The following is a 72,089-nucleotide window of genomic DNA, read 5'->3' as shown; positions in this document are numbered from 1 at the left end:
GGTAGATCTGGACCTTGTAAGGTCCAGAGAGTCCAAAAGTATGAGATTATAGATGAGCAAACATGGAGCTTGGAAGCTATGAAGCTTTAATGGAGTCATAATGGTATAATGAGAAAAATATACCATGCATGGACATCAAGGTCGAGCCTTTGCGTGACTTTTGAGTTCTAGGAGGCCAGATCTATAGATTGGTGAAGCAGATTTGACCTCCGGAGGTCGATTGAGCATGTGCATGGAGGAAACTCGCCGAGTCCCTTGGTGAACTCGACAAGTCGGATCGGGTTGCCCCGCGACTCGTGACCATTGGTGACCCGACGAGTTGGGTGAGTGACTCAGTGAGTCGAGTGAGACCTTAAGAGGAATCTAAGTACGTGTATGGACTCACCGAGTCGTCGCATGAACTCGACGAGTCTGGTCAGAGTGGATTGTTGACTTCAGTTGACTTTTGGGTTTAGTCAACCAGTGGACCTTTGGAGCAGTAGACGGGTAGAATGGTCTTTTACCCTTCTAGAGATTATAGTAAGAGACTTATGTAGCCTTTGTGAGCCATTATTGAATTAAAGTAATTTATTTATGTGATTAGGCGGAGGCTAGATCAGTATTTTGAGTTCAAGACTGTTTGAGATTTCCCGAGGTGAGTCTTCTCACTATACGTTACCTTGAGTGGTAGTTATGTGTGACCGGAAGGTCTTATGTGCTTACATTGAGTATTATCTTATCCAGTTGTATGTGACATGCTATGCATTATGTCTTTGTGATTTATGCTATGTGGAGTTTATAGACCGGACTGAAGGGTCCAACGATATAGACCGAACCGGAGGGTCCAATGACATAGACCGGACCAGAGGGTCCAACGATATAGACCGGATCAGAGGGTCCAATGATATAGACCAAACCAGAGGGTCCAACGAGTTACGGAACTGGAGGGTCTCGTTGAGACACATCGACCGGAAGGTCGTACTGAGATATAGCCTCGAGTGGCTTATTTGTTGTATGCGGTATTTTGGGGAACTCACTAAGTTTCATGCTTACCGTGTTATGTGTCATGTGTTGCAGGTTTTCTCAATATCTCGGGACGGCAATGACTCGATTGTACACATGGGATAAAGAGTTATGTTTTGGAGGATCCTGGATCATTAATTAAACAATTATGGATGTACATTTTGTTAATTTTGATAATTGGGATTTTTGTGAAATGGATTATGAGCATTTTATGATTTAAAAAGATGAAAAAATTTGTTTGAAAAATTTCACGGTGTTACAACTCCTGAGTTTGGCATGCACTTGAGGGAGGCGGTCAGAGGTTATGCAGATGGTGCTATTGGGTTTGGTTTCTGGCACAATATTTCATCTGTGATATTCAATTCCGGAGTGTCTCCCGAGAGCAACATTCGACCCCCTATCCATCGATTACTCCACCGATTTATCACGTTTTCCATCAGCCACAGGAGGCATGGGGATAAAGTAACAAATCATAATCTGTTCTTCTTATGGTGTATATTACAATCGGGAGTGTGTTGCAACATTCCTTACTTTTTGGCACGCTTTCTAGCTGATTCTGCTGCTAGTTCTCGTCTTGGGAGCCCTATCTATGGAGGGCATTTCGTTACACGTTTGGCCCGATCGTATGGTTTTCTTGTTCATTATATCACTCGTTCCATGACTTACACGGATGGGAATGACTTTAGCATGGGTTATTAATGCGGGTTGTTCAGAACTTTGGATCTCACTGGGGTATTTTGGCATCAGATGATGAGCAATCGGGTGGTCAACCTGAGTAACAGCCACAACCACGGCCAAGGCGAAGGAATGTGAGAAGGAGAGGCGAACGAGGACAACCGGTGCACCAACAAGCACCCATTGGCGGACCCAACTTTGGGGGTGATATGACAGGCTATTTTGATCAACTTTCGTTGAGCGTGAATTGGATTGGGGGTACAATGGAAAATATGATCCGACATTTCCATGTTAAGCAACCTCCTTATTTGGGGAATCATTACCCGATTTGCCCTTGGTGGAGTGAATATGGAAACCAAGGAGGAGATGGAGTGGGTACAAGTGGAGCTCATGATGATGATGAGGATGATTGATTTGATCTTATTTTTATTTAGTTTTTAAGTTTCTAGTTTATTTGGTTTTAATTTGTTTGAGAACTTTGAAACACTTGTTGGTTTATTATTATGTTACTTTTATTTTCTTTTGGTTGTTTGATTACAGCTTGCTAAGGAGTTTTGGGATGGAAGTAAATTCGAGTCAAGAGTCGTGTTTGCTTAGACAAGTGTCGTTAGAGTCTAAGAAGTTAAGAGTCAAGACCCACAATTTTAACTAAGTGTGGGGTGAGTCAAGAGAGAGGATAAGTGTAGAGAAGAGTCATAAAATCATATATTAGCAACGTATTAATCAATTAAGACATTTGTTTGAAGTTAAGAGGTGAAGACATAATAGTTTTTTGTATGACCAGTACTCACGTCGTGACCCCCTAAAATTCACGTCGTGAGTCAAGTTTTCACGGGTTTCTACTTTCCACGTTTTCTCGATTTCACGTCGTGGCCCTTCTTATAATTCACAATGTGAATCATGTTGTTCCACAAAAATGAAGCCCGTTGATGCATTTTACTACATGGGTCACCACTTTTCTTCTTGGGATTGTTATGAAAATTACTTTGGCTCGGTTTCTTTACCATTTCATGTGGCATATGCTTTCCCACATTATTATTCTTTCTTGGAGATTTACACCACCTTTGTTGAAGTTTGAAGTCTCGATTTCATATTTTATTGACACTCATTATATCTCGCAATGATCAAGATTCAAGTTCATATTTTGAAGAAGTTCCACATTCGCGATGCGCATTTTGTCCACACTTATGGAGTTCGATCACGCCACTATCCCAGGGGAGTATGTTCCTTTTTCTCCCTTTTATTGCTTTTTAATTTAGTTTATGCATACAATGAGGGCATTGTATGTAATAAGTGTGGGGTAGGGGGTTGAAAAGGTAAAAAAGTAAATTGCTAGAAATCTTAGGCAATTTAAAAAATTTCATAGGTTTGAAACAATAATCTAATATTAGTTCTAGTAATAATAATTTGAACTTAAGTTGTTAGTGTTGCATTGGATGATCTGATGAGAGCTCAAATGCTTAGTTAAGCCAAAACACGTTATAGTGCATTTGTGGCCTCCTTTATTCTAGTGAAATTATGGGACAAAAACATAACCTCACTTAGTTTGAGGGATGCAATATGTTTAGCAGCCTAAACCTGAAATGTATCTAGGAAAGCTTATATAGCCATTGCATATAGACTAATATCTTAACCAATAAGGGTTGAAGTAAAGCGCCCCTGCTTAAGCATGTAGGTTTTTGAGTGATATAAAAAGTGAGTACATGTAAAAAAAGAGAGAGAAATTACCAAAAAGTGAAAAATTGAAGAATTTTTGGAGCATAAAAGTATCAAAGTATCAAAGATCGAAAATTCTGAAGTTTCAAAAGTTGAAGATATCAAAATTACACAAAAAGTTGGTGAATTCAAAGAAATTAAAGATCAAAATATCAAGAAGTGAAGAATTCAAGAGCTCCATATTGTGGTATCTTCTAAAAGTTGTAATTCTCTAGTTTATGTATGCTTGGGTGACTTTACAAAAATACCTTGAGGTTAGAGAGTGTTCTGAGGATTGTGAGTATTTAGAATTGAGGGGGCTTACTTAGGAAAAATTTTAGACACAAATGCATGCGTTGAGGTCTTGGCATAATGGTCGAGTTTGAGTTGGATTGTTCTATATAATGATGGTGATCAAGGTTTGAATTAATAATTAGATTTGCTTGAGGGCAAGCAAAGAACAAGTGTGGGATATTTTGATATTTTGATATTTATACATATTTTTAGGCAATATTTAAGTACATTTTACATATAATTTGGTTATTTGCATAGAATAATGGTACTTATAAGATAAAATTATATTTTGCAGCCAAATAGAAGCATTTTCAAAGATAGGGACTGAAATTGACAAAACATGGAACTTTGGAGGCTTAAAGGAAAGAAGAATGGAAAATTCAGCAAATGACGTACTCACGACGTGAGTAATTTGATGCTCATGACGTGAGTGGGGTGTTCCAGAAGATATGCATCCGAGTGAAAGAATCCTTGTCGAATACGTAAAACTCGCATTCACGACGTGAATCCTTATGGTTCACGACGTGAACTCGGTGAAATCAGATATTATAAATTTTCTTGCTCATTACAACTTAGAAGACTTCTGGCTGGAGAAAAGGGTTTCAGAAGACGAATTTTAGCAGAAGAAAAGTCATGGAAAGAGGTTTTCAACACCAAAAGAGTAGAGGTTCATAATTTGTTTAATTGTTGATACTTGAACATGTCTTATACTTTGATTTGTGTTTGTTTATTTGCTACTATGAGTAGCTGAATCTAGCAACTCTTGTTTAACTAGATGAAGCTTCTGACATATGGTTTAGCTTAATGACTATTGGATTTGATTAGTTGGTAAATTGCCTGTGTTTGATTATTATTACCTAGCATGTTAATATTTATTTCTTTAGTTGCTTGAATTCATGTTATGTGTAGTTAGTGATCATTAAACTGCATGAACTTGATAACCTAGTGATTTAGTGAACACTAATTTGCTAGAGCTAGGATCGACCAAAATCTTAGATGGTAATTAAAGTAAATAAATTTAGTTGTGCTAGAGAACATAAATTATGACCATAATTGTGTTTGCATAATAAATCTTACATAGCATACCCATAATCTATAACTGGTTCTGTGTTTGATTGTGTGCGACCATGCATAGTTTTACATGAATTAGTCAAATATTAGTAAATTTGGACTTAAATTGCTAATAATATAATATTTAGTGACTAACTTGATAATACATAATAGTTAGCTAACCATAAAGAGGAAGTGGATTCAAAATAAACAAGAGTGTTTAAATTAATTGATTGAATTCTGTGACTTAAGTTCATCTGGTCTTGTAAAATCAGATAAAACCCCATCTTTGCTCTAAAATTAGGTTAATTTAATAGTAGATAAATTAATTAGTCAACACCGTTCCCTGTGATTGACACCCGACTTACCCAATTATTCTATAATTCGACTAGGTACAATGCCTAGGTGCATTTTAGTTAGTTAAGTGAGTTAGGTTATAAATTGTAAAATTAGTGGATACTTTTGTGCACATCAGTTTCTGACTCATATCATCTCCTTACAGAGAGTTGTGATTTCTATGACTGACCTGGGTGATATTCACTACTTTCTTGGCATTTCGGCTACCCATACTCTTGTTGGTTTCTTCTTATCTTAGCAAAAGTATGCCAATGAGACACTTAAGCAAGCTAATATGCTTCACTATTAACCTGCTCGCACCCCTACTAATTTTTTCGCCAAGTTTGATGGTTCGGGTCCTCTTATTGCTGATTACTCTCTATCACATTCCACCCGGTCCCCTTCAATACCTTACATATACGAGACCGGACATCACCCGTGTTATTCAATAGATCTGCCTCTACATGCACGATCCCTGTGAACCTTATTTTACTGCATTATAGTGCATATTGCGCTACATTAGCGGTTCCACGACTCATGGTCTTCAGTTCTTTTCATCACCTTGTCACGATCTGTTTACTTACTCTGATGCTGACTGGGGAGGCTTCCCCGTCACCAGATGTTCTGCTTCTGGTTGGTCAAAACCTCATCTATTGGTCCTCTAAACATCAAAACATGACATCCATATCTAGTGCCGAGGCTAAGTATCAGGGTGTGGCTAATACTATTTTAGAAAGTTGTTGGATTCAGAATCTTCTTCTTGAACTTCATTATTCATCTCATCAGACTATATTTGTTTATTGTGATAATCTGAGTGTTGTCTACATGGTACACAATCTGGTTCAACATCAACAGATGAAACAGATCAAGATTGATCTTCACTTTTTGAGAGACAAAGTTGTTACCGGTCATGTTCGTGTTGTTCATGTGTCGTCATCGTCTCAATATGCCGACATTTTCACGAAGAGTCTTATGTCTCCATTGTCTCTTGGAAAGTTGTGTCTCCCTGTTCGTGTCGTTCATGTGCTATCATCGTCTCAATATGCCGACATTTTCATGAAGAGTCTTATGTATCCATGTCCGTGTCGTTTATGTGCCGTCATCGTCTCAATATGCCAGCATTTCGGGTCCAATTTGAACGTTATGGAATCTCCACTCACTACAGGGGGCGATTAGCATGGCATTATTATTATTCATTGTAAATCTTATTTTTTATATTTCTTAGCTCAGTTGTATTGGTTTTTGTCTATGTACTTTTGTATATGTACCTACTTTTTAATGAGAGATCAGATATGTGGAAACCATACCAATTGTAGTATTTATGCACTTTTTATAGTTGTTTTTTAATAATATTGGCCGTTATATGTGAATATAAAATAAGAATATACTTGTTAATTACATGAATATGTATAGAAATAATTTTTTTAAGAAAAATGAGTGACAAGAAATCATTCTTAATACATCAATCTTCACATATGATTAAAGGTTATTATCGTAAAGCATGAAAGAGAAGTAACATATGCTATTAAAAAACATAGTATTACATAAAATATTGACATGTAAATATAATTCTTTGAACTATTTTGAAAATATATAGGTATAATTGGTTATTATATGTGTTTTTTTGTTATATATATATATATATATATATATATATATATATATATATATCATTTGAATATAATTTCTTCCACTTATTGAAAGTATTTTAGTATGGTTGATAATAATTTTTCTTTATTATATCCATATATAAATACAAATTTGTGTATTGTTTTGAAAGTACCCATGTATATGCAAGCATATACATTGCATGATTCAAGTGTTTCGATCATTTTTTCAGATGTTAATATGTATGTATTCTAATATGAAAAGAAAACACATTTACATAACCAAAGCTTGTTAGTTTTAAATGGACTTTATTAATTGTGAATAAACCTTGTCCTTTGTGGATAAAAAACAATAGACCCCAAATACCATTAGGATGGAGTAGGGAGGAGGTAGAAGTCGACAATCAAGTCTCCGTGGAAGGAAGAGTGATTATGCCACTTAGATGACCTCTTTCATGTGCATAAATGAACACTTGTAGAAGGGGAAAATAAAAGAAAAGTAAGTTGTAGTTTGTTGTAAGACATAAACACGGATACTTCGTAAAGCATCCTATGGATTTGAGAACTTATATGGGGGATAAAATTCAATGGCAGTGTGTGAAATAGATGCAATAAAACAATACCGGAATGATAAAAACAAACATAAGAGCAGGAAACCGATATCACACATAAAAGTAGGAAAAACAAAGATATATAAGGTGGTGAAACTATCCATAAACCCTAACGTTTTGCTTCCAAACCATCATATCTGAGGCCATTTGCTTAGTAAGAGGAGGTTCCTCCATATCAAAACTTACACTATCCTCTCACTTCCTTATAGGATGTCCTCTCTTCCTTTTACCCTCAATAATAATTGACTCCATTCTCTAACTTTCGTTGATGGTAGCCTCATTATGACACGTCCCTACCATCTTAAACGTCCTTCCTTTAATTTTTCAGTGAACTATGACACTCCTAATGAGTTTCTTATTGTTGCGTTTGGCATTCCATCCAACAAAGTTCTACCACAAGTCTACCTCATTTTAGACACATCCATCTTTATATCATGGTCATTCTTGGACAATCAACATTTAGATCTATACACCATAGCAACCCTAGTAAGTACTTTGTAAAGTTTTATGTTCATACTCACAGATACTTGTGAGGTTTCCCTCTACTTTAGCCAACCAAAGTTTATACGATGTGATATGTCTTCCTCAACACCCCTTCCTTTATGGATCATAGACCTTAAATATATGAAGCTCTCCTTTGGAGAAAGAGGTACATCCCCTACACTTAAGTCTGCTCCTTTATTTATGTCCCTATTAAAATTACACAAAATATACCATGTTTTAACAATGTTGAATTGTAGCCCTTCCTCCTCTAATGTTGCCCTCCATATAATTCTAAGAGATAAAAGACATAAAGATTTTCAGTTTATTAAACACCATTCACTCTCTAATTTTTCAATGGTTTGAACTATATTATGCTACAAAATATAATATTAATTACCCATTTAGAAAAGATTTAGTTACTCCTATTTTTGATAAAAAAAAAAGTAATAATATTATGTTTCTAATCAATTAATTATTTTTGATTATCCACAAAAGGAAGTTATTATTGATCATGGTTTCATAACAATTCCTCTTTCAAAGGTTTCAAATCAATGAACAACTTATAAAGGTCTTCAAAATATTATTTACCAAAACAATTATTTAATGAGGTTTTAAGAGCAATTGGAGAAGACGTTGTTAGAATTGAAGAAAAATTTTCAAGAAAAATCTATACAAAATTGTTTAACAATTATAGAATTATAAACAACAAAAATCAAAAAAACACTTAAATATATGTAATCATAATTGTTCAAAAGAAATGAGAAACACGAATAAAATAAACAAAGCAAGCTCCAATAACTATTCAAATATTTGTTTTTTCTCTCATCAAATCGAAGGGATTTTAATATACAAAGTAAAGATCTTATAGATGAATTATAAAAAAGACTTTTCAAACTAAGTCTTAAAAATATCAATATTCTTCAACATACATCAATTGATGAATCTAAAGAAATAAATAGTGATATTGATATTAATACTCTTGTTCAACAATTTATAGATAAAAAAGAACAAAATATTAATCAACTTAATAATAAGTTATCAAATTAAGATAAAATTAGCCAATTTAAAGGAAATCCTAAACCAACAATTAGAAACTATTTGCAGAGACCATCTCTTCCTAATGTTCAAACTGAAGAAAGAGTGTTTCACTACGATCGATAAGCTTATGATGGTACTTTTGTTTATGAACGAAATATTGTTGGATACCCTAAACATAAAATAATGAATATTATTAAAAAAAATGACTATGGAAGCTAATGCTTACAAGTCAATGGGTAATACTCAACCCCAAATTGTTAATATTATATTATCTGGTTTTACTAACACTCTTAAGGGATGATGGGATTTTTATATTACACCAGATGAAATTAATACTATTTTAACGGCTATAAAATTATAATAAAACAAGAAAATAGTCAATAGTTGAAAACATTACAAGAATATATGGTAAATACTCTTACTTTTTCTATCATCAAAATTTTTATTGGAGATCCCATTATATTTCAAGAAGAAAAACTTCTGAAATACTTATAAATTTAGATGGTATAGAGATATTTATCTAGTTAAAGCTTTTTCAAGACCTAACTGCAAAGACGTTTATTGAAAAAAATATTTCATTGCAGGTTTATGATGAGAATATTACTGTTAGATCAATAGATTTAAAACAGGTAGAGAAATCAAACACCAAGAATGAATATCAAAGTTTTGCTGAATGATTAAAAGCACTACCTTAGAAGAGCTCGATTAAGAATTGCTACTATAAAGACAGAGTAGGGTTACAAGATCATTAACTAAACACGGTGCATGCATGCACTATTTATACTCTAACCCTAGCACATTAATATCGGGTGGACAAGCCCAGTCCGTTACAAAAGATTAAATAAAACAATACAACAATTATTAACACAACACAAAATAATCCCAACAATCTCCCCTTTTGTGTCAATAAGGAAGACAAATTCTTCATTGTTGTTGTCGCTTTTGCACTTTGAACAGCTTTGGCATTATTCCCAGCATGGACTTGTGAACCAGGACATACCAATTGATCATGTCCGAATAACACTTCTTGTCCGCAACATTGCTCGCTTTATTCTAACTTATGAAATCCATGATGTATTCAGGACAGGAGGAGGAGTATAGATGTTTGTCTGGCGAGTAGAAGCAGGCTCTGTGAAAGTTCGTATCTGGTTTCTCTCTTATCTGAAATGCAACACTCCAATTCTTCTTTCGTATCCTCCCCAATTTTATCGTATCAAGATCCTTCGGAGGCTCTTTGGGGAGAATAGTGAGTTTCTTGTGCAAAACAGTAGCAATCTCCACATCCATCTTCGCAATCTCTTGGATGTAGCAGACCAACATTCATTTTAGATGTCCAATAATAGGCTCGAAATTTTGTGGATCCTTCATCAGTAGAAGTAACAGAGTAATCCAATCAAATGGGTTAAGGCAGGGCAGATCTGCGAGAGTAAATTCTTCATTTGAACTCACAGCCCCACGAGCAACCTTGAAACGAGCATTGATGAAGCTCTCAGTTTCAATTGGTCCATGCACCTTAACAACTGTGATCTTCTTTGAGCTCCACGTTTCGTATTGTGGCCTCATGTGCTTCAAATAAAACAAACAGAGCGCCTGATCAGCACTTTTGTCAGCCAGAGAAGCATTCACAATCAAGTCAAAACTACAAAAGAGAAAACCCTTCGGAGTAATAGGCAAATCGAGCTGTAAATCCGAAGAATTCTCCAAGTCAAAAGATCCAACAGGCTTTAGCCAGTAAACGTTCGGATTTTCAACGACTTCTTTCAGAATTCGCTCAAGTGTCCACAGAGGAAATATAGTTTTATGAGCTGTCAATGTTCCCTCTGCTTCATGAGCAAACCTTGTTTTCTCTCAGCTTCTATGACTATACGATGATTTTCATCGATTTCAACTTCACAAACCTTCCTTCGCAATTTTTCATTTTCATCAGGCTCTTCCTCTTCATTGTCATCGATAATTTTCTCTTTGCCTCTCAAACTTGAAGCTGTATTAACCTTTGATTCTTTTATTTTGGGCTTTTGTTCTTGATGATCATCACCACCACTAGCTGATTTCTCGACTTCGTCAGTTGTCACTTTCTTTGCCTCTTTTGTTGCTTCTCCCCCTTGTTTTAGAATGGAAGATTCCGAAACACCTTAGATTTTATCTAACATGGAGAATATAGGCTGTAATTTTTCTGCAAGATGTTGACAAACTAAGACGGTTAGAAGAGGGTTGCGAGTTTCAATCAAATTGTGCAACTCAACATTCGCATCAGCAACACAGCTGCAAATGACGACATTCTCTGACTTGAGATCAGCAATCTGGTTATTGGCATTTGTTAACTTCACTGAAAGAAACTTCACACGCTCAGTTTTCACAGCTAGATTATCCATGATCTTATTTCCATGAGCCTGATCAACCTGAAGTTTGTCAATTTTTGAAAAGATGGAAGTGTAAAACTCTGCATTATCTGATTGTATGGATGTGCGAACCTTCTCAAGAGCAACTTTTTCAGTGTGAAGAGACGTTCCAAGATTGGAAATCACCTAATTCGCTTTCATAGTGTTTGAATCAAAGGATGTCTGGAAAGTACCCATAAAGGCTTGAGCATCAGAAATTAGTTTTGCGACTTTTTTGGTCGTATCCTTGCAAGTCTGTGCAGAATCAACAATGGCTTTGTTGGTGAGAGCAAGTTTGGAAGCATGCTCCTTTGTAAGCGTTTCCATAAAGGCTTTGACAGAGGCCTGGGAGTATTCATCGCTTGACGAGGCTTTGGAGGACTCAATTAAGGAATCCAGCTTGGAGTTCAGTTCCTTGAACTGCTTTGCAGTCATGGAGCATCATCTTCATCACTCTGTGGTTGGATGTTGAAAGGACTAAAATAGAAATCCTCAAATGCATCCCGGTCATCACCAAATACGATGTCTGGCTCATCTTGATGCGGCGGTGAGATGGGAGTGGACTCTGTGCCAACAGAAATACTAGAAGCCCTTACCCCCGTATCAGATACGTTGGTAGTGATTGGTGGCGAACTTGTGGTTATCGTCTGGAATTGGACCTGGGCGCGAGAGTACCATGCACCAAGGTCCTAGTGTGAGACTGCGAGGGATAGCAGTTTTGTTATCTTTAACGTATTCCTAGTGCGAGACTAGGTCTGGCACTAGGCCAGGCATCGACCATTAACTAGGTCATCCTAAAGATAGAAATTTTGTTATCTTTAACGTATTCCTAGAGGGATATGTTAACAATACCCTTTAACAGTGAATACCCAGATGGTTTGTAAATGGGTATAAATTCAAGGGTTTAGTACCAAAGTGTTTACTAGAACAAGTTGCTAAGGGATTTCTTAAATTCAAAGAATTGTTATTCAATAGATTCTCCTTCTAAATCAATTATAAAATAAAGTGTTTCAAGGCGCTCAAGACCCATTTGATGATCCATATAAAGATAATACATTATAATTCTATTTTGGTATATACCTTGAATGTAATGTATTTCTTTTCAAATGTTTCTCAAAACTATATTTTTTTAAAAGAGTTGGGTGAGCAAATATTGGGTGAATAAATGTTGTGTTGTTATGTGTAATAAAAAATTAATCAAAATAGTTTATCATGTTTGTTCTCTTATGATAATTATTAATTACAAGAATTCAAGAGTTTTATCAAAAGACGTCATCATTATATTGATCACAAGAATTCAAATAACTTTGTCAAAAGTAATCATCAAGTTTGTCTGTCATTCAACAGAACTCCAAAATGATTAAAGGTATTGCGAGATGCACATTTTCAAATATGCTTTGTCGGCAATTATTCCAACAATTGATATAATATCCGGTGATGGGTGGCTAATATCAAGATCAATTCAAGATTGAAGTTTTCTCTAAATAGAAAAGAAGAATTCAATTGTTACGAATTTGAAATTTTTTATTATCCCAAATGTTTAGTTTGTGCCTAAAAAACCTTTTAGTGTTTCTCTATCCACTATTTGTTGTTCAAAATCTTTTAATTTTCTATTCTTTCTCCAAATGTTTGTACAAATTATTCATCCAGTTTAATTCAAGAATGTACTATTTAAAGTACTACTATTTCAAATATTATTTAATTCTTTTATCATTATGTTTTAATGTTTTATTTTTCTCTCATTTTATTATCAATATTTGTTTTATTTTTTTGTCGTTTGATTATTAACTAGGTGTTAGACCCGTGTAATACGCAAATTGATTTAAAAAAAGATTAAACATTAAAATATAAACATAAAATATTTTTTAATGTACAAGTTTAAAATAACAAAGGAAGAAACGTATTTATTGCAATTTAATATCATATATATGATATTTAATACTTTACATATATAATTATATGATTTTAATTTTAAAAATTGAAAAAAACCAAAAATTGACAAGTAGATAATATTTATTTCAAAAATACTATAAAATGACAAGTGCCAAAACTCATAAGATATTGACATATGGCAAAAAAAAACATTCATTTATTAAGGAGGATGTTTATTATTCTTTATAAATATCTTTATTATCAATATATTGTTTAGAAAAAATGGTACAAAGCCAAGAAAAGCCAAGAAAGATTGTATGTGATAATTTCTAATCACATTATCACATATACATATACATATAGTTGAGAGATGGATCACCTAATACCAACGATAAAAAAAAAAAAAAAAAAAAAAAAAAAAAAAAAAATACACCTAGATTTTGAACCCTAGAACTCCATTATAAAATTCCAACCCAAAAACATGAACTCCAATAATGGGGAACCATTTGAAACAGTGGTGCTAGATTTTTCAACAATAAGATACACACTTACGGGTGAAATATATGAATACAGTAATCAGTACAAAAAGAATAGAGTTCCATTGTAAGTTATGATGATAATCTTTCATGGGACATAGAAGAGAGAGTGGTTAGTTTTATTTTATTTTTTCCATTCGAAAATTAGGAACATGAATGATTAATGGGAAATGGTCATGTCATTCTACTAGGAGTGATAAGATTGTAAGCCATGTTGTGAAGGATGATCAGAGCCTTTTGAAACAACAACGGGAGGTTCAACTTGCATCTTTAGGCAATTGAACTCGAGAGCTAAAATTGGTTTAGAAAACATTATTGATATACTCACGTCTCTTTTTTCTAAGGATTCCTTCATCTCCCCATCCAACAACCCTAAAACTCTTGCTGGTGATGTTGGTTTCAACCTGCCCACATCAATTGTATTAAAACACTTTGAAAAATAGGTTGAGAATTCAAGAATTCATAATATGTTAATAATTGGAGAATGAACATTGCCCATCAATTTTAAAATACTATTTTTATGGTTTTTATTTTCGACTGTCAAAATTTATGATTTTTTATTCTCTAAAAATCGATATTCATATTGACATAATGTAATGTTTTTAGAGTAAATTACTGAAATTGTCTTTATGGTTTGGTTAAAATTGCACGTTTGATCCCAAACTTTTTTTTGCACTCGGATTGTCATTGTGATTTGATTTTGTTGTGTTATTCGTCCCTATGGTTTGATAAAAATTGCACGTTTGGTCCCTAACTTTATTTATGTAAGGGACGGAAAATGCAACAAAATCAAACCATAAGGATTATCCGAGTGCAAAAAAAAGGTTAGAGACTAAATGTGTAATTTTTATCAAACTAGGGACAATTTTAGTAATTTACTCATGTTTTTATACACTATACACATTTTAAAAATTAAAAATTAAAAATTATATCAGCTTTCGTCATGAGTATCAATCAAATGTAAATAAAAATTTTACTCACATATGATACAAACTAGTGCATCCCAATTTGATTATAACTCATTTGTTATACACATATTAACAACAAAATATTAATCACATGTGAATATACATATAATTTATTTACATGTTAATAAAGAATGAGTTTTAATACATCGTATACACGGTTGGCCTTTGAATGATACGTATGACGAAATTGATTAAAAAAATCATATTTATATACTAAAAAATTATATATATATATATATATATATATATATATATATATATATATATATATATATATACTAGCCGTTTGCCCGTGCAAAGTGGTGGCGGCGAATAGTTTCTTTCAAGCAATTTGTTCCATTCGGAGACATGTTATATTTCTAAGAACACTTGCACCATTACGATCGGTTTCACAAAAATAAAAAGTGCAATGCCAAAACCAAAAAATATTTTGGTGGTGGATTCCATGGAGGAAAAGAAGATGAATATTTGAATTAGTCTCCAGTCAACTATATTTTATGCAAAAAATTAGGAAACTCCAATTTGAATGAGCTTTTAAATTTCAAACGATTTGTCGAAAAGAAGTGTTTCAGATTTCGAATGCACCAGATACCAGAGAAGACATATTTTAGGAGTACAAGTTGGGTCAAAATTGATGAAAATACTAATTCAATTCCTAAAAATAAAGAAATATTAATTTAAATGTGTTTTTAATATTTGTATCCCTAGCATTATCATTTGTAAGATATATATTATAATATTATTATATTAATAGTTGGTTGTAGTTTAAGCTTAAAGATTTGAACGTCTTAAAAAAATATTATTATTATATTGATTCTGTTTATAGAAATAGTAAGATTTCTTTTATAAGGTAGTGTATATATATATATATATATATATATATATATATATATATATATATATATATATATATATATATATATATATATATATATATATATATATATCCAAATAAAAAATGATGAATGAAAAGAAACCTGCACTCAATCTCACAGTAGTACTTGAGAAGCTCAGGTTTATGTTCTGTATGGCCACTGCAATTTCATATCAACATACTTTTATTAATTTATCACCGATAGATCTTTAATTTAAAAATTTAAAATCAAATAAAACAACAAATTTAATTTACCTAAAGCTTGGAAGCGAAATCTTAATTGTGGGTCCCATTCCCATCCACTTGAAGGGATTCGTCTTCAGAACTGCAATATCACGATGATGCATGCTATTAATTTACTTGCACAAAAAAAAAAAAAAAAAAAAAAAATCATGTTAAAGAAAGATGATATCAACCCACAAACCAGGAGAAGTAAGGCCAATATCAAAGAGGCGAGTTGTCACAGGACAATTGATTTCAACTACTTGTATATCCTTGTTACTTTCATTACCAAGATCAACATGGCTACTACTCATCAAACCATTGCTTCTCCTCTTTGATCTACTCGACATGGCTTTTATACTCTGCATAATGTGATAAACTAATTAAAAATATGTAATGAAGTGATAGCTTAACATATAAAAACAATTAACTATTATTCATCTTTGAGCCTACCTTTGAAAACGTGGCAACTTGACTTGGAAGCCCGAATTCCTGAAAAGGATCATCAAGAATAAGGATGGAACACCAAGTTCGTATAGATAACAAGAGTATTGAAGACAAAATTCTTTATTTATTTCTCTCTTTACAACAAGAGTGAAGACAAAAGGATTCCAATCCAATGGAATTAGAAATTTAGAACTCTCACATTAGGCATATATACTATAATGAATATGACCCCTTTTTCCGAAATATACCACCCCATAAGATTCTTTTAAGCATTTATTTCCACCAAATTTGGAATATGCTATAGAGAAATACGCAACTTGCTTCATATACAAAGTAAGAGATACTATAAACCTAAACACTTGGTATAAAAATGATATTCTTTTATTTTACCATTGGATCCATGTCACCAATACTGAAATCTGGACCCTACCTTTCTGCCATGCCTACATGCCTCATCACTGTTGACATAAACCCTTGATGCCCATCTTTAAGCAAACATGTTATCAAGACAAGTTAATTAGTCGCACAGGAAACAGTGGCGAATCTAGAACAAAATATAACGTGGTTCTCAAATTAAGTGAAGCCGATAAAAAAAATCAACAACACTTGTGAGGGGTCGGCTCGGGTCGGGTCGTGTACAATTTAATGAAATATAACTGAAAAAACCGATCAGCCACCACCATTTAAAATTTAAAAAAAAAAAAAACCCGACTGAAAACATATAGTTCTTGGAATCCCATTATCTTTTCGACATTAGCTGATTGGTTTCTTAGGTGGAAAACTAAAAGTATATCTAAAGAATGAAATTAACATTATAATATATGCTACGATTAGATAAAAGCATAAGCCAATAACTTACGCATGAGATATTGGTGGGTTCCAGACAATTCCTGAGATCACAACAAGCTGAATAAAACGTTGTCAATGTAAAACAATGGACTCGAGTAAAACAATGCAGTTGTCTAATTATATATGCATCAACCACTTGGGGTGTGATTTGATATAGTTTATAGAAGAAAAAGAACCTCATCGAAGCTTCCAACTGGGCTCTCATTGTAGTTTGCAAGAAAGAAACCCCCTAGAGTGTATCTTTAGGCATAATAAACATAAAATTATCATATGCATTGATCGATCAATTATTTTTAATGTAAAATGTGACATGAAAATCCAACTATTCATTCATGAAATTGTGGAAATACCCAAAAGCTTCAACTAATTTGAACTCTTTAGGTATGACAGCCTTTGCAATTTCTGCTTTCACTAGATGAAACTGGTACAAGGCACTGTGAAGGGAGTAATAAGTAAATATAGTTCGTCTTTTTAAATGTTTAAAAAAAAAACTTTAATTAAAAGAGAAATTGATCATATATAGTAGGATATATATATCACTTGCCTTCCTTTAAAAATCCAAGGGGGTTTACCATATCCTGAAGAAGATTTGGTTTCCTTAACCTCCATATATACCTATCAGGGATTGTCCCAACAATGGTGATTACGATTAATAATGGTTGCAAGAGTAGTTAAAGAGTTTGTAATTCCTTATTTTGTTGATTGGTGTGGATTTTAATATATACTAGTTGAGACATGTATTAGATACGTTTATTTTAAAAATAAATAAACAAACAAACATTAAGATCTAACAATTTAGAAAATTTAAATTTATAAGAAACAAAAAGTAAAATAATAATTATTAAAATTGAAATGATTATTTATCTTTTACATTTAAACTAATAATTTAAATAAATAAACAGCTAAAATAATTAGATTTAATTTACAAATTTAGAAACTATAAGGAAAGTTGCATTATTGAATTGGATATGTTAGTACATTTATTACATTTAACTAGTATATGAAATTTTATAAGATGAACAAAAAACCTATAAAATGACACATGAATATAATTTAATTTAAATTGCCTACAAAATGACATGTGACATAATACAGAAGAGGATGACAAATGACAAAATTATTTTTATTTATTAGGAGGATTTATAAATTTATAATTCCATATATATTTTTGTTAAAGCACTACATGTTTAAGATCGACATTGAGCATAATAATTGTAAAAGTTAGAAATCGTACAGTGAAAAATATGGGCTTAATTAAGTTAGTGAAAAAGCGGGTCAATTTTTTTTTTTTTGTCTAACATTAGAGTTTTTTGAAATAGATAGTTGGGTTTTTTCGAAATAAAAAAATTGCCACTTACGGTAAACCTGCTACTAAACCCGAATGAGAAAAATAGAAAAATATGAGGTTTTTGAATTTTCAAAAAAATGTTTATATTTAAACAAAAAAAATCAGAAAATTAAAGCTTTTCTATAAAATTAACATTTTTATATATAAAGTAGTTTAAAATTTGAAAATTCATAAATTAGTTCGAAAACCCACATTTTCAAACTTTATTGTCATTTTGGCTTACTGTGAAAAATAGTGGTTATTTTGTGATATTCGTTGATTAGGCGATTTTATGAATAACCTAGAAATTAAAGTTAGTAATTATAAATTAAGTGAAACTCAAATCAAATTGTTCTCTAATATTCATTAATCTAATGACAATTGTCAAACCTTATTTAAGACAAAATGATTTTTTTTTCTAATACCATTTTAAATAAAATAAACTAACTAACCGGCCCACTTCATGCAAATATATTGATCCAATACAATGTCCACCATGCCTTAAAAAAAACTAGCATGTTACCATTTTTCTTACATTTATACAATAAGTAGAAAAAAAAATGTTCTAATAGGATAATGAAAAAAATATATATAAACTTCTCATTTTCAATAAATCTATTTCAGTATATAATACCATTTATTATAAGTAAAGCCCATTATGTTAGGGTCTTTTTTTGTCTACTTTAAGTTTATTTGGTTTTACATGATAGGAGAAGATGAACGGATGTTTATCTCTGTTTCTCAGGTTTTTCCTTTTTAACATTAGATATAACAAAATACTAATATTATATTCAACATAATATACTTTAACACTATTTATATAATATAAAATGCTGATAAAGTCATAAAGGAGATCACTTGATTTAACTTTTAGTTAACTTAAATATCATAAATTATAACTTAACCTGTGAGTGGAAAAAAAATATAAATAAAGAAGAGATGACTTACAAGTTACAAGATAACGAGCTATGCGATTGGTGACCGGCGACGCCAAATGCGAAGCCGCAGAGCCCACAGATGACGGAATCCGCCGGCGAAAAGCTGGAGGAGTTGATTCCGGTGAGGCGGAGAGAAGTTGAGCTAGAGGCGGTGGGTTTTTTCTGTTCTTATTTCTTTTCGTTTTTATTATTATTTTTCTTTTTTGTTGTCTTGAAGTTATATGGATAGTGAAAGCTAAAAGTTGTGGTATCTGTTGAACGTTGGGATCATCAAACCCCACCATATCCAATCTCCTTACCTTATCCATCTTTCCCAATCATATTTACTACTAAATAAATTAATAATATTTACCTTTTCTCTATCATATTTGTTTAAAGCCTAGTTTTTTGTTTTGTAATTAAGATGATGACCAAAAGATGCATTATCCTCCTTCGACTCTTGATATGAGCAGCTGGATTCACTAAGCTCTGCAGTTAAGTCTCCTTTGAAGCCATGGAAGTGCAAAATGGAGATGAAAACTGAAAAAGAACTTGAGTTCATACTTTGTTGAGATCTTACTTGTTACTTCTGACATAATTTGAGAAGTTCTTTTGATTATCTTCTTGAATCCTCAGATATATAGAAGTAAGTTCCTGTTTATATGGTAGTTATTTGTCTACAGTTTTTCGGTTTTCACTATTCTTGTTACTATGATCTAGTCTCTATTATATTATTTATACTTTCAAACTTTTTCATTATATCACTGAAAATTGCTTTTTATTTGGATTATATTGGTATACTTGATTAGACTTTTGAAATACAATGATCAATGATGCTATAAGAAAGAAAGAAAAAAAAATAAGTTGCTATATCTTGCATTTTAATCGTTAAAATTAGGCAAGATTTTTGTTTTTCTTAAGAAAGAGAACAATTAGCCTACTTTTGACAAAATTTGGATTTCAAATTACCTATTTCTCCATTGTCATAATATTGATATCACTGATTTTGGTTTAACAGGATCCTCATAATTTTTTGAATGTTACACATCATTTTAGTTTCACTATTCTTGTTATTGATGTCCCTTTGTTTATCAACAAATTTTGAAGCTTTAGTTACCAATTTAACGATTATAATAAGGGATAGATGAATATTTATTCAACAAAATTTTATATTTTTTTTTCCAAATTATGCAACAAAGTGGTGTTTTATACCAAATATGCAACAAAGATTTATTATAGGAACAAAAGATGCAATATTTTATATTTTTTAACCGGTTAGAAGAAGGGAGCATAATGTGCGTAAGTAGCATAAATCGGTAAAAAGTGACGCATTGTTGTAAATTTGGTAAAAGCTAAAAATTTTGGCATAAATTGGTAAAAAAAAAAGTGAAATATTTTTAAGAATTTAATTGATGCCATGTAGGGGTGGGCATTTGGACGGAACTGAACCAAACCTGTTCGAAAAAGAAATTGGTTTGGGAGAAATCAATGGACCATCGACTGTGCCGGTTTTCCTGTTGGAATCATACAACATGTAATGTGTATGGTACAAATCGATGAAGCAGTTGATATGCAATAGTTTATATGAGTTATTTGAGTTGCTTGAACATTTACAAGTTTATATGAGTTATTTGAGTTGTTGTCTTAAATGTTTTTAACAATTTAAAATAAATACATAATTTACTTAAAATGATGTTTCTAACATTAAGAGGATGTTATTTAAGAAAATGTCCTATTTTTTTTTTTTTGAACAACTTTATATAAAAAACAACAGTAGCAAGAAGCTAGCGAAAAAGGAAACAATTACATCAAAGTATGGAAAATAGGGTTTTGAAGCCATAAATTTCAATCATGAAAATGTTATAATTACGTATATAAAAAACTTACAAAAGTAATTATTATAAAAGTAATTTTTCAAACCATGTCAACAACAAATACATTATATTTTTAAAAGAATACCTTTATCTTTGATCTCAAGGGACTTTGATCTCAAGGGACTGTAACTTAATCAATGTGTAACCAAAAAGGTGAAATGATAGTCTAAAATTAAGTACAAACAGAAAAATACATGTTGGAAAAAATATCATTTCAATTCGTTTCAAACAAATGAGTTCTGACATTTTAAAGGTAATTCATCTTATTTTAGTGATAGTCACATACAAAACTATTTTTCAACACAATGCAGAAAAGTTTACATTGAATCTGATTAGTTATTGTGAGATTATCGTTTGATCATCTCATGAGATCTCATTTCATAGCCTTTATTTCCTTCAACTAGTTTTTTCCTTTCATTTTCATTCGTGAATTATCTAGCATTATCAGAGCGAATCTTATAACATTACCTAAGTAGCCTTTCGTATTGCATTGCTACTATATGAATAGTTTATAATGTTCGTCATCATCATGTTATTTGACTATGTTGACCACAATCCTTGTTCGTGGCGAATCTGTAACATACCAAAAATCACGATAAAATTTTCCATTTTTCATTCCAAATTAAATCATTCTTTTCATAAACCAAGTCGCAAACATAAGTGTCAAATACAAATACCTGAAAAATCAGAGTATCCAAAATAGGCGGAAATAAAAAATTGTAGAGGATGTGTACGATCAAGTCTTCGTCTTTCCCCGATCATCTGAAGTTCTGATATAAAAATCCACAATTTTAGGCCAAAACTTAGTGAGTTTCCCAAAATACCCAACACATCATAAGTACAACTACAGTGCATACATATCTGGTTTGTTGGCCATAACCTAAACCCAATCATCCGGGTTTATTGACATATAGTCTCAACCCAACCTTCTGGGTTTGTTGACACAGAGTCTTAACCTAATCGTACGGGTTTGTTAGTCCACCACACGAAGCAGTACCTCAACCCAACCATACGGGTTTGTTGGCTTCTCGCTTCAACCAACCATCCAAATATGTCGACATATGCAAATAACAATTAACCATATAATGTTCCTACATCAAATACATAACATAAACAATGGGTTGGCTTTGGTGTCTTCAACCCATAGGCATAGTGAGAAAACTCACCTCAAAACCAAGATGATAGCTGAAAGAATGCAACTTTGAGTATCAACTCTACAAGTCGCCTATATAGCAAAAGAAGGACCAATGATTAATCCACAACTCAAAAACTACCCAAAACACCCTAGATGACCTAAAGTCAAACTTGGTCAAGGTTAACGATCAACGACCAAAAGTCAACCTCCAACTGGTCGCCATGTTGTGGTCATCATTGGTCGCGCTGTGGCCGCTAAGCGACAAGACAGACGAGCCTTCGCCCAGTCGCCACGACATTGCAATGTAAGGCCACGCCATGGGAACTGGGCTCCAAACAACTTAATGGGTTAAGCTGTTTTCTTTGCTTCTAAGGGCTCCAAAGCTCAGATCCGGTCCATTCTATAGTCTAAGTGGATAAAGTTTCCTACTTTATCACTTTACACTCTCCAAGAGATAGAGATCTTACTCTTAGATCCAAAAAGGGCAAAACACAACTTGACTTAGTTCGATAAGCACTTAATATTGAAGACCTCTAGCCCAACACTCCCAGAAAGGTTTCTAGCATCATAAATAACAAAAAAATTCATGCTTTTCTGACATGCATGTCCAATGCATGTCTTGAACTCTTATTAGGTCAAAATGAGGGTTTATGGCTAAAAACACATGCATGACACCAAAACTCATTTCTAATCCAAATCCAAAGAACCAAACACTCCAAATAGCTTGGAGATTCATAAAGTTGAAACCTTTATAAGATCTCACGACCCCAACCAACAAGAACATGAAATCTAAGGACCAAAACTCAAAATCTAGCAACATATCGTGATAAAAATCGAGTCTTGAACACTTACGAAGGTCCAAAAGAGTGCTATAACAAAGGTTGGTGACTTGCTTACTGAATCTTAGCTCACTTCTTATTCTTTCTTTCTTCAATAGCTTCAAGGAACACCAAAAAGGGCTTAAAAGGAGGAGGGAGATTAAGGTTTCTCATGTCTTAAGGAGGTTGATGGAGGTTGAGGGTGAGCAAACCCTAGTCTCCTCATTCCTTTAAATAGGGAGCAAAACCCGGAAAAATGGGGTTTGCCATTTGTTAGTTGCCATGCCATGGCCATATACTACCACGTCGTGGCTGCTTAAATGAACACACAATCTTATATTGATTTTCCACGTAGTGGTGCCTCCATCACGCCGTGGAAAACCCTAAAATGCCAAAAATTGAAACTGTGAAGTACCTCGGGATCTGGGTGTTACAATTCTACCCCATTTAAATCAGACTTCATCCTCGAAGTCCATCACCGTAAATAAATCAAGGTAATGCTCTCTCATCTTGTCCTCTAGCTCCCATTTCTACTCAGAACCCTTTCGGTGCTACCACTGCACCTTCACCAGGTTCACCACTTTGTTGCATAGAGTCTTTGTCTTTTTGTCGATAATCACAATCGGTATCTCCATATAGTTTAGGTGATCATCAACCTAAATGTCATCCAAAGGAATCATTGTAGAATAATCGGTCAAACACTTCCGTAACTATAAGACATGGAAAGTGTTGTGGATTTGACTGAGCTCCTCAGGCAAATCTAGTCGATATGCGACCTTGACCACCCAGGCGATAATCCTGAAGGGGCTGATAAACCGGGAGCCTAGCTTGGACCGCTTTCGAAACTGGATGACACCCTTCCAAGGTGACACCTTCAAAAGCACCAAATCCCCCACCTGGAACTCGAGGTCCGATCATCGCCGATCAACATAACTCTTCTATCGGCTCTGGGTTATCTGCAGTCTTTGCCTGATCTGTTGGATAAGCTATGTAGTCTGAAGAACTAACTCGGTCCTTCCTATAACTCTATGGCCGACCTCTCCCTAGCAAACTGGTGTGCGACACATCCTCCCATGGAGAAGCTCAAAAGGCGGTGCACCTATACTAGAATGGTAGTTGTTGTTGTTGTAGGAAAACTCAACTTGGGGAATGTAGGAATCCCAACTCCCACCAAAATCAATAACACAAGCCCTCAGCATATCCTCGAGTGTCTGAATGGTTTGTTCATGTTGTCCATTAGTCTGAGGGTGATAAGCGGTGCTAAAATGCAATCTCACACCCAGCTCCTCATAAAACTTCTGCCAAAACCGAGAATCAATCCACACATGGCGATTAGATATAATGGACACTGACACCCCGTGGCGAGCAATGATCTCGCGTACATACACATCAGCCAATTTCTCGGCTGAAGAACTCTCTTGAATAGCTAAAAAGGGGACACTCTTGGTCAAAGGATCCATAATGACCCATATCGCATAAAATCCTTTATCCATATTGGGTAACTTGGTGATAAAATCCATGGTGATATGCTCTTATTTCCACATGGGAACCTCCAAAGGTTGTAACTTGTCGTATGGTCTCTGGTGTTTGATTTTAACCATCTGACAGGTCAAGCACATCTCCACATACCAGTCTATCTCCCTCTTCATCCATGGCCACCAGTAGCTAAGTCTTAAATCCTTATACATTTTTGTGGCTTCTGGTTGTATCGAAAATCTGGACTTATGTGCCTCCTCTATCACGGTCTGCCTAACCCCACCAAAATCTGGAACCCAAACCCGACCACACCGGTCAATAATCCATGGCTATTGGTGCCAAACCTACTGATCTGACCTCTAATTATCTCCTTCTTCCAGTGCTCACTCTTGAATCCATTGGCCTAAGCCTCTTTGATCAACTCCAAAAAGCAATGAATCGATATAAATCCTCATACATAAACCCCCAGTAGAAGTACTAGCTGTCTTGCGGCTCATAGCATCGACGACCACATTCGGTTTCCCGAGATGATAAAGGATCTTGATGTCATAATCCTTGACGACATCAAGCCGTCAACATTATCTCATATTCAGATTCGGCTGATCCATGAGATACCTCAGACTCTTGAGATCCATATAGATGGTACATCGGACCCCATATATATAATGTAGCTAAATCTTGAGAGAAAACACTGTCGCCCCCAACTCTAGATCATGAATTGAAAACCGAACCTCATATGGCTTCAGCTGCCTGGATGCATAAGCGATGACTCTACCCCTCTACATGAGAACCTCCTGTTGGGTTTTGTGTACTATAACACTCCTATGGTGCACATACAACCTTAAAAGCTTTGGATCTAAGTTTTCTCTAGTTATACATGTAATAAAATTTCCAAAGCATGAAGCCTACAACTAGCATACATTTTTGGCGTATAACTCATAAAATCAAGTGAGAAGAATACCTCTTTATTGTAGATTTTAGTTTTGGCCTTTCAAGAGCTTAGCACCTCAAGTGTGATGCCTCAAATGGTTCACAAACACCATGAAAAAAGGAAGACTTTGAGAGAGGGGCTAGACACACTCAAATCAGTTATGATTCTCTTAGAATGCATAGTTCAACCGATTTTGGCTAAGGGGTAACATGTATATTGTAGGATTCCAATTGTCATGGGTAAACCCTAATCCATACACTTAGGTTATGACCCATATCTCATGTGGGCTAACTCTTCATGGATACTTGCATAAACTTAGCCCATCATGGATCTATAGCCCAAACAATATATATATATATATATATATATATATATATATATATATATATATATATATATATCGTTGATTCACATAATCAATCCCCGTTACTTTTATTAGTCTCTTTTGATCAATAAATTAATTCCAAATTAATTCTTGATCAATGCTAATTAAATATTATGATTTCTCAACTAATATATTATTCTTATAATATATTATTAAATCATAAATAGCCTCTTTCTCAAATATCCATCCTGTCAGATTGTTCTGGTGAAGGTAACCCAAATGGACCATGCTACTCTCGGGTCAAGTACATATCAATTATAGTTATGAGCTTAGGTAGCTAATCCAACAATCTCCCACTTGGATAAGTCTAATAACTATTATTGCAAGTACGACTCCAAAATCTCAACTAGCAATCGTAGCTCTCAAAATCCATTGTCGAACTCTGACCTAGTCAAATGACGCGTCCATTAGATAAGGGATCATACAGTCCTCCATTCTAGACATCGTATGAACTGAGACATAGATTATAATCACTCTATATGTTCATGTGTTGTTTCCCGATTTTCGATTTATGACGAGCAACTAATTGAACAGATCAAATCAGCCCAGGCTTGGCCAAGCGCTTAGGGTTGTCATCACTAAATCATCGAGGGCCCCACATATATTGCTTTTATCCCACATTGGGTAAAAGGAATGGATAAACTTTGACTCAAATGCTTTCTTATACTTACTCATCAAATCATACACAACAATGCGTTTTATAACACCAAGTTACTGGTGCATTTACGCATCATCTATGTGCAACCGATTTGTAAGCTACAACTCACACATCTCTGTTTTAAGAATATAAGATATTATCGTCTCACAATCACTCGTGATAAAATCCATGAAGTGATTTAGATGAGCGTGGTTCGAATCTTATTCCAGAAGTACTCACGAACACTGCAACAAACTTTGCTATGTCTAAACGCCTTTAGACAATCTACAGACCCATTCATGATGGTCTAGCTTCAGTACTTACTTCCAAAGTATGATCGACTGTGGATAGTTTGAATAACCTAGTTATTTGGGAAGTGAAAACATGCAAAGGGAAACACAAGAAAAATTGAATCAAATATGGTCTCAAAACTTTTGAATATAAATAAAACCCCTTTTATTTAGTCACCATATTGATTACACATTATTCATTGTAGAATGTTTCAATTTATCAACTAAATACTTGAATTAAAACAATAGTTATCCCATGCTCCAAGGATGCACACTATGTTTATCTATGGTCATTACTTTGTGAAATAGATCAATTGTAAACATTTCCAATGACACTCATTTCACAATTCCAAATCCTTATCATAAGTGTAAGAATACCAAGTCCTTGTCACTTACTGTAATCTGTTAGATTCTAAGCTTATATGCAGTGATCCTTTTGTAATGACTACGCACACAAGTCACAGTGACTTTGCCAATTACAAAACTTTCCATTGGAGATTGTTACAAGACAATTCCATAGATACGAAGTCTCATGTTCAAAGTGCATTCCTTCCAACTCCCATTATGGAAATTTTTCCATAATTACCATATGACTATCCATTCTTAATAGAATCCTATCTATTCATAATTATATCAATATGGTCCATACATTAATATACTTCCAACTGTCCTTAAGCAACCAATCCTTAGCGAACCTCAGATCGTCCTTGATAAAATTCGACCAGCCCAACATAGAGAGGGAAGATGGGTTCGATTTTTCAAGGATGGTCGAAAACATTGAGCCCGTTGACGTTTTCGGTTAGCTCGAGTTTTTGGGCTGGGTTCGGGCCCAAAGAAGGTTTCGGCCCAATGGTGGGTCCAAAAGAAATGGATTTGGCCTAAAGAGATTAAGTGGAAAGGTTTTTCAGCCCAATAGGGCCCATTAGGAGGTCTTGGCCCAATAAAAGCTCCAATAGCAAATTACGGCCCAATATGGTATAAGAAAGGTGTTCACGGCCCAATAAGGGTCCTATGGCCCAAAAGCGTTTTGAATAATTATTTTCGGCCCAACTATGGCTCAAATATGGGTTCTCGACCCATATAGAGGTTAACTAGGGCTTTTGGCCCAAGAAAGGGCCCGATAAGAAAGTCTTGGTCCATTAAGAGGTTTGGACCAAGAAGACTTGGGTTAAGGCCGAAAGTTGGATGGACTTAGCTTATTAGGTTAGGTTTTGGACTTACACGAAGAGGTTTCGACTTGAATCACAACTTTTAGATGAATCAACTTAGATAACATTGAAATTAATTTATACTACACGTAGTGTCACTTAGTTACACAAAGGAACTATTTGCACATGGATAGAAATTTCTAGCCCTAAAATGCTAGTTGTGACATAGGATGTCATAAGCCATGTAGTGAGCACGAAATAGATCACCCCATGGCTGATAATTGTGGGCAGTAACATCGAGAATCACAGGGACATAGGTTTTGATATTCATTATTCCATATGATTTGTTGGTGTTAGGATTGGATGTCTTGCCTTTCATTGTGATCGGGAAGGAAAAGAGGGAGATCAGTGAGTAGAAGAGAAACTGGGAAGAAGAAAAAGATCGACAGTGGAAGGAGTCGATGGGTAGGATCAGCCGTTTAGGGTTAATGGCTTAGATCCATGCTATGCTAAGTATTTTCCCATGATTGATCTCTCATTAAACATCCGTATAAATACAAAGAGTACAAATGCCAAATGGGCAATACACAAAAGGCTACACACAATGGGCTAATCTAAAAACATATAAATACATAATAATACATATCTGCTAAAACTAATCGTAAGCTTACATAAGAAAGGAATCATATATACACCATCATTAAACACTAGATTTAATATGTTCTTATGCATGTTTTGGGATACACGGTTTCCAAAAAATTTAGGTTTTAATGAGACATTTTGGTGTCTACAAGCTTCGGGAGTGTAAACATATTGATCTAATGCAATTATTAGAAACATTAACATCTATTTATGTGAAGCATTACTTAATACATGACCTTTGAGTTGACTTAATAACCATGTTCATTTTTAATTGATTGTTCTCTCTCTTTTATATCCATTTCTCCTGTCTGTTAGACCATCATTGTCTCTTTCTTTCATCTCTCTCTCTCTCCCTCTGGCTATTATGTCCCTTTTTCAGCATGTCAACTACCACACGCAATAACAAAAACTACAAACATGAGGTGGATTTGTTTTCAAAAGCTTATAATAAGATACTAATACGGTGTTTTTTTAGATGCTCTTCTAAGCTCTTATGTATGTTTGTATGTGAGCAAACGTTTTGGCTCACAGACTTTTTGGTATTCAAAGACTACAAACGTCAAAACGTCTATGCACCCCATGGACCAAACACTTATAGCCTCTTCTATCCTTTGCAGATGCAAAAACACACTTAACCTTAAAAAGACGCCATTCTTTAGTTTTTCTCGTCCATGTGTCACCTTCATCCTTCTGTTCTTTGCATTTAATGGTCGCCTTTCATCCTTCTCTTTTGCTCCCGTTCTACAAACTCGTCGGACAACCTGGCACACCAGACGAGTTGGACGCTGCTTCATATTTGTTAATTCATTTATGGTTTACACGACTTCAGGCAGATAAAGCAGCTATAAAAGCTATGCTTGTTAATCGAGTAGGTGATTTTGGATTAGCTCCTAGGATTTCGGGTTGTTTTACTCTCTTTCAAACAGTAGACTTTTCCACCATTACCAGACTTGCGTAGGAAAGAAAACAAAGTAAGTCCTCTCCTTAGCTTTTAGGCTAGCTCGAGGGGAACTGCTGGCAAAGAATCCATGCTGGGAACAATCTCTCTCCGCTTGAATGTTCTCGCTTCCCTTGCCTTAACCCGGCATTAAAAGGCTCGTCACTTAGACTCTTCATCTTAGCTTGTAGCTGTTCGATTGTCCTCTGATTCTGCACGGATAACGTTCGTCGTTGTCATTTGTTTCTTCCCGGTGTCGTTGCTACCTCGTCGGAGTATCTCTGAACCGGTGTCGTTGCTACCTCATCGGACCACCTCAAAATCGGTGCCATTTCTCGGCCGAAGCATCAACTGATCTCCTCAAAACAGTTCCTTTTCAGTTTCCATAATCTACTAAAATTCAAGGGCTAAGGTTGAAATCTGAAACTATTTACGAAAATATTGATGAACAAAGTTTTTCCTACTGAAATTTGAAATTTTTGATGAAATTGTTGATAGAAATCACGTTTTTACTTGCTGAAAAATCTGAAATCAAATTATTAGTTGTTGAATCATTAATTAGTATTTGTGTTTGTGCTCAGTTTCGTTTGGTTTTACATTCACTATATGATGTATGGATTTAAAGGGTGATGTTTAATGTTTAATGTTTTATGCTTATGTTAAATTATCCTTATAAAAATAAGGTGATGTTTAATGTTTGATGTTTTAATTTCTTTTGACAGCCATAAAGTGTCGTAACCAAATGTTTTTTTACTAAAATTTGTGCTTGTGATCCTTTTAAAATGACACGGTGGTTTAAGTATGATATGTAGTGGAAGGGACAAGATTGAAACCTAGAGCTGTAAATAAACTGAACGTTCAGCGAACTGTTCGTGACTCGTTCGGCGGGAAATTCGTTTATGTCCATTTATTTAATAAATGAACGAACATGAACACAAAGTCTCGTTCATTTAGTCAAACGTACAAACATGAATAATGGTCTCGTTCGTTCGATTATATTTGTGAACGTTCATTTATGTTGTTCGTTTATATAATTTCTTTTTAAGTTCATATATGCTTAATTGTGTTTGATTACATTAAAATATTATATGTTCATATAGGTTCAATTATGTTTGTTTAGCATTGTTTATTTATGTTCGTTTGTTTATGTTCGTTTAGCATGTTCACGAACATAAACGAACGAACATGAACAATGTAATTTGTTAAATGAACGAACATGAACAAGAAAACTCATTCGTTTATCCATTCGTATTTGTTTATTTGTTCGACTAACTTAAACGAACGAAATGAACAAGCCCTCATTCTTGTTCGTTTGGTTCGTTTACATCCATATTAAAAGCCCTGACTAGGTTCTATCTTTTCTATTCTCATGTCTTCAAATATCAATTTGAAAATTGATATTAGTCAATCTTCTTAAAATGGGATTTATACCTTTGCAGTTTAAACAAGCTCAAGAAACTTGATTTACATGGACTTGTGGTTATTGAATTAAATTTCAGTGTTAGTAAAACTAAAACTATTGAAAAAGTCTATTTAAGTTATAAAAAAAAATCACTTTTTTAAAACTTCAGTTTTTTATATAGTTTGTAGGCTTTAAAAATAATCTTTTTCTTGCATACTACAAAAGTTTACTCTTCTTCAACAGATTTGGTGCGTAGACTATAAATATTTTATCTCTTTAAAAACAAACAGCACCAAAAGTTCCACAATACGTTTGATAATGGATAAAAGAACTTTGTTTGAATCTAGACAATATGAAAAAAGAGAAACTTGAGGCAATGAAGAATGAAACTCCTAATGAGGTGGTAATCACATTCTACTCTGAACAAAACCACACTGGATTCAAACAAAGTTCTTTTATCCATCATTTCTGGAGCTTTGGTGCTTTTTGTTTGTGAAGAGGTAAAACATTTGTAGTCTAGCCAATAGAAAAAAGGAGAAAAACTTGAGGCAATGAAGAATGAAACTCCTAGTGAGGTCTAGCAACCACATTCTATTATGAACAAAACCAAAAGAACACTGATAATATTCTTATCGAGTCTCTATAAGAAGTTTTGAAATGCTTTAAGAGAATAAAAATCTTGAGCCTTTTATTTCTTTTTATAAAGTAGTCCAATGTTTTAGGTTGTGTTTGACGCGTCACAGCTGACTCATAAGCTAATTTATTTTTCAAGTTTTTTTAAGGTGTTATGTTTGGCAAGACAAAAATAGCTTATAAAATAGCTTATAAGACCATTCGTTATACTCTTCATGACAACGGTCGTGGAGAGCTTCCAGATCAGCCAACGGAGCAACCACGAACCACCCCACCACAACCGGAGTACACTCCACTAAGAACGAAGAGAAAGAAGGAAGAGGGAAACAAAGAAGGAAGAGGGAAACAGAAGAAGGTTGAGATAGAAGAAATCAGTCAAGAAACCCTGATTGGGTTTTGCGTCTTGTCCTCGGCACCACAAGTCATCACGAAAACGATGAACCACAACAACCGGCCAAGATGATGTGCACGACCGTTGTCCGTGGCCAAATAGACCACGATCGGGTTCCTGGTGTGTATACCGAACGGCCTAAGCCAATTTTTTAAAAAACTACTTAGACTAATTTTTTAGAAACTTTTTAAATTTTTTCCAAATATATCTCTTAACTAATTATAGAAACACATTCTTTTAAATGTTCTTTTATGTCTTTTGATATATTTTAGCTAGTTTTTCAACTATCATGTAGCTTTTTATTTAATTGCTAGTTTTTCAGTTATTATGCCAAACATAGCCTTAATATGTATGTAAGCTTTTTGTTTGAATATAACCAAATAAAATATGTTTGTTTATATATTTGTTTGTAACTTATTTTGAAGATAAATACTTTCAAGCCCGTGGTCATACAGTCTATCCCCTTGTGAAACCGTACAACATCAAAAGTACGCTCACTATACCGAATTTATTCAACAAAAGGTAATATTGAACAAACCCGTCTATAAAACACAACATCATCTAAGACGAGACGAGACAACTTTTGAAACACAAAATGTAAGCCAATCCTTTGTATCAAGATGTTCTCCATATCATATGTACCACTTAATAAATGTATACTAATTTTTTTTGGCTTTCTCCGCTTCAAGCTTCCTCAATGTTGATGAACTTAGCTTTTCTCCACTTGATTCTTCAGATACCAAATTCACAACTTCAACCTTGCACAAAACAAAACACATAACTGTCAACTGTCTACTGCCTACCAGGTTTTCTTTTTTAAAAGTACAATTTGAAGAATAAGTACCTTTAGTTGTGAAAGGCCTCTCTCAGCTCTCTTTTTGTTGACCGACAATCCACCAGGTAATGTCTCCTTACTGTCAAACAAATGAGAGGATTACTAGGGTTATTTTCGATGATGAAGACGAGGAGGGCATTTACGTCTTTTGAGAGCGAGTCACACTCTCTGGCAAACAAAAATAAAAAAAATTTGTCGAATTGACATTTGGGTCCCAATCTCGGTCTAATGTATGTCAAACACAGTACAACTTGTCCTGTTTTGTTGGTTGAGGAACAAACCTGACAACAATAGCCTCCAGATTCTTTTCAACAATGGAAGGACCGTAAGGATCGGTAATAGGTTCCACTTGTACCGCCAGCTCAGGCTTCACAAACTAAAAAAAAAATTAAATTAGAAGAGCATCTTTAATATGACATGACAGAACAGCGTTGTACTGTGTTTGGCATGTATTGGACTGGAACTGAGACTGATGTCAAACGGGACCAATCCAAATAGAAGCTTTGGTACCTTAATGTAATCTTGGACGGTTTTCATTCTCTCTTCAATAGGCATAATGAGCTCCACAAACTGTAAAAGTTGATACATCAAGATAACTCAAAAAATTTAAAGAAATCGGATAAAGAGCAAGATCATATGATAAAATATGCAATAAAGGATTAGTGGGTGTTTAAAACCAGATTATCTGATTATTTGTGATTCCAAGTGAAGATAATTAGTTTTTTGGTGTTTGGATTAAATTGATTTCGATTTTTAATATTTGGGGTTAAATAATTAGTTAATGGCTAGCTGGTAGCTACAACAAAAATGATTATCAAAAATAAAAAATTTAAAAAGAAAAAAATACTAGATTGCCACTCTTTTAAAGTATAAATTAACGACCTTTTATAGAAGAACTGATTCATTGATATATTTCTATTAGGAGGAATAACAATTTTGAAGGATTTACTAATTTATTAATAAATAATATGTAAAAATATAATGATGAACAATAAAAAATAAATTTTCATACTTTAAAAGTTAAACAAACCACCAATTTAAAAGAATGTCATTTTTTGGTCATTTATGTATTATTATCTTCAAATATGAAATATATTCCAAACACTCAAAAACTAATTATCTGATTACTAAAACCTCAATCAACATAAACTAGCAAACCTAAATTGGGAACAATAATTGAGATGATCAACACCTTCTCCATCTAATCATTATTCCCCTTGTCAATTATTCCCCAGATAAATCAAATTTAATAGAAAATATAACCAAATGATAAATGATAAATCTTTTTTATAGACTTACAGGTGAAAAATAAGAGACCCAACCATCCCTACATGGCTACATGTATATTGTTTTTTTGTGAATCAAAATCACATTAATTCAAATTTTCTCAATTATTGGTTTCTGCAACAGGGGACATGCAGTGACACAGGTAACAATGGGCCAAATTTAGAAAAGTGTGAAAATAGTGGGCTGAAAAATGGGGAGTAAATGTGAGGTAGTTGGTGGTGTATAGGCTTGTTTCAATTCAAAAATGCGAATCTACCTACACTGTCCTTATCAATTTTGTGTGAATGAACTAAGCTAGGTTTGTAGAATCCCAATGTCCATTTTGACTTTTCAACCATGTATATTTATTATGTTGCTATGAAACTATTGGTAGACAATGGTTTCAACAAATTTCAGAGTAAGAAAGATGAAAGGAGAAAGGTGTAAACCTGTTTCTTGGATAGCATAGGTCCATCACAAACACCAACAATGATTCGATCTCTAGCTAACTCTGCAGCTGCCTGTAATCAACATTCAAAGCCTCTTCAATCCTTATCTCAAAGATATAAAGTTGTTAACTCAAGGTTATATGAGATAGGTGGAAGAAGAAGAAGAAGAACCTTAAGGAAAAGCCGATGACCATCATGTAAGCGGTCAAAGGTGCCACCTAGAACCACCGATCCATAGGAATTTGGTGGAGAAATGGTTGGAGAAGTAGGTGGAAGCTTTGGATTTGGGTTCTCCAGAATTGTCATTTTATCCTCGATATCTGATTTGTACTCTTGCGCCTGTCATCAAAGAAACGGAAAAAATCAGAATTTATGTACACAAACCACAAAAAAACCCTAAATACAAAAGCCCTCGGAACAATTAACCTGAGAAAAAACTAAAACATCGACTTTCTACAGTTTCAAAATCGGAGTTATAGAGGAAATCGAACGGATTTGTAACTGTAAATGCTCATAAATAGACAAAGTTAATGGAGGCTGATACGGCTTAATTGACATAATAAATGAAGCAGTTCTTCTTTTACAATATGTACGCAATTTGAGAACAATGTGCATAGCTAGTATGCTATGTAGAAAGAGTCTCATCGCAACATTAAGCATAAATGATAAATCCATCTCAATTAAGTACAAAAAAAAAAAAAAAAAAAAAGCAGGACCAGTCTAAGAGACAAATCAACACTAGCTAGAAGAAGCTCCAAATAAGTTCATAAAATATGTCGCTAATTCCACCAACATTTCACCGGAACAATTTTCTCCAAAAAAAAAAATTCATCAAACTCGTTACAGAGAGAAACGATCCTGAAACTCCTAGTGGTTAGATGAGGAAACAAACTGTCTATAAACTCAATTACCTTGACGAATCGATAGATTCGATGCTGCAACCTTCAAAGCGATTCAAAAACCAGATTGAAATGAATTCTTAGTAGAGAAAAGGGAAAGAATCAACTCGACGGAAGTTGTCGAGAAGCTTTCGGTATAATCACGCGATCACGATGGAAAGTAGGGTTTGGAAGGATCGGAAAACAGGGTAAGTTGTGAGTCACGCCCACCACCTAGAAAGACAAAATAATATATTACTATATTTCAATATAAAACAGTGATCCAAATATGACCAGCATTCAGATTTCAGAATTCTTTGGTTATTAGAAATAGCAATTTTGGTGGGGCTACTGCAAGTATTTATATTTTTTTTTTCATATATATTGTTGTGTTGATCAAGAACCATATTTGTTGTGATTAATGGATCACGAAAAGTGATTTGTGCACAATAGATTTTTATCATACATAACAATATATGTTTTATATAGTTGTACAATACAACAATTTAAAACATAAATGATTGTGTATAGAAAAAATTATTGTGTACGAATTAGTTCCCCTAAAATATCATAAACCTAATACCTAATATTTCTTTTTGGAATAGATGAAATTTATTCACGAAACTAACAAGGTACTAGAAATTATAAAGAAGGATTTCATGTATTTGCCTCATGTTAAAATCTAATTGCAAAAATATTCAATCCAAAGAATGAAAATCATGGTCATTGAATATTTTTTATAATTTCATGACGAGCCTTATGTGGTTCTTAGACAATAATTCACACTTCAACGATATGCATATTTATACTTGTTACCTTCTTGTGCACTATCAAGAATTAATAACGAGTTATTCAGTAAAACGACTACAAAATGTCCACTTTAAAGATATTTTTGAGTTGTTTGTTTGTATCGTCTACAACTAAATTAAAAAATATATAAAATAAACTATCTTAGTACTAAATTAGTAAAAGAGGGGATGCAAAAGATGTAATAAAAATGGTTTAACAATTTACTTGGATATATTCCACAATATACACATTGAATTATTGTTTTTCTCTGCATCATTGACTTCTTACAAAATCGTTCAACAATTTATTTGGATTCACTCTATATTATTAAAAAACATATATATTATATTATATTATATAAGTTTCCTTATCCTTGTTTTCATAATTGATTGTCGGTCACGAGTCATTAACAAGAGCATCCACGAGCTAACTTATGATACAAATTGGACATAAATGAACATCATGCATAATAAATACAACTTGCGAGACTATGACCATATCAAAAATGCCAAATCCGGAACTTGGATATTCATGGAGGATTTTAACATCGTTAGGTGCTCGGAAGAGAGATTTAATTCTCAATTTTGTGCCCAATCAGCTTTTGCTTTTAATCGACTTATTCATGAAGTAGGACTCATTGATCTTAGGATAGGGAACACATATTTACTTACTTTTGCACTAAAGAGCTTAAATTGAGCTTAAACTGAGGAAACTTGATCGAATTCTTGTATGATCAAATTTCCTTAATGTCTTTCCTTCCTCGGTGGTTACAGCCCTTCCAAGAGAGTTATTGGATCAGTATCCAATTCGACTCGTCTCTGAATCGGTGGATTTTGGGCCATCTTCGGTCAAGCTCTTTAACTCGTGGTTAAATCGAGATGGATTTAAGGATATTTGTAACGTTTGGTTCCTGGTATGTATCTAATTTATAATTATTCACCTTTATATAGAAACTCGACGGGTTGGGGGCCCCAAACTCTTCAAGTAGAGATGAATTGGATCGCAGGTTTGGAAATATACTCGACGAGTTGGGAGGCCTCAACTCGACGAGTAGGCTGGCAGAAATAAAACTCTAATTTCGGGGTTTTGCACCTTATTTAAACACCTTAACCCGAAGGTGTTGGCCTCATCTCCAGCCTCCATTGTCCAAAACCCTAATCTTGAAACCTTAGGCCATTTTTGGTGATTGTGAGTTAATTTTGTGCATTCTTGGTGAGTTTGAAGAAGGAGAAGCTTGAAGGAGGAGCAAGAATGTGTGTGAGGATAGTAGATCCATAAATTGAGCTTCATTTCTGGTTCATCTGAGGTATAAAGCTTCAACCATGTCTATGGCATGCTTAGATCAAGTTTTAGGATGTTTTGCTTCATGGTTTGGTCCAAGATATTGATGGTTGGAATTTGGACATCTCGTTTGGGCTAACTGTAACGTCCGGTTCCTGGTATATATTTAATTCACAATTTATTTATTTTTGTATAGAAACTCAACGAGTTGGAGGCCCCAAACTCGTCGAGTAGAGATGGATTTGGACGCGGGTTGAGATGCCTACTCGACGAGTCGAAAAGCCTCAACTCGATGAGTAGGACTGGCAAAATGAAACCCTAATTTTCAAGTTTTTGCATCCTATTTAAACACCTTAACCCCCATATGTTGGCCTCATTTACAGCCTCCATTGTCCCAAACCCTAGTCACGAACTCCTAATTCACTTTTGAGAGTTTTGAGCCATTTTTGTGGATTCTTTGCGATTTTGAAGAAGATGATACTTGAAGAAGGAGCAAGGACATGTAAGAGAAGAGTAGATCCAGCAGTTGAGCTTCATTTCTAGTTCATCTGAGGTATAAAGCTCCTACCTTGCCTTTAGTATTCTTAGATCTAGTTTTAGGATGTTTTCTCCATATTTGGTCCAAGAATGTTGGTCTTTGGGACTTGGACGTCCTATGTGGGCAAACCTCTCAGATCTAGGGTCTTTAGGAGACTTCATGGCATAAAGGTGCCAACTTTATGGCCATGAAAGTCCCATGCAACTTATGGACCATATTTTCAGCCTTTTGAGCCAAGTAGTCTATGCATGCAAGTAAAGATAGGAGCTTTGCGTGACTAAACTGTCCCTAGAGTCCCGATCTATGATCCTATGGCTTATCTTGAAGTTTGTATGGTTTTTGAAGTTGGAACTAAGCCATTTTGAGCTAGGGTTAGGGCTCATTTCTTCTAGGATGGGTCTTAATGGGTAAAGTTGGAAACTTTACCCTCCTAGATGTGTTTTCGACTCAAATCTGGAATATGGGACTTAGACTCAAAGAATAATGGCTTAACACATTAAGAAAGCTTAACAGACTGAAGAACTCGACGAGTTCATAGAGGAACTCGGCGAGTTAGGTCGAAGTGCCCCGATTCTGTAAAAGGAAGGACTCGAGGAGTTCAAGGACGGACTCGACGAGCAGAGTGTGAAAGTCCCAATTCTATTGATAGGAGGAACTCGATGAGTTCATGAAAGAACTTGATGAGTTGGATTACAATTTCAGGGTTTTATAATTTATGGGACTCGGCGAGTTAAGTCAACTCGGAATGTTGACTTTGACCATAATGTTGAATTTGATTTTAACTTTGACCAAAGTTGACCCTTAAGGGGTTATGAGTATGAAAGGGGTAATTAAATGAAATCTTTTATGTGTAAGAGTTTGAGTGGGGTGATTTCAGAGTCGGGGACAATCCAACTACTTTACAACATTTTAGGTGAGTTACCTTCCAGTAGAAGTGGGTCAAAGGCAGCAATGTCGACCCAGTAGTAGTTGATTATAGTTGAGATGATTGTCTTTATGATAATTGTCTGGTATGCCACTATCTGTTATGCTTATTGTGCTAGTATGATATGATATTATGTGCGTATCTGGGTGCTGGCCTACCCCTTCGGTCCTTTCGATCGGTAATGGGGTCTATCCTACCCCTCCTACCACTATCAGCAGTATGTGACTTATGTGTTTATGTACTAGGATGATATGTGGTGGTAGTAGGGGTGAAATAGTCCCCGTTACCGATCGAAATAGACCGAAGGGGTAGGCCAGCACCCAGACATGCTAGGCGGTTACTAGTTGAAAGAGACCGAAGGGGTAGGACACCCTGATATGTTAGGCAGTTATCGGTGGAAAGAGACCAAAGGGTAGGCCAACACCCGGATATGCCAGGCAGTATGTTATTGTATGGTATCTGGTATGATGGGGGAACTCACTAAGCTTTGTGCTTATAGTTTTCAGTTTTGGTTTCAGGTACTTCCTCTTCGAAGGGAAAGGAGCCAGCATGATCCTAGCGTATGACACTACATTTTCCGCATAGGAGATCTTTGGGATTTATATGTAACGCCCGTAGATCCGGGCTAGTCAATTTAGAGACGATAAACATCAAAAATGACTTTTTATGTAAGATTATTTAGAAGAAGTAATCTTAACTAAGTTGTAGTATATGTTACAAGGATTCCGTACATATAAAGAACACTGAAATCCGAGTTATAACGAAGAAGTTATGACCTGTCGAAGTTTCGCGACAGAACCGGCACGACACAGCGCGACGTAAATAGTGAATTTACATTAGAGCGATATTTGGCCTTAGCGATCTAAATGAAAGTCGTAGAATACATTAAACCGAGAGCGTGCATAAAAAGAACGTCTAAATCTGACTTCGTATGAGGAAGTTATGATTTTTTGAAGTTTCAACATTAGTAGTATGCAGCCCGAAACTCGAGATTGAGGTCGAGTGATATTTAGCCAAAACTTTCTAAATGAGAATTGAATATCTCATCCATAGTAGTCCAACGATAAAAAGACAGACGAAAACGGAGTTCAGATGAAGGAGTTATGAATTTTGAACGGAGTTTTCCTGTCTCGGCCTACTAAAAATAATATATTAATAATATATTAAAATTAAATTCAAAATTAGCCAATGGAGTCTAAACGATAGTTGTAGAGCATAATCTCGCCTACGCGTGGATATAAAGAACGTCGAAAACGGAGTTCGTATGTGAAAGTTATGAATTTCTGAAGTTCGGGGTGCGAAACCCCAAAACTGTCAGAGTTCACGACGTGAATACAGTGTTCACGATGTGAACTCAGTATTTATGACTTCTGGAGCCTGACAGACGCAAGTGGCGATGACGCACCTGATGACTATTGAATTCACGACGTGATAACTTAAAATTCACGATGTGAGAGCTGAAAAATGACCCTATAAATGGAAATCGAGGGTCAGCCGATTTTGGCTGCTCGATCTCTTCTCTCCCACTCCCGATACCCTCTCTAAGCCCTATTTTAACCCCCCGAAGCCCCGGTATCATCCCAAGACCCGAAGTAAGTCCCAAAGCCCGAAGATCCCGAGAAGAAAAGAGTTTCCGAGCCGAAGCTCTGCCTGCGAGAAGCCTGGTGTGTGAAGATCTTCCAGATCTACCGAAGAATACTACTTTTACAAGCCGTAGTGCTGTCCGATCATCTTCTGATCAAGTGAGTGTGTGGTTACTTTCTTCTAACACATAAATATAAAGTATTGGCTATGAAATACGTGCTATGTGTTATATATTATTTGTCTATTTGAGATGGGTTTCGAATTGATGTTTTTATACGGGTGTAAAATGATTCAAACTATATATGTATTTTATATCTACAAAATATGTTGGCTAGAAGATGGGTAGATGAAATAGTGGCAACTATGAGTCGTAGTGCCTATTGTATAAACCTTGGTGACTATGGAGTTAGCGCCTATTGTTAAGTAAACCTTGGTGACTATGGAGTTAGCGCCTATTGTATAAACCTTGGTGACTATGGAGTTAGTGCCTATTGTTAAGTAAACATTGGTGACTATGGAGTTAGCGTCTATCGTATAAAACTTGGTGACTATGGAGTTAGCACCTATTGTATAAACCTTGGTGACTATGGAGTTAGCGCCTATTGAGTAAACCCTAGCGACGATGTGACTTCGTGCCTATACCTCAGGTCAATCCTTAAGAATGAAGGATAGATGATTCTCAGGGTAGATCCTTAAGATAAATGGAGATAATGGGGGATGGGTAATTAGGTTGATTGTTTGATGATTAAATATAATAATTATATTATTGTGGGTTGAAAACCCTATATGCTCACCATGCTCCTAAGCTTGACCCACTCAGTTTTCTTTGCATTACAGGTAATGGCACAAGAGTATAAGTTGGTGGACTTGACGAAAGATTTTGGATTATAGATCAGTAGTTATAAATAATTGTTGTAAGATCTATTTTATATTGTTTATGCTTTTGGTCTGTATCGGAACATGACATCTCGAGGTTTTATTATTTAATGAAAATACATTCTCTTGAGAAACGTTTTGATAATTTTATCATCTTTTGTTTTGGGAACAAATTCCGCAACTCTTTTAATCTAAGGATTACTCTGATTTTATAAAACAAAGCATAAACAAATCGGTCTTTTCTGGCCGTGAAATTGGGGATGTCACACTTGGTATCAGAGCATTAGTTTAAGCGAACTAGGAATTTGTAGGATTTCTAGACTTAAAATTAGAATGCTAAGCGATGATTGTGAGATGAGTGTCAACCATATTTTAAGACACGAGCATTAGTATATTTTAGGAAAGTTGCCTAAAATTCTTTTATGTGCTAAATGTTATATGTTGCCATATATGATATTATTTGTTTGGATCTATGGTCTGTTGCCGACCGGATCGGGAAACCTTATGTGTTTAGGATTCTAAGCGTGCGTCTACGGTATTAGAACTAGCATGTAAACGTTTCGGAGTGATAAGGATGATTTGAATATCTATCGTGAATGAGGATCTAATTTCACCTTATTCGGTGTATAGATCAAAAATTTTGAGAACAAGGAGTGGAGTTGGAAACGTGGACGAAAATAGGAATCAAATACCTGTAATAGAGCAAGTAGCTATTGCAGCAGCAGCACCTGACCCAATAACCATGGCCGGAGTGCAATTGATGATTCAGACGATGTTGGATCGTCAGATGGAGGAAACTAGACATCTGCTTAGGCAGAATCGCGAAGAACTATCAATTCACGTCGAAGAGCCCGAAGTAAATGGAGGGCAGTCTGAAGGAGAAAACTTTAGTGGGATCATTGGTCAAGAAGACCCACCGATTGTTAGACAGAATAACCAGGATAGAGGAAATGATGTGCGTGGGTGCAAGTATAAAGATTTCATGGCATCCAAACCACCATGTCTTTCTGGAGTCCGAAACAGGTGCAAGTCATGGACTGGATCTCCGAGATGGAGACAATGTTTGAAAGTTTCAAGTGTAGCAACAAACAGAAGACCGCTCTTGCAATTCCTCTGTTAAAATCTGGAGTACTGAGCTGGTGGAAGTTATTGGCTGGTTCGATGCCCAAGGGGGAAGCTAGCAAGATGTCTTGGGAGGAGTTCGTGGTGCAACTGGAAATGCAATACTGCTCTGAGCAGGATCGTCTAGAAATCAACAATGAGTTCCAGAATCTGATGAAGGGAAAATTGAGCGTCACTGAATACGCTACAAGCTTTACGGAGAAGATGAGCTTATTCCATACCAAATTCCAACTGAACTTTCCAAGGTCAACAAGTTTGCCAATGGATTACCAGCGGACTTTGGTCCGATAGTCAAGCAAGCAACCACTCTGAAAGCCGCCATCTGGGCAGCCAAGAATGTTGAGACCCAAATAAAAGAAAAGGCTCTGCAGAGAGCTGAAGTTGGAGAGAAAAGGAAACATGAAGGATCTTCAACGATCAACAAAGAAAGCAAATTCTCGAAGTCTGGGGGAAGAGATGAAGCTAAATGGTGTGAGAAGTGTAAAAAGAAACACTTCGAGAAATGTAGCGAGGAGATGACTTGCTAAAAATGTGGGAAGACATGGCATTACGCCAACAAGTGTGCGCCTATCAAGAAGGTGTGCTACAGATGTAACGAAGAAGGGCATATTTCTAAAGACTGCCCAAAGAAAGACACACTGCCATAGCCGAGGGCATTCCACATGCTCCTCGACGAAGCAGAAAACGATGGGAGGATTAAAAGATGAAGACTTCATATTAATATATAAAGTCTGTATCAGGAAGCATAGGCTGTTAGAGGCATAGTATAGGGTGAACTTGAACTTTTGTGTAATAGTTTCAAGAAATAATATAAACCCTGGTTTTGTTATCTGATGTCTTGAATGATTATATGATTTATATATGGTGACTTGGTTGACTGCGAGACAATCCTTGGGACGAGTATGAGTAGGTGTGAATGGTAGTAGAGATCTATACTACCGGAAGTACATGAATCGCACTTGGATCAGGGAAAGTCGCAAGGTTACCAAGAAGCTATTAATTGATTCTGTTTTATTCAAGTATGTCATTACCATTGTTTCGGTAATGACTAGTAAGATGGTTGTTATTCCCACCCTAGTGGTCATATCAAATTGAGTCTGACTACGATGAGAGGTCATCGGGACACGACCCATCGGTCTGTTACAATAGATAAATGAATGTATTTATCCTAAGAAGAAGAAGGAGTCCTCAATAAAGATTTATTTTGTAACTCGAAGGTTACGATTTAAAGTACAACATAGTACGAAGAGCAAATGCAGGATTGAGCACTACCTGCTATCGAGAAGTCCAAGAATTAGATACTCTTTCGAGGAAAGATAGAACTTATAGTTATTACCTAGGATGAAGAGATAACGTATGGAATCATTATACAAGTCCTATTTCGTTCTTTATTCCGAGACGTAATCATCCTAAGGGGGAGATAATTGTAACGCCCATATATCCGGGCTAGTCAATTTAGAGACGATAAACATCAAAAATGACTTTTTATGGAAGATTATTTAGAAGAAGTAATCTTAACTAAGTTGTAGTATATGTTACAAGGATTCCGTACATATAAAGAACACCGAAATCCGAGTTATAACGAAGAAGTTATGACCTGTCGAAGTTTCGCGACAGAACCGGTACGACACAGCGCGACGTAAATAGTGAATTTATGTTAGAGCGATATTTGGCCTTAGCGCTGTAAATTAAAGTCGTATAATACATTAAACCGAGAGCATGCATAAAAAGAACGTCTAAATCTGATTTCGTATGAGGAAGTTATGATTTTTCGAAGTTTCAGCATTAGTAGTATGCAGCCCGAAACTCGAGATTGAGGTCGAGTGATATTTAGCCAAAACTTTCTAAATGAGAATTGAACATCTCATCCATAGTAGTCAAACGATAAAAAGACAGACGAAAACGGAGTTCAGATGAAGGAGTTATGAATTTCGAACAGAGTTTTCTTGTCCTGGCCTACTAAAAATAATATATTAATAATATATTAAAATTAAATTCAAAATTAGCCAACGGAGTCTAAACGACAGTTGTAGCGCATAATCTCACCTACGCATGGATATAAAGAACGTCGAAAACGGAGTTCGTATGGGAAAGTTATGAATTTTTGAAGTTCGAGGCGCGAAACCCCAAAACTGTCAGAGTTCACGACGTGGATACAGTGTTCACGACGTAAACTCAGTATTTATGACTTCTGGAGCCTAACAGACGCAAGTGGCGATGACGCACCTGATGACTATTGAATTCACGACGTGAGAACTTAAAATTCACGACGTGAGAGCTGAAAAATGATTCTATAAATAGAAATCGAGGGTCAGCCGATTTTGGCTGCTCGATCTCTTCTCTCCCACTCCCGATACCCTCTCTAAGCCCTATTTTAACCCCCCCGAAGCCCCGGTATCATCCCAAGACCCGAAGTAAGTCCCAAAGCCCGAAGATCCCGAGAAGAAAAGAGTTTCCGAGCCGAAGCTCTGCCTGCGAGAAGCCTGGTGTGTGAAGATCTTCCAGATCTACCGAAGAATACTACTTTTACAAGCCGTAGTGCTGTCCGATCATCTTCTGATCAAGTGAGTGTGTGGTTACTTTCTTCTAACACATAAATATAAAGTATTAGCTATGAAATACGTGCTATGTGTTATATATTATTTGTCTATTTGAGATGGGCTTGGAATTGATGTTTTTATACGGGTGTTAAATGATTCAAACTATATATGTATTTTATATCTACAAAATATGTTGGGTAGAAGATGGGTAGATGAAATAGTGGCAACTATGAGACGTAGTGCCTATTGTATAAACCTTGGTGACTATGGAGTTAGCTCCTATTGTTAAGTAAACCTTGGTGACTATGGAGTTAGCGCCTATTATATAAACCTTGGTGACTATGGAGTTAGTGCCTATTGTTAAGTAAACCTTGGTGACTATGGAGTTAGCGCCTATCGTATAAAACTTGGTGATTATGGAGTTAGCGCCTATTGTATAAACCTTGGTGACTATAGAGTTAGCGCCTATTGAGTAAACCCTAGCGACGATGTGACTTCGTGCCTATACCTCAGGTCAATCCTTAAGAATGAAGGATAGATGATTCTCAGGGTAGATCCTTAAGATAAATGGAGATAATGGGAGATGGGTAATTAGGTTGATTGTTTGATGATTAAATATAATAATTATATTATTGTGGGTTGAAACCCTATATGCTCACCATGCTCCTAAGCCCGACCCAGTTAGTTTTCTTTGCATTACAGGTAATGGCACAAGAGTATAAGTTGGTGGACTTGACGAAAGATTTTGGATTATAGATCAGTAGTTATAAGTAACTGTTGTAAGGTCTATTTTATATTGTTTATGCTTTTGGTCTGTATCAGAACATGACATCCCGAGGTTTTATTATTTAATGAAAATACATTCTCTTGAGAAACGTTTTGATAATTTTATCATATTTTGTTTTGGGTACGAATTCCGCAACTCTGTTAATCAAAGGATTACTCCGATTTTATAAAACAGAGCAGAAACAAAGCGATCTTTTATGGCCGTGAAATTGGGGATGTCACATTATACTTTGATATTGTTTTATCATGAAAATTTTAGACTATTGATACATGGGTTTTGATATGAGTTGATATTATAAACGATTTCAGACAAATGGTTTTATAATTAATTAATTTAAAATGAAATTTTTGGTCTTAAATTTTGGGATGTTGCAAGTTGGTATCAGAGCCTTGGTTTGAGGGATTCGAACACACCTTCGGGGGTGTTTGAACTCAAATCGAGGGTTTGAGAAATTTTTACAATGACAACAAATGTTCTAAAAATTAAAATTAAGGGTTTTGAGAAAGAACAAGGAGTGTGATGTGTGCAATCGGTCGAGCTCAAATAAGTGTTCCCCAAGATACCCATACATGTTTGCTATGATATCTGATATGATTATCAGAACTGAATGCTAGATTAGGGTTAAGGATCTAGGAAGATGTCTTATGCGCCTAATGTACGTGCTTATTGAACTGGATGATAGTACTGACTAGTCAGTGCTATGATAGCCTAATTAGGATATGCTTGGTTTTGGTTACTCAATGCCCGAATGTTGCTTGCTGTAACAACGTAAATTTTTCAAAACAATTTTTCATTTTTCAACACAATAAAACTCATATAATATTCTCAAATCTCATGCTATAAAATATCATCATAAATAAACATATCCCAGAATCTCAAAAACATAATCTTCTACCACTGTGTACAAATCATGTCGGCGCCTTCCCGCGATCCTCGCTAGTACCTGAAACACATAACACATAACACGGTAAGCATAAATGCTTAGTGAGCTCCCCAAAATACCACATACAGCACATAAGCCACTCGAGGCTATAACTCAGTATGACCCTCCGGTCAATGTGTCTCAGCGGGACCCTCTAGTCTCGTAGCTCGTTGGACCCTATGGTCCGGTCTAAATCCTTGGACCCTCCGGTCGGGTCTGATCGAGGACCCTCTGGCCTCATGAGTCGTTGGACCCTCTGCTCTGGTCTATATAACACAAAGCATACATATAACAAAATGCACATAAATCTCAAACATACACATACACATACACATAAGACCCTCCGGTCTGCACATAGATACCACTCAAGGTAATGTCTAGTGAGAAGACTCACCTCGGGTAATCTCGAAAAGTCTCGAACTCGAAATACTGATCTAGCCTCCGCCAAATCACATAAAATAATTCGCCTCTAATTAACAACGATTCTCAAAGGCTAGTCTGATCCCTTCCTATAGTCTCTCAGAAAGGGAAAAGACCATTTTACCCCTCTAGTGGTCTGAATGTCCGATTGTTGACCAAGCTCTAAAAGTCAACCCCAGTCAACGGTCTCGCCTTGACCAGACTCATTGAGTGCACTCGTGTGACTCGGCGAGTCCATGCGTGCCTCTTGAATCCTCCTAAGGCCTTACTCGACTCATCGAGTTAACCTTTCACTCGACGGGTTACCTCTGATCACGAATCGCGGGGCAACCCGATCCGACTCGTCAAGTCCTCTTATGGGCTTGGCGAGTTTCCTCCATGGCAACACTCATTTGACCTTTTGAGGTCAGATCTGATTCTCTAACCTATAGATCTGACCTTCTATCACCCAAAAGTCACATAAAGGTTCAATCTTTATGTTCATGCACCATACATCAAGCTCCATTTGAAGAAATAACTCTTAAAATGACAACCTAGGTTCAAAACTCCAATGAGACTGCATAAAGATGGATGCTTGGGACTCTCTGGACCTAAAAGGGTCCAAATCTTTAACACAAACTTGCAAGAGGGGTTTGAGGCATCCAAAACCCCAAAAAGAAATGATTCAATCCCTAACCCCAAAGAATAAAATCTATACAATAGAGAGAAAGAGGGGTCCAATTTGGTACCTCAAAATGGAGCTCCTTGCTTGACTAACTCAGAACAACAATCTCCTTTGATCCTTCTTGCTGGAGATCTTCTCCTCCCTTGCAAAATCACACCATATAGCTCAAGATGGCTCTTTCTCTCACTCTACAAGCTCAAACTTGTTAGGGTTTCTTCTTCTGGAATGGTAGCCGCAAATGAAGGTCATAAGTGCCTTTAAATAGGGCTCAAGCCCAAAGATTTAGGGTTTCTGTCCACAGCGCGGACTCGCCGAGTCGACTCACCGACTCGTCGAGTCCATTCATTAATCCGAGTCATCAGTCGCGATCCTACTCGACGAGTTTAGGTGCCAACTCGTCGAGTCCCCATTCATAACTCAAAATAAATACATCAATTATGATACCTGGAAATCCGGATGTTATAATTCTCCCCCACTAGAATCAGACTTCGCCCTCGAAGTCTCACACTGCAAACAACTCTGGATGTTGCTCTCGCATCTCCGTCTCCGGCTCCCAAGTCAACTGGGACCCTCTCTGATGTTGCCACTAGACCTGATCATGGGCACCTCTTTATTCCTTAGAACCTTGATCTTCCGATCCAAGATCGCGATCGGTCTCTCAATGTAATTCAGACTCGCATCCACCTGAATATCCTCTAGCGGCATTACCATCGTCTCATCGACAATACACTTCCTTAACTGGGATATGTGGAAGGTATCATGGATCTGACCCAACTCCTCGGGTATCTCTAAACGGTATGCTACCTTGACCACTCTGGCGATTAACCTGAAAGGACCGATGTATCGAGGCCCCAAATTGCCCCTCTTCCTGAATTGGATCACTCCTTTCCAAGGAGAAACCTTCATGAGTACAAAGTCTCCAACCTGAAACTCGAGCTTGGATCGCCGCCTATCCGTAGAACTCTTCTGGCGGCTCTGGGCTGTCAGTGACCTCTGTCTAACCTGCTGTACTAGCTCATTCGTCTTAAGCACTATCTTAGTGCTACCCATCACTCGCTGACCTACCTCTCCCCAACAGATGGGAGTCCGACACCACCTCCCATATAAAAGCTCAAAGGGAGGCATACCAATACTCGAATGATGGTTGTTGTTGTAGGAAAACTCAGCCAAAGATAGGTATGTGTCCCAACTTCCCCGAAGTCCATAACACATGCTCGAAGCATGTCCTCGAGCGTCTGAATCGTCCGCTCACTCTGCCCGTCCGTCTGTGGGTGATAAGCAGTGCTGAAGTGCAATCTCATGCCCAAATCCTCATGAAACTTCTTCCAGAACCTGGAAGTAAAATGAACATCTCATGTAAGTGTGATCATATAATTGTACTTATGTACGTGTGCTAGCTGAAATGTGTGTTCTCTCTATCTAGCAAGTATTGTCATGTAAGCGTTCTAGTATAATTGTATATGTTCTCGTCCTAGTATAGATGTATATGTATTGTACAGTAACGTTCTAGAAAGTATTGACTCATGAATGAACTGACTCATTGTATGATATCGCGTTCTAGTAATGGTTCTAGTATCTTCCTGAACTACCCATATGGTAGCTTACTAGTGATCTAAGTGGTACGTATGGACGTGGATGTATACCCTTGCTACCCAAGGGCATAGGATGAATTGGAAGGACCTTTTATGACTTTATATGTACACATGATATATAACTAATATTTAAACGACCTTCGGACGAGTATCCGATATCCCACCAGACCACATCTCAAGCGCGAAAAGGAAATAGGGTGGATAGCCTTCCTAAGTCTTTTAAACATTTCTTATATAACTATACATATAGAGGCATGCAATTTATAATATCAAAGCATAAATAAATTTAGTAACATTTGAAATATAAATATTAGTCTAAGGAAAGATCGACTTGATGTCAATCTATAAAACAATTTGAAGGCATAAGTCTGATAAAACGATATAAGTATAAGGAATATTTGTTTGAAAACACAGTTGTAAATGAGTTTGAAATATGATGACAGAGTAAGAAGTACAGTGTAATAAGTAGTTGAAAACATATAAAATGTTTATAAAAATCATTTGAAGGAAACTATTTGGTAAAACGACTAATGAGTAGCCAAATCTTTTGAATGCTGTATATTAATCACATGTGATTGATGTAATAAGTAATATTATCCAACTTACTAATCACATGTGATTGACATAATAAGTAGCATGATTCTACTTGTATCCCCCCCCCCCCCATAAAACATTTGAAATAGTTTAAAACATTAGTTAAGGGGTATGAACTCACCTGCAGTATGTGACTGAAAATGAACGGGCTGTTATCGCACGGAAGGATCGGACAAGTGCTTGGTGTCAAGTGATGACTTAGACACACACAATGATCCTAATTACATATGAAGACATATGTATATAAATAATTAGAGATTTAATCACTAACTATGCAAGTATAAACATTTACGCGCGAGGTCAACACTTTTGGTCAAGTGCTAGGAGGCAAATGGGTTGCAATAAGGAGTGCAATGCCCCTAATGGAAGTTTAAGGTCAAAAGACCATATTCATTAGAGTTTACGGCCCAGGGGAGTAAGCTCCTGGCCGTAAACTCTCAAACAAGCCATGAAATGGAGTTTAGAAGTACTACAACTTTAGAGGGGAATTGCTTCAAGGCTAGACAAGAGTTTAAGGTACCATATTGACTCCTAAGGGGAGTTTACGGCCCAAAGACCCTTTTCCCTTGGAGTTTACGGCCGTAAACTCCCTTGGGAGGGTTCTTATTTTCCTTACAAGTGTCTAACAATTCTAGGAACAAGTCTATGCTTCAATACTTGGATTAAGGGAGGTTTAAGGCACTAAATGGGACCATTTGATGGAGTTTACGGCCATAGAACTCTTTGGGCCGTAAACTCCCTCACACATGAGGTCCTAAGAATTTTAACTAGTCCATATCTCATCTAAGTACTTGCCCTAAAAGTTTCTTGGCCTAAGGAAGTGTCTAGGGTGTCCTTTGACCCCATTAAAGGAGTTTACGGCCCAAGAAATACTCTTGGCCGTAAACTCTCCAACACTTATGCTTTTCATGTGTTATTTAGGTCCTAAACACATTAAGGTACTTGCCAAAAATGAAGACTAAGCCTTAGGATGAGTTTGAAGTGGTTTTTGGCACTAATTATTGGAGTTTACGGCCTAAGGAGCATCTTGGCCGTAAACTCCTTTCCAAAGTTGGTTTCTAATTGTTTTGTGGGTCTAAAACACTTGCTTAAGGCTTCTAGGTTCTTGCTCTAAGGCTAAAGGATCACTAGGCACTCATTTGTGCCCTTTACTTGGAGTTTACGGCCCAAGAGGTGGTTCCTTGGCCGTAAACTCCTCAAACTACTTGCTTTTGATTTGCTTCTAGCCTCATATGATCATACACTAAGTCCTTAGTTAGATGCCTAACACGGAAATGGGACTATGTGGCCTTTAGGCTTGATTTTGGAGTTTACTCCCCAAGAACGTTCTTGGGCGGTAAACTCCCGGATCTAGTGTTTTGGACATGAAAACAATGTTATAAAGCATATAACAAGCATTAAAACACATTACGGGAAGTAGACTCACAATCTGGGATGAAAACCCGAAGATCCGTGAGAGAGTATTTGGCTTTTCTCTAAATGGAAATCAAATAATGAACCAATTTGGTTCAGAATTCTATTTATAGTCCAGAGATTTTTGGCAGAACATATTTCTATTCTCGGAATGGATTCTAATGACCTAGAGTAATGGATTTACAGTGTTGCACAAAATCCTAGTGCAACCACTCTCCTAATTACTCCTTAGGTGTAAAACCCTAAAACTGCCAAACTTATTCCAAAAGTTTGAATTCTCACTGAAACTGCTCTACTTCTATTGGATTGATGTGGTTTGATTTGAATGGAAAATTTCGGGTTGTCACAGGTATGGCCTCTCTGATAGCAGCGGCCACCTCATCATGAATCATCCGATGAATCTCCTCATCGCTAACACTGCTGCTCCTTGGAGTGTGGTGTGTCACAACCATGATGTCTCTAAAACACAACACAAAGAAATTAGAGAATCGCTTGAGTATACTCACACTCGATAACTCAACCCTACTTGTTCCTTAGTACCCTAAGGATTCTTACTTGGACTGTTCACTAATCTGGTGTTTCCAGTAGTACGTGCCCTATACTACCTTCCACAACGCATCGATATTCACCCCAAGTCCTCCTCCTAGGATCCCAGATCACAAGTACTCTATATCTCGCTGAACACAGGCTACTCTCCAGTAGACCACTCATAAGCTCCTCGCTGCTACCTACTCACTCTAGAAGAAACTCATAGTAGCAGTAATCTCCTAGGCTAATGCATTACAAATCAGGCCACTCTAGTCCTAGATATGAATACCTAGCCTACTCCAACGTGCATAGCATATCACATAATATCTCTTAACACATAATGTAAGGGTATTTTAGGAAATCACCGTTCGAGCGCTGACTGATCGTACACACTGCTCCGTTCTGCTTTTCTCAAAATCTTTTACTCTTTTAGAAAAATTGTTTCTTTTATGAAAAACTTTCTCAAACCCTCAGTTTGAGTTCAGATACGCCCGAAGGTGCATCCGAATCCCTCAAACCAAGGCTCTGATACCAACTTGTAACAATGTAAAATTTTCAAAACAATTTTTCATTTTTCAACACAATAAAACTCATATAATATTCTCAAATATCATCATAAATAAACATATCCCAGAATCTCAAAAACATAATCTTCTTCCAGTGTGTACAAATCATGCCGGCGCCTTCCCGCGATCCTCGCTAGTACTTGAAACACATAACACATAACACGGTAAGCATAAATGCTTAGTGAGCTCCCCAAATACCACATATAGCCCATAAGCCACTCGAGGCTATAACTCGGTATGACCCTCTGGCCAATGTGTCTCAGCGGGACCCTCCAATCTCGTAGCTCGTTGGACCCTACGGTCCGATCTAAATCGTTGGACCCTCCGGTCTCGTCTGATCGATGACCCTCTGGCCTCATGAGTCATTGGACCCTCTGGTCCGGTCTATATAACACATAGCATACATATAACAAAATGCACATAAATCGCAAACATACACATACACATAAGACCTGCCGGTCTACACATAGATACCACTCAAGGTAATGTATAGTGAAAAGACTCACCTCGGGTAATCTCGAAAAGTCTCGAACTCGAAATACCAACGTTCTAAATGGCGTGAGGCATGGCATGGCGGCAAGGCCAAGCCTCAAGCTTAACGAGCCATGGCGTTTTTCAAGGCGTGATGTAAGACAACGATTTTATATTAATTTAAAATTATATTAGCACATAAATATAAATTTTTATTAAATATAACTACTTTTTTGAAGTGATAGATCCATAACTAATAATAAAAAGTTAACTAAAACCACAATAACTGTATCTTCGAATAGAAAAGATATAACAAAGCGCAAAAAACTGTGTCTCAAACGAAAAAACATGCGCCATAACACGCCATAACGCGCCATGGCGCGCCATATCACGCCTTGCCACGCGCCACGCCTAACAGCAACATTATGAGGCTTTTTGTAACGGCGTAGCCACACCTCACGCCATGACGCGCCTTTTAGAACACTGCGAAATACTGATCTAGCCTCCGCCTAATCACATAAAATAATTCACCTCTAATTAACAACGATTCTCAAAGGATAGTCTGATCCCTTCCTATAGTCTCTCAGAAGGGGAAAAGGCCCTTTTACCCCTCCAATGGTCCTAATATCCAATTGTTGACCAAACCCTAAAAGTCAACGAAAGTTAAACCCCAGTCAACGGTCTCGCCTTGACCAGACTCGTCGAGTGCACTCAAGTGACTCGACGAGTCTATGTGTGCCTCCTGAATCCTCCTAAGGCCTTACTCGGCTCGTCGAGTTAACCTTTCACTCGACGGGTTACCTTTGATCATGAATCGCGGGGCAACCCGATCCGACTCGTCGAGTCCTCTTATGGGCTCGACGAGTTTCCTCCATGGCAACACTCATCTGACCTTTTGAGGTCAGATCTGATTCTCTAACCTATATATGCGACCTTCTAACACACAAAAGTCACATAAAAGTTCAATCTTTATGTCCATGCACCACACATCAAGCTCCATTTGAAGAAATAACTCTTAAAATGACAACCTAGGTTCAAAACTCCAATGGGACTGCATAAAGTTGGATGCTTGGGACTCTCTGGACATAAAAGGGTCCAGATCTTTAACACAAACTTGCAATAGGGGTTTGAGGCATCCAAAACCCCAAAAATAAATGATTCAATCCCTAACCCCAAAGAATAAAATCTATACAATAGAGAGAAAGAGGGGTCCAATTTGGTACCTCAAAATGGAGCTCCTTGCTTGACTAACTCAGAACAACAATCTCCTTTGATCCTTTTTGCTGGAGCTCTTCTCCTCCCTTGCAAAATTACACCAAATAGCTCAAGATGGCTCTTTCTCTCACTATATAAGCTCAAACTCGTTGGGGTTTCTTCTTCTAGAATGGTAGCCGCAAATGAAGGTCATAAGTGCCTTTAAATAGGGCTCAAGCCCAAAGATTTAGGGTTTCTGTCCACAGCGCGGACTCGCCGAGTCGACTCACCGACTCGTCGAGTCCATTCATTAATCCGAGTCATCAGTCGCGATCCTACTCGACGAGTTTAGGCGCCAACTTGTCGAGTCCCCCTTCATAACTCAAAATAAATACATCAATTATGATACCTGGAAATTCGGATGTTACACTTGCTTTGTGCTTTTAGGAGTCCTAGTTATCTTTAATTAACTAGTAAATGAATATGTTAAGTTACATATTATGAGGACTAAATAATTTTAGAAGGTTAGGTCTAGCCCTATTTCGCAGCTCTTGTTTGAGTCCACCGGTTGTATGGTAGGACCTTTCATTCGATGAATTATCTGGTCTTAGTAATATGTAATGGTATTCACGAGCTAGTTAGGGAGAGATAGCATGGACTTCTTATGCAGCTGATGGCGGAGAGTGGGTCGGAGATTACCTCAGAGCAAGCCTAGGATGAGACTAGCACTGAGAGCAGTAGTAGTAAAAGGGACTTGGTGGAGTCAAGGCAACTCTTGAGGAAAGTACGGATAGATGTGGAAGGTAGTATTGGCCCGTACTACTGAAAGCAGAGGATTCGTACTCGAATCAAGGAGAACCGAGATTAAACTAGGGAACTTGTGGTGAGTGTGAAGTCTCTCGATATTATGTATGACTCTAATGATTGTGTGGTTTGTTTTAGAATGGTGATGACACATCACGGAGCAGGAGGTTCAGGGCCTAGGTCAGGTTCGGGTACAGGTTTCGAGCCAGTTGATGATGGATTGTGTGATTTCATTGCATCCGAGATTACAATAGGCATCCTTGAGGCGACCCCGGTGATTTTCGGGTCGATCAAGGAGGGTATTATCGAGCTGATAGAGGATCGCCTTAGGGCATTCAGGAGTGACATGGTACCTGGCCAGTCAGGGACTCTCACGCTCTCCTTCAAGGATTTTAGGGGATATGGGGCGCCAGACTTCAGCACCTTCATGCGCCAGACGAATCAGGTTCTTAAACCTTTTTTGGGAAAAAAAAATCATTGTTGTTTATTTCAATGATATCCTCATATATAGTCAAACACCAAGTGATCAGCAAGCACAACTGCAACAATTATTTGGTGTATTAGACCATGAGAAATTGTACGGGAATTTAGAGAAGTGTGAATTTTTTGCTAATCAAGTCACTTTTCTTGGTTATTTAATATCTGCCCAAGGAATACAAGTTGATGAATGGAAGGTACAAGCAATTCGAGACTGGCCAGTACCACAATCCATTCGACAAGTGCGCAGTTTCCATGGCCTTGCGTCTTTTTATCGGCATTTTGTTAAGAATTCAGTACTATTACGACTCCCATGACTGAAATTACCAAGCAAAAAAATTTGCATGGAACTCCTAGGCACAATTTGCTTTTGACGAGCTCAAGAGATTATTATCATTAACTCCAATATTAGCCCTTCCTTGTTTTGAGGAGGTGTTTGAGGTCGAATGTGATGCATCGGAAGTGGGAATCGGGGCTGTTCTGTCACAGCTTGGACGCCCGGTTGCATATTTCAGCGAAAAGTTAAATGATGCAAAGAAATGGTATTCAACTTATGATAAAGAGTTTTATGCAATTATTAGAGCTTTGGGACATTGGCAACATTATTTGATTTCGAATGAATTTATTCTACAATCGGATCACGAGGAACTCAAGTATATTCAAGGCCAACACAAACTTCAACCTCGACACGCCAAATGGGTTGAATTTATGCAGGTTTTTAACTTTGTTATCAAACATAAATCTGGTAAACTCAACAAAGGAGCTGATGCTTTGTCGCGAAAGTCCTCGTTGTGGAATTCCTTACAACCTAAGATTATTGGTTTTGAGTTTTTAAAGAGTGAATATTCTGTTGATCCAGACTTTAGGAGTGTATTTTTAAACTGCCAGAAACATGCTGTTGGGAATTATCATATGTATCAGGGATTTCTTTTCAAGAGACAACAGCTTTGTATTCCCCGACATAGTACTCATATGTCTTTAATTAAAGAAGTTCATGATGGTGGACCGTTTTTTCCAAAATGGCTCATTTTTTTGGCTTGTCATACTACTTATGATGTAGTTCAGGTTGCTTCTCTTTATTTCAGGGAGATTGTGCGACTTCATGGAGTACCAAAGACTATGATTAGTGATCGAGACGTCAAGTTCCTTAGCCATTTATGGATGACATTGTGGCGTAAGTTGGGCACTACTCTTAAGTTTAGCACTACATGTCACCCCCAAATTGACGGTCAAACCGAGATCACAAACCGCACCCTAGGTTCTCTACTCCGAGCTCTTATAACCTGCAAGCTGAAACAATGGGAAAAGCTGCTTCTGCAGGCTGAGTTTGCTTACAACCGTGCTCCAAGTAAACTACTGGTTTAAGCCCTTTCACGGTGGTGTATGGTATGAACCCTCACACCCCATTGGATCTTGCTGTTATTGATACCACCACCAAATTTAGCGAAGAAGCTAGTAATTTAGTTGTTGATATCAAGCGCTTATATCAACAGGTCCATGCCAAGATTATCAAGAACAATGAGTTGCTCAAATATTGAAGAGATAAGAAGCGCAAACATATTCTGTTCCAACCTGCTGATATTGTTTGGGTTCATCTTTGTAAAGAACGTTTTCCCTCCAAACTGAGCCCACGATCGGATGGTCCTTTTCGTAATCTTGCCAAGGGTAATGAAAATGCCTACAAGATTGACCTACCGGGTGAATATGGTGTAGCCACGACTTTTAATGTTGCTGACCTGCAACCCTATTTTGACCCTGAAGAACCCATTCCATGTTTGAGGACAAACTTTTCTGATGAAGGGGAGGATGTTAGCCACACACTCGAGAAACCAACTGAGGCGCCGGAGCATTCCGACCCAGCCCAGATTGGGCTGAATTGGGTCAGTTTAGCCTGGCTGATTCTAGCACCTAAAGTCTTGTCTTTTTCTCAAAACCCACATTTACATAGTCTGTGTTTGTGTTTTGTTTTTCCAGCTAATTTTATTCGATTTTATTTTAGTTTATTTGACTTTGTTGATAGCAGTTATCTTATTTCCCTGAATGTAAGTTACGCGGGTAGTTTTTGTTTTAGTTGGGTATCTTATCTTTTGTACAGAGATGGATGAATGGAATAGACAGACTTAGATTTTCTTAACTCTTTTAGTTCTCTGATTTTGTTTCTAGAGAATTTGTCCATTACTATCCAAATCCCTAGCAGGTTTAGGAGGTGATCTTTGGAGGCTAATTTGGATTCGTGTGGTGTATTTGTATCGGGAATTCAAGTTCGAGTTGTGCCCAACGAAACTCTCGAGTGGTGAAACTATATCTCGAAGGGTACGTTGCATTGATTGGAATTTTAAATATCGGGTTTTACGATCCATCTAATAATTGTTGTCTATCACAAAGCTTTTCAAATTTATGAACCACTGAACACAACAAATTCCTTATAAAAACCATTTGTGGTATTTTAGTAAACTATGTGGGTTAATATTATAAAAGCCCTAAATTTTTAACGCCTAATTGGAAGAAGCCTTGATATTTTTTTTTATTATTGTTGTGGCCACAACTTTCTCGCAGAATTATCACTCTAGCCCACTTAACGAGTTTCATGGTTAAGTTGGTTAACCTTTTTCAAAATCAGTCCTAAAAAGTTCAAATTTAGTCCCTGAGGTTTGAAAAAAATTACACCACATGGGTTTTTAACTTTATTTTTCGTTTTTTGTATACTTTATTTATTTTCGGTTTTTTTATAAATATATGTACATCTTTTATTTTCTTTATATATATATATATATATATATATATATATTATTTATTTTCATTTTTTAACTTCATTTTTCAACAGTTTTTTTTAACATTTTTACCTTTTGTTTTCTATTTTTTAGTGTATATATAGGTATATTAGAGTTTTTTTTAAGGTTTTTTCATATTTCTTTTCGTATTATATTTTATTTTTTCATCTTTTTATTATTTTTTATTTTTTTTCTTATTTGTTTTCCAATTATTTGTTTTTTTTTTGTATTTTTATCTTTTTATTGACATTTTTCAAAAAATATAAAATGTATTAATATATTAGAGTATATTACAATTTTGATAATTTATAGTTTTTGTAATTGTTTTTTATTTTTATTCAAGTAAATAAAGTAGTTATGTTTATATTTGTAATTTCGGTCCAACTTATTTTCTTTTTTTTCTTTAGTGCTATTATATTTATGTTACGAAAAAATGAAAATTAAAAAAAAAATAGTTTGTTTACTAAGAATTAGTGTTTCAATGTGTTATATAACTTGCAAATTAAATCATATTTCTATATGTGATATCAATAGATTAAATTCAAAATAATATTTTTCAATTTGATAATAGACTAAAAAAATAAAAAATAAAAATAATAATAGTCGATCTTTATAAAAAACTTGTTATAGTAATTTATATTGAATTCAAGTTCGTTTACTTGAATCAAAGTAAATAAAAACATTAGAAAAACCATAAATAACTAAAATAGGAAAAAAAAATAGAAAACAAAAATTGTAATATGAAAAAACCTTAGAAAAAATATTAGAAAAACCATAAATAACAAAAAAAATAGAAAAAAAAAATAAAAAAATAAAAATGTGAAAATAATAAAATATAATACAAAAAGAAATATGAAAAAACCTAAAAAAGAAACTCTAATATACTCTATATGTACACTAAAAAATAGAAAACAAAAGGTAAAAAGGTTAAAAAAAATTGTTGAAAAATAAAGTTAAAAAATGAAAATAAATAAAGTATATATATAAAAAGAAAATAAAAAATGTACATATATTTATAAAAAAACCGAAAATAAATAAAGTGTACAAAAAACGAAAAATAAAGTTAAAAAACCATGTGGTGTAAGTTTTTTCAAACCTCAGAGACTAAATTTGAACTTTTTAGGACTGATTTTACAAAAAAAGTTAACCAACTTAACCATGAAACTCGTTAAGTGGGCTAGAGTGATAATTCTGCAAGAAAGTTATGGCCACAACAATAATAAAAAATATATATCAGAGCTTTTTTCAATTATGCGTTAAAATTCTAGGGCTTTTATAATATTAACCCAAAACATTATTGTAATTTGTCCATTTTATTTGATAAAGTCGGTGGTAAGGTTTTGTGGCAAAGCAAAATTGCTATACATGACTTCGATGGGGATGTTTTAATACACTATTACTAAAGTAACACGTACCCTTTTTCTGCTGATTTCAACTCCATGGAATAAAATAAAATCTTGACAAAATTACATAAATGGTCCTTGTGGTTGACAAATTCGACCAATTATGGTCCTTTTGGCGAATTCTTTACACAGATGGTCCCTGTGGTTTCAAAATCTTGCAAAGACAGTCCTTTTGACTAACGGCGTTAACTTTTTCAGTTAAGTCCTATGTGAAATTACATATTTGTCCTTCATGCATAAGGACGCTTTATGTAATATGTTTTTACCACGGGGACCATTAAGTTATTTTCTCTATTATTTATTACTTTTTTATTTATTTTAATTATAGATTTAAGGATTTGAATTTGTTTAAATTTATTGTTTAATATATATATATATATATATATATATATATATATATATATATATATATATATATATATATATATACGCTAACATTTTTAACGTTTTGCTCAAATTATTTTTTCTAATCTTTTTGACATTTTCTTCAAGTAAATTTATTAATGTTTTTTATTTTGACGTTTTATTCGAATATTATTTATTTATTTATTTATTTTTGACGTTATGTTTGAATACATTTTTCAACATATAGTATGTTTATATTTGTTAAAGGATTTCACGGCTATTGTAATTATAATTCGTAACTTAATTCATTTTCAATTATGTTTTCATTTTTTTTTCTTTTATCGGATTATATAATTATTATTTTTTAGTTCAAATATTTAACTATATAAGGTTGTATAATTATTATTTTTGTAGACTATATTATTAACATTTTTTATAAAAAAAAGTGTAAAATGTTTGTTAAACGTGAATATGATTAATATAGATTAGGTAGATTAATCTCAGATTTTTTAAAAAGCGTAAAAAGTGTAAAATGTTTGTTAAACATGAATATGATTAATGTTTGTTAAACGTGAATATTATTTCGAGTTATTTTTTTTTATTTTTTTTAGCAGTGTTGTAAAAAATCACAACTAGGTCCCGATTAATCTCAGATTAATCCTTAAGCGCTACCTGACCAATTAGAGGCCCTTGCGTTATGATTTTTTACAACACTGTTAAAAACAAAAAAAAAATAACTCAAAATAATTACATTTAAATCCAATGTGAAATGACCTGGTCGTTCTCGACAACGTTGTGAGGTGGTCTCAGCTTAGCCAATGTCTACCTAATCTATATTAATCACTAGGCGAATGCCCGCGCATTGCGCAGAAACACCTATATAGTTGAAATCTTTACAAATATATGATTTTTTAAATATAACAATAACGTTGTTGTTAAATTTGATATAATAATTTGTATATACTAAATTGTTATAATATATTGATTATTTTGAATTATATGATAATATATACATTCATTATAACTTCATAATCTCAATCGTTTGAATGACTTCTACTCGCGAGTTACACATTAATAAAATTAAATATAATATATGATTTGATGTTGTTTATAGTTGTTTTTATTGTTAATTAATTTTTTTCAAACTTATTTGCTTAATGTTTTAATTTCTATCATTATAATTATTTAAAACATCAAACATTGTCTTTTTATTTTAAAGCTAACAATATAATCATTTATATAGAGTTGTTTTTTTTTACTATTGTTATTGTAAGTTATTTTAAGCTACTTATTTGGAAACTTTTAACGATTATAAAAATATATTTAAGAAATATTTTAGTTAAATTAAAATTACAATTTAGTTTTTGCTTTTATCACTACAATTTATCACTTTTAACTATTTACAAAATATTATTTAGTTTTTTAAATTTGAACTGAAATTTATATTTGAGTTGACATTGTAATGCGAAGAAACACCTATATAGTTGAAATCTTTACAACTATATATTTTTTAAAATATAATATTAACGTTGTTGTTAAATTTGATATAATAATTCGTATATTAATTTGATATAATATATTGATTATTTTGAATTATATGATAATATATAAATCTATTAGAACGTCATAATCTCAATCGTTTGAATGAGTTCTACTCGCGAGTTACACATTAATAAAATTAAATATTATATATGGTTTAATATTACTTATAGTTGTTATTTTTAACTAATTTTCTAAAATTTATTTGCTTAATGTTTTAATTTCTATTATTATAATTATTTAAAACATCAAACATTATTTTTTTGATTTTAAAGGTAACAATATAATCATTTATATAGAGTTATTTTTAACTATTGTTATTATAAGTTATTTTAAGCTACTTATTTGAAAATTTTTAACGATTATATAAATATATTTAGGAAATATTTTAGTTAAACTAATATTACAATTTAGTTTTTGCATTTATCACTATAATTTGTCACTTTTAACTATTTACAAAATATTATTTGGTTATTTTAGTGGAACTGAAATTTATATTTAAGTTGACACTGTAATGTTATATTTAAATTAACAATTTAAGTATTTTGTCCAAACTGTTCAAAAATTGTAGCTTTAAACTGATAATGGTTTACATGCAACAACATTTTAAATCTAATAAATTAAGTATAATATGTTAAAATTTAAAGACATAACTTTATAAATAGAAGTAAAGATATTATTTTAAAATTGAAATTTAGTCTATTTATGATTACACTTTAGGCTTGATATTTATTTAACCTTATTAACCAACTTACAATCATTATTAGAAAGACACTATAATTTATCACTTTTAACTATTTATAAAATAATCTTTGAGTTGTTTAAATTAAATAAAATTTATATTTAAGTTGAGCCTATAATGTTATATTTTAATTAATAATTTAAGTATTTTATACAAATTGTTCAAAAATTATACCTTTAAAATGATAATGGTTTACATCCAACAATATATTAAAACTAATAAATTAAGTATAATATGTTAAAAGTTAAAAAACATAATTTTATAAGTAGAATTAAAGATATTATTTTAATATTGAAATTTACTTTATATATGAATACACTTTACATTTGATATATATTTAACCTAATTACCAAATTATAATTATTATTATAAAGAAATTGAAAAGTTATGGGAGTTTCAAATGAATGTGGTGAAAAGAAAAAAAGAATGGGGGTTTCAAATGTATGAGATTCAAGAAAAATGATAGCTTTATAAGTATGTATGATATTCACGTTTAACAAACATTTTACACTTTTTTATAAAAAATGTTAATAAATTAGTTTACAAAAATAATAATTATACAACCTTATATAGTTGAAAAATGTATTCGAACATAACGTCAAATAAATAAATAAATAATATTCGAATAAAACGTCAAAATAAAAAACATTAATAAATTTACTTGAATAAAATGTCAAAAAGATTAGAAAAAATAATTTGAGCAAAACGTTAAAAAATGTTAGCATATATATATATATATATATATATATATATATATATATATATATATATATTAAACAATAAATTTAAACAAATCTAAATCCTTAAATATATATATTTAAAAAAATAAATAAATAATAAATAATAGAGAAAATTACATAAATGGTCCATGTGGTAGAAACATATTACATAAAGCGTCCTTATGCATGAAGGACAAATATGTCATTTCACATAGGACTTAACTGGAAAAGTTAACGCCGTTAGTCAAAAGTATCGTCTTTGCAAGATTTTGAAACCACAGGGACCATCTGTGTAAAGAATTCATCATAAGGACCATAATTGGTCGATTTTGTCAACCATGAGGACCATTTATGTAATTTTGTCTAAAATCTTAGAATGCTATTTTTTCTAAAAAAAAAAAGCTAAACTTTAAATTTCATCATAATTCTATTCAAGATTTTCTCAATCTTGAATTTATTTGTTTAATCTTTAATTAGTGTTAGTTCTTTATATTCTTTTGTAAAATTATGCACCAACTAAAACTTAAGTTATTTTAGTTGCATTGATATGAGTCTCAATCTCAATACAAATCCAATTCACACGAAACACAGTACAAGACAGTCTGTTTTGTGGGATCCATCCGCTTATATTCCATGGTTAGTTGTATTCTGTTACCCTATAAGAGAACTACGTATACATACATCTCAAGTAAAAGTAAGAAACCAAGAAACCATTCTATTAATTCTCTACCTTTCAATCTCACTTCACTACATTACACAATTGCTTACCTTCAAGGGCAAAACAGTCTTTTAAGAAAATTTGAACCAAAGACCGATACGTATCCGTGAAAGTTCTATAATGATCCACATGTGGGGTCGATTTGAAGTTAAAAGTCGTGACCTTTTTTCCTAATTTCTTTTGGTGTTCAGCAAATGATTCTATTTTATGAAATGGAATCACCTTATCAGCTGTGCTGTATAGATACAGCTGTGGATGAGAAGGCTGGTTTTCTGATAGAGTCGATGTTACTTCTGTCAATCTCCTGTTACATACAAATATAAAAAGGCAGAAAATAGCAACCTACTTTAGTCTTTAAAAAAAAGAAAAAAAAAAAAAAAAAAAAAGGCAACACTTACTTCTTTATATCTGGTAATTGAAGGAGATAAGCAAAGAATTTCTCAAATAATGTCAGAAGGAAGACCTCAATGTATTCAAGTTCTTTATCATCTGAATTGACATTTTTTGCTTCCATTGATTCAGAGGAAGAATTAACTGCAGAGCTTTGTTTTTTAAGCAAAGCTGTAGTGAATCCAGCTGCCCATACCTTAGGATCAAGTTCTGGGTCTCCTCCAGAATCAACAACACACCCTTTGATCTTCTCCAGTAGCTCTTGTCTACCTTGCAATTTGTTCAGAATAGAACCATAGCTGTAAAGAATTGATTATATAATCATGTCAAGCTTGATCATAGTGATTCGCTGATGCCCGTTTAATGGAAATGAAAGAAATTTGTATCAGAATCGAATGAATTAAATTAACCTACGCAAGCCAACCAGTGTTACTGAAGGTATGAAAGATCAAGAACCGGTCCTTTCCATCGTTCTCCTTCTCCTCCAACCATGACACAAGCTCGTCAGTCAATACTGCAACTCTTGACTCCAATTTCCTCCCCCAATGGAAACCAAGCACATCGTTAACTGGAGCAGGAAGCGTAACAGCATCCATACCAAACAGGTTATACATCTCAGCGTATCTCCTCAAGTGCTTCTGCTTCGATCCTAGCCAGCCTAACACGACCACAGTCACAGCCGCCCGCTTATCCTCGGGAAGAAACCCTAATTCTCCGCCATTTACCCGATCAGCGAACTTCCATTCAAAAGACTTGTCGTTGTGGCCCGATAAAATGCGAGCAAAACGATCGGCGGAGATTGGAGGATTGACATTTGATTGGAACGAAGATGGGGTGAAATGAGAGGGTTTCCAATTGGGGAAATGATTGCGAGCGTGAGAATTAGGGTTTGAGAGTGAGAGAGTAGCGAGTGTGGTGAAGGGTGAGAAGCCGGGTGGTGACGGGTGCGGGGAGAGTTTGAATGGATGGCGGTTAGAATGAAGGATTGTATTTATGGAGTTTCGATTGGTGAATTTTATCAATGATCTGCTGATTGAAGCTTCCATGGTGGAAGCTGTGGGGTTGAGAGCAATGATGATATGGGATGGAAGATGATTGAGGAACAGATGAACAGCTGATGAAAAAAGAAACGAGTATTTGAGGAATCAAGAACCGAAGATGAATAAATTGGCTGTACTCATCAAGATTTTTGAAGGATTCAATGGGAAGATCTCCTATGAGCTCACTCCTTGATTGCCTTGCAGAATCTTGATGAAGACCCCAATGATTCCTTCGGGATCGACGAAGGAACGAGTTCATACAAATACAAAAAAAATAATTTTATGCTTTGATTTTATACAATAAATTAAATATCTTCTTTATTTTCTATAGGTTACAGTCATAGTTAGTGTAGGGCTGTAAACGAAGAACATGAACATAAATTCTCGTTCGTTAAGTAAACGAATATGGACAATGGTCTTGTTCGTTCATTTATGTTCATGAACGTTCGTTTATATTGTTCGTTTACGTTCGTTTATATTTGTTTGTTTAAGTTTTTTTTTAAGATCATATATCTTCAATTGTTTTTTATTACATTACTATATTATAGTTCGTTTATGTTCATATATGTTCAATTGTGTTTGTTTATCTTTGTACGTTTATGTTCGTTCATTTATGTTCGTTTAGCATGTTCACGAACATAAACGAACGAACATGAACAAGACAATTTGTTAAACGAACGAACATGAACAAGAAAATTTCCTTTGTTTATCCGTTCGTGTACGTTCATTTGTTCGGCTAACTTAAACGAACGAACATTAACAAGCCTCTGTTCGTGTTCGTTCAGTTCGTTTACAGCCCTAGTCATAGGGGTGTTCGCGGTTAGGCCTGACAATCGTGTCGTGTTCGGGTTGGCGTGTTGCGGGTTGGCGGGTTGGCGTGTCAAAATATGTCAACCCAAACACAACCCATTTAAATATACAGGTCACGGGTTGGCGGGTCACGGGTTTACAGGTTTGGAACATAAACTCATATATGACCCACCAACCAATTTATTTAAACGGGTTCACAAGTTGGCGGGTTCGTGGGTCAGATTTGGGTTCATGGGTCCGAATTTTACATATTTAAGTCTTAAACATCCAAATGAAAATTAAAAACATTCATAGAAACATGTTACAAACTTAGTCTTATAAGTTACGACTTACGACATTAGACCATTCACCACGAGTCATAATGTCAAAACAGTCAAATGGTCTATGAATAAATGGTATATTTTTGTAATACTTATTAAATATTAATACTTGATACATAAATACATTTAAAAATAAAATAATTTTTTTTATTAAGAATATAAACGGGTTGGCGGGTCAACCCGTTTATTTTTTGAGAAACCCATATATAACTCATTTAATAAACGGGTTGGCGGGTTGAAAAACTCAACCCAAACCCATTTATTTCATGTCGTGTCGCGGGTCGTGTCGCGTGTTGTGTCGAGAATTGTCAGCGCTATTCGCGGTGCGGTTTTGAGTCAAAACCATAAACCGCACCACATATGTGGTTTGAGTTTTTTAGAAACCGCACAAGGAAAGTTCTAAACCACATTAAATGGTGCGGTTGATGCGGGCGGTTGATGCGGTTTGAGTGCGGTTTGATACTTAGATTAATTGTTTAATTAATAAATTTAACAAACCAAAACATTTCGGCGAATTTAGTATTATCTTTTGAAAATCCAAAAAAATTAGGGATGATGTTCTTAATTGTGATAGGAAGCGGATAAAAAGTACCCACAAAAGTTATGTGAGATTATTTTCTTTGTGTGTAAGTTTACTACTTTAGTTAACTAATTCTATAAAAACTTTAAATATATTTCTTCCTTCCATGTTGGACATAACAGTAGCATTTTTACTAAGAAATCTTAATAACTCAACTTGTAATTGTGATTGCTACAGTTATCATACAATATTCGTTCTGTTAAATATAATAAAGGAACTTCTTTAAGAATGTTAATATAAAGCTAGGTTCAAGTATTCTAACTAATTATTGTGCGGATATCGTATGCTATCAGAATTACTAAGAGAATAAGTTGTTTATCAACACAAATACGTTCAACCTAATAAAAATATCGTCATTTTCATGCATTCTCGCTAATTATTATTTATTTTTGTTCTCGTACATCGTTTTTCACTCATTTTCATTCTGAGAGAATACGACCCAATAATAAACATTCTGACAACATTCTAACAGAAATGAGAATAATAACAATAAGTGTATAATAACCTTGTAGACGATTTAATTAGTGAGAATGTGTGTTAATGACAATAGTTATAAGATTGAACGTATTTATATGTGACATCCCCAAAATCACGGCCAGAAAAGACCAGTTTTGTTTATACTTTATTTCAAAATCAGAGTAACCTTTTAATAAAAGAGTTGCGGAATTTGTCCCAAAACAATAATATGATAAAGATTTATCAAAAGCATTTCCTTAGAAATGTATTTCATTAAAAGACTCGGGATGTCATGTTCGATACAATACATAAGTATAAACAATACAATATAAGTCTTACTACATTATTTCATATCTATAGGCCTATATCCGCAATCCCTCATCCCAACACATCACAACTATGCTCGAGCACCACTACCTGTAATACATAAAACTGAGTGGGTCAGGCTTGGGAGCCTGGTGAGCACATAGGGTTTTCAACCCACAATAAATAAGTTTATTAATTTCATCAATCATCAATAACCTGATTACCCGTTCCCGTTATCCTCACATTACGTCCCTAAATGTCACACCCCAAAACCGGAACGACGGAAACGTTCTGGGGTGGATGACGTCATGTCAAGTATCACAACACATGCATTATAGTAATCAAAGTACAACAACCATCGCATTAATAGTAGTAGTTTTACATAGTTTACATTACAATACATCAAGGTAATACAAGTAAATATAAGTAAGTACAGCATGGTACTAAGCTATCTTCATCAACAGCTCCGGGGATGTACCTGTCTAATGCTAACCTGAGAATACAAGTTATTTGAAAAGCGAGTATCAGCATTTTTTACAAATGCTGGTGAGTTCATAAGCATTAAGTGTCATTTTATCCAAATAACTTTAATAAAAGTGGTAGTTTTAGAGTATCCATTAGATTAGTGTCTTTTCCAGAAAATCCTATATTTTCTTTAATAAAAGCAGTCTTCTACCAAGATTGGATGGAGTTATGTGGTAAAAAGTAGTTTTCCCTTAATCGCTATCATTATCAAAATACATAATTTGATTATTAAAGAAAGCAAGAGGAATCAGGGGAATTAACATATGCCTCAGCAGTGAGGACTGATGACTAAGGCAAAAGGAATTATAGACTCCAGGAGAGTATCGAACAAACGACACGCCTGGCTCAGTCTAACAAAGGGAGACACAGACCCCAGATAGTACCAAATGAAAGGTACAACTAGTAAGGTCTAAAAACAGTGAATACAGACCCCAAACAGTATCAAATGAAAGATACAGCTAGCAAGGTCTAAAAACAGTGTGACTCTGAGAGTGGGTTTCCAACATACAGTGTAAATTGCTGGTGAAATACCGTTACCTTAAGGCCATGAATTATAAGGTAACCTGGGATACTCGTAACCATACTAACCGACACTAGAGTACCTGACGCCCTACAAGCGTCTATAAAATATGACATTTGTCACCCCTTGGATTGGTAGGCCATGGACTGTAGCTAGCAGTCAGGGTGCGGGGGTGTCAATCACGTATAGATCTATACACACAATGTCTGCTCTCCCTACAGGAGACTCTGGTTACCAACTAGACGACGGAGAAGGCCGTGTCCCGAAGATGCATCCTAAATAGTGAGTAGTGTGTTTCCAATATAAGTGTTGAACTAGAGGTAGAGACTCATGACTAAACTGACTAATGTAAACCCATATGACTATGCTTGCATACATAATATATAATTAATGATCAAACGACCTTCGGACGGACATCCGATCCCACCAGACCACATCTTAACGAAGAAAAGGAAATAGGGTGAACAAGCCTTCCTAAGTCCTTCAAACATTATTTATATGCATCTATACAAGCACAGACATACATCTAACTATGTGGAAGTGTTATCAAGTATAAGCGTATAATGAAGTGGAGACATTCTCAAGTATAAGTGTATCACGGAGTGGAGACGTTCTCAAGTATAAGTGTATCACAAAGTGGAGGCGTTCTCAAGTATAAGTGTATCACGAAGTGGAGACGTTCTCAAGTATAAGTGTATCACGAAGTGGAGGTATTAACTAAACAGAAATAACGCAGTGGTATCTAAACCAAGTAGAAGTATAAAAACATAACGAAAACTTTGGAAAACCTTTATATATTAAGAAAATCACGACTTGGTATTCCTTTGTAAAATAAGTTTGAAAATCTTTAAAAATCCTTTGAAAACCTTTCATAAACAAGTTTAAATGAAACTTTGATTAAACATCATAAGTAAAAGTTGAACAAATAACTATGTTTTTAGAAAACCATTTACAATGTCATTCTCGGTAAAACAGTTAACAGTGTGGTAAATCCTTGTGCATGAGGGTTATCAATCACATGTGATTGATATGATAACTGGCATGTTTAACTTGTATTCCCCCCTATAAAACATGTAAAAACATTTAAAAGGTTCATTATGAACTCACCTGGTGTAAGTGGATCCGACGAAGGTGCCGGTTGGGTGCTCGGTGTCAAGTAAGGACTTGGACACACTTAGTGAACTATTTAACATATGATAACATATGTTCACATACAATTAGTACGTTTAATGCTAATTAGACAAGTATACGCACTCTAAGGAGCGGAAAACACTTTGGTTAAGTGTTTGGGGTGTCCCGGGTAACATCTAAGGGCTTGAATGGCTTAGGAATGGAGTTTACTCTCCAAGAGCAAACTCTCCATATGGTGTTTACGGCCCTGGGACAACTCCCCATGAGTTTACGGCCGTAAACTCATGGTGAGGGGTTTCTAGGATGTTTTAAGGCTTTAACTTCTTCATGGAATTTTGCTAGGTCCAAAACTAAATTGTATGAAGGGATTTAAGGCTTTTAAAGGGACAATATGGGAGTTTACGGCCCATGAACCACCCCTATGGGAGTTCACGGCCGTGAACTCCTATCCTTTGATTTTATGGAAGTTTAAAGTCCCTAATTCACTTCTAGTAATTTGTAATAAAGGTCTAAGGCCATTTGGGGGACAAAAACCATCTTTTGACATAGTTTGGGGGTGTTTACGGCCTAGGCACTTGCTTGGGCCGTAAACTCCAATTTACTCCATATTTCCTTGTGTTTGAATGTTCTAAACCCGAAATAGCAAGCCCCTAATTTATGTATTAAGCCTAAGGGTGGTTTGGGAGTGTTTTTGGGGCATTTTTACAAGCATAAGAGGTGTTTACGGCCTAAGCATGTGCTTGGGCCGTAAACTCTCTTTTAGGCCCTAAAACTTTGTGTTTTCATGTTTAAACACTCCTAGATAAATTCCTTAATTGGTTCCTAGGCTCAACGGGTCAAACTTGGGTCATTTTGGCCTTATTTAAGGGGTTTACGGCCTAAGGAGGATCTTAGGTCGTAAAATCCTTTTCCACAGCTTAAATGGTCGATTTTTGGGCTATAATAACAATCCATGATGTTTAGAATAAGCTAGGGTAAGGAGACTTACGATTTGGAGGCGTTTGGTTGCGGGTTTGAGTAAAAAACGAGCTTGTATGAGAGAGAGTATAGAGAGAGGGTGAAAAAGGTTGAAATGGAGTTTACTCCCCCTTATATACGGGCTTGAGTTGAAGCTCAGCGGAAATCTACCCGATATTGCCGTTATACGGGGCTTTTGGTCGCACCCTATTTAGTGATCGTAATAATAAAAATTAACTTTTTCCAATTAAATGGAAATGTATATTATGTGCTTTTATTTACTTTATTACGACTATAATGACATAAAAATATAAATAAATAAAACATTTATTTATTTGGCACCCTCTAATTAACGGAACTTTTATAAAATGGAATATTCCGTTAACGGTAACGGGGTAATGTAACGGAATAAACTTTGGGTTGTCACACTAAACACCTATCATAAGGGACCTATCCTAAGGATCATCATCGGGATGGACACTACTGCTAAGGGGGTTCCTCAGCAATAAATGTCCTAAAGGCAACCATGAGGGGGATGGAGTACACCGGTGAACACATCGTTCACAACATCTACAGGTTGCGAGCTTGCCAGCGTTCCACTGGACTGTCTAGAAGAGTCCGTGGTCGTCATCTATACTCCGCTAGAGGACTGGATCAACAACAACAACATCGAGGCCTCTCATCATTTTATCACACATCACTTATTACATCTACCCATGTTTTACCCCAACATTTTCGTAGATATAAAATACATATACAGTTTAAATCATTGAAAACATGTATAAAAATGTTCATCCAGCATAGATAGCAAGTATTCAGATAATATGCACACATAGCATGTAATTTATATAAAATACTTCATATCTATGTGTAAGTTGAAAGTAACTATGCACTCACTTGAAAAGGTGGTGATTCAGCACTCGGACAACGCTTCGATACTCTCAAAGCAATTTTCCTTCGATAAAACCTAGTATCAATTCCACTAGGGTTTAGTCTTACGTCAACCGTGACTAATTAATAGTCTAGCTATTATTAGTATTATATAATCGTTAAATAACACTCAATATAACTCATAATAATAGTTCAAATAATTATTTTAAGGACCTAATAACATTACTATAATTATTTGAAAGCTATATTAAAAATTGTGTAAGCGTAGCTCACTCACAGCGGATTTTAAAGAAAATCGGGCTTTATTTGGAGCAGCATTTCGAAACCGAAAGACTCTTTTTCTCGGGACTCCGGGAGCCTCGGGGCTTCCTTAGGGTGCTAGGGGATCACCTAGGCTTAGGGGAGGGTTTGGAACCTTAGAGAGAGAAATATTGTAGAGAAAGAAGTGAAAAATGTGTGAAAAATCCAGAGACCTTCGCAGCCTATTTATAGGCGCGAGCCTTCGGCGGTACGCTGGGCGTACAGCACTAC

General features: G+C 35.1%; 3 protein-coding genes and 1 long non-coding RNA gene across 6 annotated transcripts; 1 reads left to right on the top strand and 3 right to left on the bottom strand.

Annotated features, from left to right (window-relative positions):
* Nucleotides 1-13,546: 13,546 nt before the first annotated feature.
* Nucleotides 13,547-19,350, bottom strand: LOC145097311 (protein NEOXANTHIN-DEFICIENT 1). Of its 2 annotated transcripts, XM_079034851.1 has the most exons (11): nt 19,213-19,350; nt 17,482-17,552; nt 17,288-17,371; nt 17,114-17,177; nt 16,948-16,994; nt 16,519-16,573; nt 16,095-16,133; nt 15,844-16,003; nt 15,675-15,744; nt 15,523-15,579; nt 13,547-13,981 (listed from the first exon to the last, which is right to left on the bottom strand). In XM_079034851.1, exons 2-11 carry the CDS (start codon nt 17,544-17,546, stop codon nt 13,765-13,767), a joined length of 858 nt encoding a protein of 285 aa, XP_078890977.1. In that variant the 5' UTR covers nt 17,547-17,552; nt 19,213-19,350; the 3' UTR covers nt 13,547-13,764. The 2 variants fall into 2 exon arrangements, with proteins under 2 accessions (XP_078890977.1, XP_078890978.1); XM_079034852.1 differs by lacking the exons at nt 16,519-16,573; nt 19,213-19,350 and having other exon boundaries at nt 16,948-17,177; nt 17,482-17,537.
* LOC145097313 (uncharacterized) lies at nt 19,232-20,830 on the top strand. The gene is made up of 3 exons (XR_013704312.1): nt 19,232-19,353; nt 19,606-19,827; nt 20,605-20,830. It is a non-coding gene; the product is annotated as an uncharacterized LOC145097313 (long non-coding RNA).
* An 11,423-nt stretch (nt 20,831-32,253) lies between these two features.
* Nucleotides 32,254-35,564, bottom strand: COAD (4-phosphopantetheine adenylyltransferase). 2 transcript variants are annotated; one of them, XM_079034849.1, is made up of 7 exons: nt 35,342-35,564; nt 34,602-34,769; nt 34,431-34,502; nt 33,226-33,285; nt 32,997-33,091; nt 32,725-32,794; nt 32,254-32,638 (listed from the first exon to the last, which is right to left on the bottom strand). In XM_079034849.1, the coding sequence occupies exons 2-7, from the start codon at nt 34,734-34,736 to the stop codon at nt 32,540-32,542; spliced, it is 531 nt and encodes a 176-aa protein (XP_078890975.1). In that variant the 5' UTR covers nt 34,737-34,769; nt 35,342-35,564; the 3' UTR covers nt 32,254-32,539. The 2 variants fall into 2 exon arrangements, with proteins under 2 accessions (XP_078890975.1, XP_078890976.1); XM_079034850.1 differs by lacking the exon at nt 35,342-35,564 and adding an exon at nt 34,857-35,000.
* Nucleotides 35,565-63,519: 27,955 nt separating this feature from the next.
* On the bottom strand, nt 63,520-65,337 carry LOC145097309 (alpha/beta-Hydrolases superfamily protein). The gene is made up of 3 exons (XM_079034848.1): nt 64,437-65,337; nt 64,031-64,321; nt 63,520-63,936 (listed from the first exon to the last, which is right to left on the bottom strand). Exons 1-3 carry the CDS (start codon nt 65,066-65,068, stop codon nt 63,654-63,656), a joined length of 1,206 nt encoding a protein of 401 aa, XP_078890974.1. The 5' UTR covers nt 65,069-65,337; the 3' UTR covers nt 63,520-63,653.
* Nucleotides 65,338-72,089: the final 6,752 nt, after the last annotated feature.

This window comes from Lactuca serriola, chromosome 4, assembly GCF_051521515.1.
Source record: "Lactuca serriola cultivar US96UC23 chromosome 4, Lser_US96UC23_V15, whole genome shotgun sequence".
In the NCBI taxonomy this organism is placed as follows: domain Eukaryota; kingdom Viridiplantae; phylum Streptophyta; class Magnoliopsida; order Asterales; family Asteraceae; genus Lactuca; species Lactuca serriola.
This window is presented reverse-complemented; position numbering and strand designations above follow the sequence as displayed.

Bases quoted from the DNA above. Each gene is read 5' to 3' on its own strand.
- LOC145097311 (XM_079034851.1), bottom strand. From the start codon at position 17,546: ATGGAGGTTAAGGAAACCAAATCTTCTTCAGGATATGGTAAACCCCCT. The intron at 17,178-17,287 runs GTATTTCCACAA...TTATGCCTAAAG, and splicing joins AAATTAGTTGAAGCTTTTGG to ATACACTCTAGGGGGTTTCT. The intron at 16,004-16,094 runs GTAGGCTCAAAG...CACATTATGCAG, and splicing joins AAGTTGCCACGTTTTCAAAG to AGTATAAAAGCCATGTCGAG.
- COAD (XM_079034849.1), bottom strand. From the start codon at position 34,736: ATGACAATTCTGGAGAACCCAAATCCAAAGCTTCCACCTACTTCTCCA. The intron at 33,092-33,225 runs GTACCAAAGCTT...TTTTTTTTTTAG, and splicing joins CCGTCCAAGATTACATTAAG to TTTGTGAAGCCTGAGCTGGC. The intron at 32,795-32,996 runs GTTTGTTCCTCA...TTTGTTTGACAG, and splicing joins CTGGAGGCTATTGTTGTCAG to TAAGGAGACATTACCTGGTG.
- LOC145097309 (XM_079034848.1), bottom strand. From the start codon at position 65,068: ATGGAAGCTTCAATCAGCAGATCATTGATAAAATTCACCAATCGAAAC. The intron at 64,322-64,436 runs GTAGGTTAATTT...AATTCTTTACAG, and splicing joins AGTAACACTGGTTGGCTTGC to CTATGGTTCTATTCTGAACA. The intron at 63,937-64,030 runs GTAAGTGTTGCC...TGTATGTAACAG, and splicing joins CAATTACCAGATATAAAGAA to GAGATTGACAGAAGTAACAT.